A 72,089-nucleotide genomic window follows, 5' to 3' on the forward strand; every position below is an offset into this window, starting at 1 on the left:
CATGGTTGGTAAAAAGGTACAGCTGAACAAACTTGGCAGTTTCTCATAAAACTACGTATACATATCCACAATACACCACCAAACTCAGGAAATGTTAAAATATTACCTAATACATGGTCAACATACAAATTTCACTGGTTGTCCCAGTTACTGTTCTTTATAAAGACAATTTTCCCCATGGTGGATCCATGCATTCTTAACCATTTAGAAACAAGTGGTTAATATCATGTACACAGGGTACATTTTAAGTTGTATTTTATTTTGTTTTTAGATATTTTCCTAACTATACCACAAAAATGAATAATAGGTAAAGGTATTTATAAAAGCTGAAATATTGAGCCTAAGTTTTTCAACTTCTCAGGAGAAAAGAAATAAAAGTAGATTAAAAAGGGCTGAAATGGAATGCTTACTACATATCAAGCATTGTCTTAATCTTCACCATGACTCTCTGAGGCAGGGCACTGCTATTTCACAGATAGGAAACTGAGATTGTATTATATAGATTAAATGACTTACCCAAGATGACAGTTAATATATGATGGGACGTAGTTTCAAACCCAAAGTTTTCTCAAGAGTATAGGCTTCTAGGTTATTCATTCACTATTAAGACTGGCTTTTTCTGTTTAAAGGAATCATGAGAAAGATTTTCTGAAGCACACTTCAGGCTCTAAAGGTAAAACTTTTAGAGGAAGACGGCAGATCCCTGGGAAGTTAACTGGGTTTAAATCAAGACAAGATCATTCATTAAAGAGGAAATAAAACTAGAATGCAAGATGTACATATATTTATTTTTTAAAAATAGGCACAAATGGGGCATAATTACTTAGTAATATTAAAAATAAGAAAAAATATGAGGAGTCAGGTAAGAAAATAGAATCAATTAAAAAATGCAAAATTCAAACCTGTACTGGTGCAAATGCACACCACAAGATTGGGGGGCGGGGGGTGCTGGTTCACTCAGATGTTCATTCCACCAAGTGAAGTAACTTGGAAATCTTCAGGAAGTCTTTATTTTACCAAGAAGGAACGAGCTAAAAGCGAGCTATTTATTTTTAAAAAGCATCTGAATATTGATTAACATAACAATGTTTAAATGTTGTAAACAGTATTACATTTTCAAGGCAAAACATTATGCCAACACACACAAGCAAAAAAATGGACTTACTGCAAACTTAAATCTGACTAATGTTGTATAAAATAATTGCTTTTTTGCAGAATCCTGAAAACAACTTTTTCAAGTAAATTTTTAAAAACCACCAGCTAGCACACAAAAATGTAATTTCCAACAACAAACAAGTAGGTTAGACAGAGGACTGATACACTTATGGATGAACAACCAACAGAAAGCCTTCTACTTTAAATACACAAGTTTTTAAAAGAAATGGGTAGGATGTTGCTTAAGGATGTTATCTTTGTAGGATGGTAGTTTTTTTAAGGAACAAATGTGTCAGGAAACAGTACAGTATCTTCCTTATACTCTAGGTAAGCAATAAGCAATCGTAAGTAGAAAATGTGTCAGTTCTCCAACAGTACCTTCTAGGAATATTTTTGTTAATAAAATCCGACTATGTAAATATTCAGAAAACTAGTGTTTTCTTATATTCAAGATTACATACTATAACAAAAATCTTTTTTACACCATACTACATTCATTATGGGTTCATTAAATATGTAAGATTGATTTTTAAGGGAATTTCTACATTTAAGAATGCACCACATTTCTGAAGGGTAAAAGTAGTATTATCATCTCAATTAGATGCAGAGAAGCATTTGACAAAATTCAGTATCTATTAATGATAAAAACTCTCAACAACGTGGGTATCGAGGGGGCATACCTTGACAAAATTAAAGACATTTATCACAAACTCTCAGCTAACATACTCAACAGTGAAAAGCTGAAAGATCTTCCTCTACAATTAGGAACAAGACAAGGATGACCACTCTTCCCACTTGTATTCAATGCAGAATTGGAGGGAATTCTCTGGCAGTTCAGTGGTTAGGACTCTACTTTCACTGCTAAGGACACAGGTTCAATCCCTGGCCAGGGGCAAGCTGCACAGTGCAGCCAAAAAGAAACAATATAGTGTTAGAAGTTCTAGCACAGCAATTAAGCAAGAAAGAGAAAAGGTATTCAAATTGTAAAGAAAGAAGTAAAACTGCCACAGTTGGCAGATGACATATTACTTACAGGAAACCCTAAAAACTACCAAAAAACTGTTAGAAATACACAAAATCAATAAACTTGCAGGATATAAAATTAATATATAGAAACGTGATATTTCTATGCATTAGTGACGAAGTATCAGAAAGAGAAATTAAGAAAAATCCCATTTACAATTGTATAGAAAAGAACAAAATACTTAGGAATAAAGTTAACCAAGAAGGCAGAAGACTTGCACATTGAACACTGTATGACAAGACTTCCCTGGTAGTACAATGATTAAGACTTTGTGCTTCCACTGCAGGGGGTGTGGGTTCAATCCCTAGTTGGGGAACTAAGATCCCTCATGTCATGTCCTGCTTGTGCAGTATGCCACCCCTCCCCAAAAAGTGTAAGACATGATGAAAGAAATTAAAGAAGACAGAAATGGAAAGATATTCTAAGGTCATGGATTGGAAGAATTTTGTTAAAGTGTCCAGACTACCTAAGGCAGTTTACAGATTCAATGCAAATCTTATAAAAATTTCAGTGAATTTTTAATAGAACAAATTCTAAAATTTGTATGGAACCACAAAGACCCTTGAATAGCCAAAGCAATCCTGAGAAAGTAGAAGACAATATGGGATGAATATAAAAACAGACACACTAATCAATGGAATAGAGTACAGAAATAAACCCATACATATATGGACAACTGATTTATGACAAAGAAGCCAAGAACATACAACGGGAGAAAGGTCAGTCTGTTTAATAAACGGTGTTGAAAAACTGGGCAGCCATATGCAAAAGAATGAAACTAGACCACTATCTTACACAAAACTTAACACAAAATGGAGTTAAAGATTTGAAGTTAAGACCTGAATCATAAAATTCCTATAAGAAACAGAGGCAGTAACCTCCCTGGCATCTGTTTTAGCAATTTTTGTTTTTAAATCTGACTCCAAAGGCGAAATAAATAAGACAACATTAATCTAAAGGCTTCTTCACAGAAAAGGAAACTATCAACAAAATGATACGGTTATCTATGGAATGAGAGGAGTTATTAACAATTCATGTATCTGTTAAGAGGTTAATGTCAAAAATATACAAATAACTTATACTACAACTCAACAACAACAAAGCAAGTATTTAAAAAATAGGTAGAGAATCTGAATAGATATTTCCAAAAAAGGATATATGGATGGCCAAGAGGTACATTAAAAGATGCCCAATATCACTATCAGGAAAATGGAAATAAAAGTCATAATGAGGTATCATCACAAAACTGTTAGACTGGCTATAATCAAAAAGATAAGAAATAACAAGTGTTGGAGAGAATGCGGAGAAAAGGGATACCCCTGTAGACTACTGCTGGTAATGTTAAATTGGTGCAGCCACCATGCAAGACAGTATGGAGGTTCCTCAAAAAATAACACTGCCATATAATCCAGTTATTCCACTTCTGGGTATTTATCTGAAGAATATGAAAACAAACTAGAAAAGATATATGCACTCCTATATCCATGGCAGTTTTATTTATTTAAGCCAAGATATCCAAGTGTCCATCAAGAAGTAAACAGATAGAGAAGATGCATTACATATAAGCAATGTACATAAAGATTTGAAGTAAATCTTTACAAGGCAATACTGTAGCAATGGAACACTGAAGCAAATCTAGCAATGGAATACTAGCCATAAAAGACATGGCATCTAAGACACAGGTGGACTTTGAGGATATTTTGTGAAGTGAAACACAAACACCCTGTGATTTCACTTATATGTGGAATCTAAAAAAAAATCACGTGAAACAAAACATATACAAACTCATTGGCAGAGAACAGACTGGTGCACAGCAGAAAGCAAGGGAAATGGCAGGGAGGGTGAAATGGGTGAATGGGATCAAGTGCATGGTGATGAATGATAATTAGACTTATGGTGGTGATTACTTTTATAGCATATACAAATATCAATTTACAAAACTTTGTATATCTGGAACTTACATGGTGTCATATACCAATCTTACCTCAATAAATAAAAAAGAATGTACCATACTTCTTGCAGACGCCAAGCAGATCCTAAAATCTACATGGAAATGCAAAAGACCTGTAACAAACAAAACAGTTTTGACAAAGAACAAAGTTGGAGGACTTTCTTATGGATTCCAATACTCACCATAAAGTTACAATTATCAAGACAGTGTCGTACTGGCATAATGACAAATATAGATGAATAGAAAAGAACACAGAGTCCTAAAATAAATCCTGTTACTATGGTCAACAGATTGCTATCAAAGGTGCCAAGGGAATTCTTTGGTGAAAAGGAAAGTCATGTACTGGCTATCTCCATACAAGAACTATACTTCATGCCATACACAAATCAACCTTAAAGAGATTACAGACTTAAATGGAAGAGCAAAAACAATAAAGCTTAAAAAGAAAACATTAAAAAGTCCGACACCCTGGGTTAGGCAAAGATTTCTTATATAAGACACAGAACCAAAAAAAAAAAAAGACACAGAACCATGAAAGGAAGAAAAAAATGATGTACTTCACACCATTAAGAAAATGAAAAGAATGTGCTAAAACAATTTTAACTTACAAAACATGTTCTCTATCAAAAGGGTGGTGCATGAACCCTTGGGAAGGCGAAATAGTTTCTGAACATGAACTCTTCCAAGGGTCTATAAGATCAAAAATATTTTCATAAAAATACTGATTTTTAATTGCCTTAGTGTGTTACTGGTGGTGTTAATGCCTTATATGAATCAAGGCAGTGGCACCGAACATACTAATTTTTACATCATGCATTCAAGGGCAGGGACTTCCCTGGTGGCTCAGATGGTAAAGAATCTGCCTGCAATGCCACAGACCCAGGTTTGATCCCTAGGTATGGAAGATCCCCTGGAGAAGGGAATGGCTACCCACTCCAATATTCTTGCCTGGAGATCCCCAAGGACAGAGGTGCCTAATTGGCTACAGTCCATGGGGTCACAAAGAGTTGGACATGACTAAGCGATTAACACCCAAGTGCAGTCTTTCATTAAAAGAGATCTGTTAAGATGCCAAACAATGCCACTACTCTCAATGAAACATTTTTTAAGTTATTTTCCACTAAAAACATCAACGTTAATGTAATGAGCTTGATAGTCTATCTGAAAACAGAAAATGGTTGGTATAAAGTAACACTAAACAAACATTCATGAACTTTTCAAAAAGGTCAGAAAAACAATTTAAAACCTTAAAGGTTAGTGATTTCCTTGGCAGTTCAGTAGCTAAGACATCACCTTTCAATACAGGGGTTATGGATTCAATCCCTGATCAGGGAGCCCAAGATGCCTTGCAGCCAAAAAGCCAAAACATAAAACAGGAGCAATATTGCAACAAATTCAATGAAACTTTAAAAATGGTCCACATCAAAAAAATTTACAAAAAAAAAGGGGGGGGGTCTTATAGAGACAACCAAATAACCTAGGCAATCATATAAAAGCTATTCAAGTCGGCTGCTAATATTACAAATACTGTACTTTTTTCTTCTCAACAGGATGACAATCAGCTGATTATTCTTTATAAAGATTATTTTTAAAGATTTTTTTATTTAAAATTTCTTTTTCTGGATTATTTGTACTTCTTGGAGACAAAGACAACCCTCAGAATGGGAGAAAATAAAACAACTGACAAAGGATTAATTTCCAAAATATGTAAGTAGCTCATACAACTCAATACCAGAAAAACAAAAAACTCAATCAAAAAGTGCGAAAAAGACCTAAACAGACATTTCTCCAAAGGAGACATACAGATGGCTAATGAACACATGAAAAGACACTCAACATCGCTCATTATTAGAGAAATGCACATCAAAACTACAATGAGACACCACCTCACACCGGTCAGAACGGTTATCATCAAAAAGTCTACAAAGAATAAGTGCTGGACAGAGTGTGGAGAAAAGGGAACACTCTTGCACTGTTGGTGAGAATGTAAATTGATACAGCCACTATGGAAAATGGTATGGAGATTCCTTAAAAAACTAGGAATAAAACCACCATATGACCCAGCAATCCCACTCCTAGGCATATACCCTGAGGAAACCACAATTGGAAAAGACACATGTATCCCACTGCAGCACTATTTATAATAGGTAGAACATGGAAGCAACCTAGATGTCCATTGACAGATCAATGGATAAAGAAGTTGTGGTACATATGCAAAATGGAATATTACTCAGCCATAAAAAGGAATGCTTCTGAGTCATTTCTAATGAGGTGGATGAACCTAGAACCTATTATACAGAGTGAAGTCAGTCAGAGACAGAAAGATAAATATCGTATTTTAACGCATATATACAGAACGGTATTGAAGAATTTACTTACAGGGCAGCAATGGAGAAACAGACATAGAGAATAGACTTGTGAACATGGGGAGAGGGGAGAAGAGGGTGAGATGTATAGAAAGAGTAACATGGAAACTTACATTACCATATGTAAAATAGATAGCCAACAGGAATTTTCTGTATAGCTAAGGAAACTCAAACGGGGGCTTTGTATCGACCTAGAGGAGTAGGATGGGGAGGGAGATGGGAGGGAAGTTCAAAAGGGAGGGGATATATGTATACCTATGGCTGATTCATGTTGAGGTTTGACAGAAAACAACAAAACTCTGTAAAGCAATTATCCTTCAATAAAAAAATAAATAAATCCTTAAAATATTGTAAAAAACAAAACAAAAATCCAGATTTTACAAACAAAATTTTACAGAAATTGAAGAGACCTGCCAGATGTAAACATAACTGTTAAATTTGTACTGAATACACAGTAATAGTAAAGACAACAGGCTCTCTGCATATTAACTCCTAATCTCTAATCCAGACGTGAGAGGCTACACAATTTGTTCCAAACCACAGGAAGTGTATCAACTTGCAGAACCATCAAAACCAAGCTACCTAGTCCAAGAAACTAGGCTTGCTTGTTTTAAGAGCTTTTAGTATCCCATGAAGATACACTTACTCCCTTCTTCTGTATCAACTGCAGCAGCCCTTTTTAAGCTTCTATTGGTAGTATTACACACTACTGCCAGAAAATACAGTCCTGACATATTTATTAAAATCTTGTTCCTAACAAAATGCCCTTGAAAACAGTATGAGAAAGGTCAGGTTCTTACCTGGTTTCAGTGGAAAACCATTTGGTTACACTCTTCACCTGTTTTTCCAGTTATTACAAAAGGAAGACCAGTCAGTTTTCAGGTTTTATCTAGATGTGGAACCACTAGGAGTCAACATACATGAAAAAAGAACCACTTGTAATTCACTTAATTTTCAAACAGAAATATTTAAAAGTAGCTTTAGAAGCAACTTTTTAGCTTTTCTGTTCTGGACAAAAGACAAGTTATTGTAAGCATCTGTAGACTAAAAACTGATCTAGACATTTCAAAACAATATTGAACAAAAGTATCTGGATACAATCTTTACTGAGTGCTTCCCCCATAAGAGTATAAAAACAGGCAAAACAATTTGTGATATTAGTGGCAAGTTGTCACTCAATAAGAGGACTTATGGGATTCTCTGTATCCTCTTTTAATCCCTTGATAAAACTCATTTCTATTCCCCATCTTTTTCAGAACTGCACTGCCTAATTAGAAAATTACATTGCATACTAAGTGGTATCACAGAATGAGTTTTTAGTTCATATTTCTATTAGAAGTTTTATACTGTATGTATTCACATGTATTCTGGGCCACACCTTTTCTACAAATGTCACCACCTCCAGAGGGTTTATTCTTTGAGTAGCAGCCCTAAGGGGTTCCTATCAAGTTATGATTCACTGAAGACTGTAATACTTACTAAGCATGCAACAGGTATATGACATTGTGTTTGGCAATACATTCTTATAACCCTGATACCTTATTTAAGGGTAACTTTTCCATTAAAAAATGTCTGTTAACCAGTTAACTAGCTTTCTGCCTGGTTGCTATTAAATTGCAGGGCTTGAAAATCCTGCTGTGTGAACACTTGATAAAATAGCTTTATAAGTTGATTAACATTTGAAATAAAGATAAAATAGGTTTGTAAAGTTACTCCCAACATACAGCATCAGCATGTGGTAGCTTTCTCCTATCCACGTTTTTAAATGCAAAATAATGGGTTATCTCCTACATGTCTTCCAGGATGAGTTATAAGAGTTAAATGTTATCATGTTTGCCTCTAGACAAAATTTTAATTAGACACACAAGTAGGAGAAAACCATGTTTAATTGAAAAATAAAGCAATACATCTCAAATAAGACTCTGCTTAACAACATAAACTTTTGAGGCCTGTTAAGTGGTACTGTGAAATTTAGGTGTAAAGTATCGACAGTTTCCTCCCTATTCCTAAACCACTGCTCAAAGGATGGGAGGTTTTCAACAAATATTTCCATACTGAGGAGTTCCCAGGTAACAGCGAGTAAAAGTTGGTATTTTCCTTATGAAAAAATGTTTATGAAAGACACACAAGACAATAAAATGGTATTTAACTAATCCACAAACTTCAAAACACAATTTCATCAAGATGATCTCTATAATTTTCCTTTAAAGAAGTTCTCAAATCTCAGAATGGTTTTACTTGACATACTGGAAGTACTAAATTCTGAAAGAAAGTACTGAAGTTATTGCTTTAAACTGGAAAAATCTATAGTCAAAAGTCTTTTAAAAAAGAGTTCATTAAACAGCTATTCTTATAATTACACTCATGTAACCACAGAGAAACATTCAAGCACATAGTAAACATCACTCTTTAGGATGACAGAAACAAGGCATATGTTAAGATGTATGGCTTTTTTGGTGATTGCTATTACTACCCATAAATAAAGTCATTACTATTTGACTGAAAAAGGTTTTTACAAAACTCTGTTTCAAAATTAACATTTTTATTAAATCAAGTTAAAAAAACATTCACTGTAGAAAAGTCAACAAGGGTTTTAACAAAACCAAAATATACCTTTTTATACAACATATGTATATATTAGCAGCAAACTACTTCTGAGATTTTATGTTCTTTTAGTTATTTAATTTAAAGAAAGCATAAACAATTATATTAGTATGGAATGTCAGCTAATCCACTCTTCAGCTTTTTTCTGTGATTTGGGCCATCTAGTACAAGTTATTTTATGACGTTCATTAATGAATACTAAGAATGAACTCAATTTTGACTAAAATGTAGTGAAACAGAGTGGCTGGTAGGATCCATCTCACTACTATAGTCCCGCATTATCTTTAAGATAACAAATGAGCACCATATAAACATATAATTGTGTAGGTGTGTAAACTCAATTTTTAAGGTGTCAGAGTAGCCAAGTAGACAACTTAGCATTTGACTGTTACTTTAAAAATTTTGGTAACATACAAAATTTTAATCAACTCAGATAAACACATCAACCCCATATTACTTGTCCCTTTTAAAAATCTTAATAGAAATTCTGCATATAACCAGACAAATTGCATGCTTACATGTGTATATACACATACAAAAGTGCATGTATATATACATACACATCTTGAGCTTTGAACAAATTTCTAAATTGAGACGAAGTCAAACCTCTCATTTAAATATATAGAGAGAATGTAATATCACCAACTGCAAGTTTCTAATAAAAGGTTCATCATAGCTAAACCAGCAATTCTGTTATTGAAAATTCTGAGGCCAAAGAGCTGTAATTCAGCTTACTGTACTTGAGGCTTACAAATTAGTCAGCCAAACAAACAAGATTTGACATTACCAACTGTCCACCAAAGAAATCAATTTTTCTCTTGATACTTCCTTCTAGCAGCAAAAAGGAAATATCTATACAATGAGCTTTTGCTTTTTAAAGAGTTAAAATTATTAAAGAAATCTCACTAGTCTTCAAAAATACTAAACATTATATAAATACAATTTTCTTATAGTTGAATTCTTTAGCTAGAATCTGCATTTAAAAAAGTTTCCTTTGGATTGTTTCATTTAGCACTTCAAGTCTCCATTTGCAACTCAAATAACTGGCTCAGTTTTGTTAGGTTTATATTAATCACATCATTCAGAATTTGGTACTGTGTTACCTGTGTACAATAATGTCAATGGGAGGAACTGCACCAAATTTCAAAAGCAAGGAAAAATTCAAGAATATGTAATGCAAAAAAGATAAGTACAATAGGGATTCTCTTTTCACTATTAATGAAATATAATCCTTTTAATGTTTATAAAGATAATGTCCTAAGTTTTATCTTTTAACTTATCAAAAGAATTAAGTTTTTACATGGCCCACCTTTATTTTTCAATTAAACTAAAACAATAGACTGAATTACTTTTATTAATATACACATCAAGTTATTGAAATGGTGACTTCATGTAGTTTTCTCCTTAAAGATGGCACTTGCAGGTACAAAGATGCAGAGGTGTCTGCAGCCTTCAGATGTTTACTTGAAAAGATTCTTCAACAGCAGTTTGATACTGGGTTTCCTCATCTAGCTGAAGATTCTAAAAATGTAACATTAACATGTCAATAGGAAAAACATACTCAATTATTCAATACTTTGCCCAATACATTACACATCTTGATACACATTACATATACTTGAAACATAAACTTAAAATATAAGATCTAAAATTTTAAAATTCATTTATAACTATTTATAAAAACTGATAAACAAAAGAGAGGATCAGCAGAGAATGAAATTTGAGAGTTAAAATGTCTGATGCTAACCTGAATTAACAGCATCTTAATCATAATATAAAGATAACTAAAGTCCACTCAATCTGATTATACTATTACTCCTTAACTTAAAAAATTCTGTTTCCTTTCAATTATGGTCCATGGATTTGCTTTAAAATAGGCCTCCTCTTTTACAACTCGAATAATTAAAATTAAATGTTCTTCTGTGGCAAGGTAAAACAATCTGACAATCAGATCAAAAGTGGTTCACAAAATATATTTTTGTTTTTCCAAACATAATTCTCCAGATGCAGTAACCTTTCTTACATTGAGAATTCAGAATAATCTATAATTATACCATAAAAATGCTAAAATTATCAGACTACACCTGAATTCTACATATATTTGACCATTTTTATACAGTATCACTAAAAAGTACAAATTATACAAAATAAAAATATATATCAAGAATGATGTAATTTCAACACTGAGGGGCAGGGATGTGTAAATTCTATTCCAGCCAATCTCAATTGCCCATGCCTGTGCTCACCTAAACAGGAAAACAAATATGAACCATTTTTTGTCAGGCTGAATCTTAATAAGACTTTTAATTCCCTGAAGATGAATAAAATGCAAATTCACAATTAATAAAAGTCATCTAATTTTTTTAAACTATCAAGACACATTTGGGAAGTGAAAATTAAATTCATGCTTTGCTCTGGAGATCCATTTTTATATAACTTCCCTCATGTACTCTGTTAAAGCAGTGAACTAAGGCCAGAATCTACTATTTAACCTGGCTTTACCCTGGGTCAGGAAGATCCCCTAGAGAAGGGACCCACTTCAGTATTCTTCCCTGGACAATCCCATGGACAGAGGAGTCTGGTGGGCTACAGTCCATGGGGCTGCAAAGAGTCAGACACAACCGAGTGACTAACACTCTCACTTTCATTACTTAATAAATAAGCTCTGCATTTTTAAAAAAAATGTCTCTCACATGTAGATATTATGAGTTTAACAAGCTATTTATACTACACAAGAAATACATCCTCTAGCTGTCATACCAACTTTACTTTTCTAGCAGGTATAATTTTTCTTAAATCTAGATAATATTCATATAAATGAGCATCTTGTTAATCCGGGGGTTTGCTAGTCCTCTATTAATAATCTCTCTAGTATAGGAGGTGGACAATAAATTCACCATTTATACAAACCAAAGTTCACCTATGTTATTATAAAATCAACAGAACTTGCTCTATATTCATCCAACATGATACAGTATTTCACCTCAAAATTCATCTAGACTGAAAGGTTAATGTGACTTCAATATTTAAAAAGTATTTTCTTAATATTGAAAAATTCACTTACCACAAATTCTCCATAATCAAACTGATGTCTTTGATTTAGATGACTAACAAAATTTCTAGTAACCTGGCTAGGATCTCCCCAAGGAAGAGACACACAAATAGGACACGTCTATAAGAAACAGAATATTTCAAATAAAAAATAATGAAAATAACTTAACATTATTATTGAAAGTATTAAAACATGTTACCAAAAAATTTTACATAAAGCACTTCTAAGGGCCAAATTTCATGACTAGATTATTTCTAGACCAAATTACCTTAGATAAAGTATACTAATCTGATGCAACACAATAAAAAGAGAGATATTATATATTCTGTTACTTAAATCTGATTATTCTACTTTTTAACAAAAACACCACATCCAGCCTTAACCAACTGTAATGACAATTACCATTAACCAGTATGTATTCTCTGTTCAAGGGACTCTCAAAGCAAGAACACTGAAGTAGTTTGCCACTCCCACCATGGACCACATTTTGTCAGAACTCACCACCATGACCCATCTGTCTTGGGTTGGCCCTGCACCACATGGCTCATAATTTCACTGAGTTACACAAGGCTGTGATCCATGTGATCATTTTGGTTAGCTTTCTGTGATTTTGGTTTAACAAATGCAAAAAGGCAAAATGGTTATCTAAGGAGGCCTTACAAACAGCTGAGAAAAGAAGAGACGTGAAAGGCAACAGAGAAAGGGAAAGACATACCCAACTGAACGCAGAGTTCCAAAGAACAGCAAAGAGACATAAGAAAGCTTTCTTAGGTGAACAATGCAAAGAAACAGAGGAAAACAATAGAATGGGAAAGACTAGAGATCTCTTCAAGAAAATCAGAGATACCAAGGCAACATGTCATACAAAGATGGGCACAATCAAGGACAGAAAAGGCAAGAACCTAAGAGAAGCAGAAGAGATTAAGAAGAGGTGGCAAGAATACTCAGAACTGGACAAAAAAGATCTTAATAATCTAGATAACCATTATGGAATGGCCACTCACCTAAAGTCAGATATCTTGGAGTATGAAGTCAAGTGGGCCTTAGGAAGAATTACCATGAACAGAGCTAGTGGAGGTGATGGAATTCCAGCTGAGATATTTCAAATCCTAAAAGATGATGCTGTTAAAAAGTGCTGCACTTAATATGCCAACAAATTTGGAAAACTCAGCAAAAGCCACAGGACTGGAAAAGGTCAGTTTTCATTCCAGTCCCAAAGAAGGGCAATGCCAAAGAATGTTCAAACTACCATACTACTGTGCTCATTTCACGTTAGCAAGGTAATGCTCATGCTGATGAACCAGAGATCAAACTGCCAACATCCACTGGATCACAGAAAAAGCAAGAGAATTCCAGAAAAGTATCTACTTCTGCTTCATTGATTACGCTAAGCCTTTGACTTTGTGGATCACAACTGGAAAATTCTTAAGAAGATGCCAGACCACCTTACCTGCCTCCTGAGAAACCTATATGCAGGTCAAGAAGCAAAAGTTAGAACCAGACATGGAACAATGAACTGGTTCAAAACTGGGAAAGGAGTATGTCAAGGCTGTATATTGTCACCCTGCTTATTTAATTTCTACACAGAGTACATCATGCAAAATGCCAGGCTGGATGAATCACAAGCTAGAATCAAGACTGCCAGGAGAAGTATCTGCAACCTCAGATAAGCAGATGATACCACTCTAATGGCAGAGACTGAAGAAGAACTAAAGAGCCTCTTGATGAAAGTGAAAGAGGAGTAAAAAAAGCTGGCTTAAAATTCAACATTCAAAAAACTAAGATCATGGTATCTGGTCCCAATACTTGATGGCAAACAAATGGAAAAAATGGAAACAGTGGGAGGTTTTATTTTCTTGGGCTCCAAAATCACTGCAGATGGTGACTGTAGTCATAAAATTAAAATACTCGTGCTCCTTGGAAGAAAAGCTATGACAAACCATATTAAAAAGCAGAGACATTACTTTGCCAACAAAGGCCTATATAGTCAAAGTTACAATTTTTCCAATAGTCATGTACAGATGTTCTCACATCTGTTGAGTCATAAAGAAGGCTGAGCACCAAAGAATTGATGTTTTCGAACTGTGGTATGGGAGAAGACTCTTGAGAGTTCCTTGCACTGCAAGGAAATCAAACCAGTCAATCCTAAAGGAAATCAATCCTGAATATTCATAGGAAGGACTGATGCTGAAGCTGAAGCTCCAACACTTGGCCACCTGATGCGAAGAGTCAACTCACTGGAAAAGACCCTGATGCTGGGAAAGCGTGAAGGGAAAAGGAGAAAGGAGCTGCAAAGCATGAGATGGTTAGATAGCATCACCGACTCAAAAGGATGTAAGTTTGAGCAAACTCCAGGAGATAATGAAGGACAGGGAAGGCTGGCATGCTGCAGTACAAGGGGTTGCAGAGTCAGACATAACTTAGTGACTGAACAACAGAATATATTCTCATTAGAGTCATTAAAAAACTGATATAATAATAATTACTAGTTCAACATCATTTATAAGATGAAAGGAAAGGAAGCTTTAAATTGTATCCTTAAGGTTTGAAAGTGAAAGTGAACGTTGCTTAGTCGGTCTGACTCTTTGCAACCCCATGGTCTATACAGTCCATGGAACTCTCCAGGCCACAGTACGGGTGTGGGTAGCCTTTCCCTTCTTCAGGAGATCTTCCCAACCCAGGGATCAAACCCAGGTCTCCCACAATGCAGGTGGATTCTTTTACCAACTGAGTGACAAGGGAAGCCCCTAAAAGTTTAAACTACATCTTAAAAAGTGAATGAATTAGACAGAAATGAAACAAAACAGAACTTCAGTAACCGGACTATAGACAAAGTTTGTGCTATATTGAATATAATGCAGCAACAAAAAAATCACTAATGCAATATAAAACAAATGAAATCTCTTAAATATGTGATTTTCCCTAGAGATGTCTTTTGGCACTGCTAAACAGTAACAGACTCTCTCCTAATGAGGAAAGTAGATGGGGTATCTCCATGACAACACATGGGTCTTTGAGGGCATACTGAGCCATACTCTTCCACAACTTTTCTCTAGTATAGCCACTAAAATTGCTTAGATGTATACACGATCCTTATTTTATCTATATTTTCCTTCTAACTTCTAAGGAAAACATTTACGTATCAAAATGGGAAGTAGTTCTTCCAGCTCAGTTTGTGTTTCACCCACAGCTGAAACTGAAACTCATGTCGGAGCTGGAGGCCCATGAACACAATGGTGGAATCCTGCACTCCCCTCTACCTCCTTCCATCATCAGAAAGGTCCCACCACTTCCCATACATCCTCAAAAGGGCATCAAAAAGATATGAATCCATCAAAAAGAAAGTATGATTCTTTTCCTTCTTTGCTTTATGTTCTCATGTAGAATGTACCACATTCTGTGTGTGCTTATGTGCTAAGTCACTTCAGTAATGTCTGACTGCAACCCTACAGACTGTACCCCGCCAGGCTCCTCTGCCCGTGGGATTCTTGAGGCAAGATTACTGGAGTGGGTTGCCATTTCCTTCTCCAGGGGATCTTCCTGACCCAGGGATCAAGCCCATGTCTCTACCTGTCTGCACTGGCAGGTGGGTTCTTCACCACTAGCACCAGCATTCTGCAAAGACACCATTTACAAAGCTCCCCTCAGTAACGAGTCCTCAGTGCACCTTTCCTCACTCTGCACTTTTCCAAGTTCTGATCTTACTTTACCCTCACAATAAGCCTCTCTCTTCTTATAGTTACTGGGATTTTTTTTTTTTTAATAAGATTTTTTTTTGTTTTGATGTGGACAATTTTTAAAGTCTTTACTGATTTATTACAGTATGCTTCTGTTTTAGGTTTTGATTTCTTGGCCACAAGGTAGGTGGGATCTCAGAGATCCCAGACCAGGTATCAAACCCCTACCCCCTTGCACTGGACTGCCAGGGAAGTTCCTAGTTACTAGAATTTTAAGTATCTCATTTTGCTTCATAGTTATCAATCTTTTGATGACAAAATATACCTTACTGATAATGCCCCATCCAAATCTAAATTAACCACTGTCCCATGTACAGATGAAGGGAAATAAATAGAACAGCATACCTTAAACAGGAGACTGTCGTAAACATACATACTTACCACAGGAACTATCTGAAATAGGTGATTACTGTTACAATGATCCAGTAAACGCTGTCTGGTAAAATTTGATTCTTGACACAAGGGACACTTAAAGGTAGGATGCCCAGAAGAACTATAAAACAATTTTAAATGAAGCATACTGAATTTGAAATTGTAATGTAAGAATGATGCACTCCTATTTTTTGATCAATTACTATTTCTTTCTTTAAAAGTTACAATTACCAAACTAATTAAAGATTCTCTCATTTTTTGAAAACTACATTTTCAGTATTTACTTATTTCATTATTTAATCTACAAGAGATATTCCCAGACAATCTTAGTTTACAGTTCTCTTATTGTCTAGGAAAAACTTTCTCATGGTGCCTCTAAAATAGGCCTTAACAAAAAGAAAAACAAACCCAGTTGTCCCATTTATTAAGTAGATTTGAACAACTTAATTCAGTCATTAATGTAACCAATAGACATCACTGTATATCTCTTGAAAATTTTAAATATTCCATTGTATCCCAGTATGGAAACACCATATCTAGGAAATTAAAATTTTTAAAAGACTTCCATAAATATGGTATATAACTGTAATTTATCCTAGTTTATAAGAGTATAAACACAAAATTCACAGAAAAATGAAAATATCAATTACCAAAATGATCAACATTTCAAAATATTTTGAGGATCATACATCACTGGCTTTTAAGCCCTCAATTTCAGCAAGGGACAGTTCAATACTGACAACTTTGCATAAATAATGCATGGAAGAAACCTGACCACAGTGACACAGAAAAGCTAACTACTTCTAATTTAATGTGATCCGTAAACCAACGGATTCCTTTCTAAACTGCTAACTTCCAGCATTATGTCTGATGACTTAACTGAATTTAAAAATTTTAATTTAAAAATCCATCATTGGAGAAATGTCTGTTTAGTTCTTTGGCCCATTTTTTGATTGGGTCATTTATTTTTCTGGAATTTAGCTGCAGGAGTTGCTTCTACATTTTTGAGATTAATTCTTTGTCAGCTGCTTCATTTGCTAATATTTTCTCCCATTCTGCAGGCTGTCTTTTCACCTTGCTTATAGTTTCCTTCATTGTGCAAAAGCTTTTAAGTTTAATTAGGTCCCATTTGTTTATTTTTGCTTTTATTTCCATTACTCTGGGAGGTGGGTCATAGAGGATCCTGCTATGGTTTATGTCAGAGAGTGTTTTGCCTATGTTCTCCTCTAGGAGTTTTATAGTTTATGGTCTTACATTTAGATCTTTAATCCATTTTGAGTTTATTTTTGTGAATGGTGTTAGAAAGTATTCTACTTTCATTCTTTTACAAGTGGTTGACCAGTTTTCCCAGCACCACTTGTTAAAAAGACTGTCTTCTCTCCATTGTATATTCTTGCCTCCTTTGTCTAAGATACGGTGTCCATACGTGTGTGGATTTATCTCTGGACTTTCTATTTTGTTGCATTGATCTATATTTCTGTCTTTGTGCCAGCACCATACTGTCTTGATGGCTGTAGGTTTGTAGTATAGCCTGAAGTCAGGCAGGTTGATTCCTCCAGTTCCATTCTTCTTTCTCTTGACTGCTTTGGCTATTCAAGGTTTTTTTGTATTTCCATACAAATTGTGAAATTATTTGTTCTAGTTCTCTGAAAAATACCGTTGGTAGCTTGATAGGGATTGCATTGGATCTATAGATTGCTTTGGGTAGTATACTCATTTTCACTATATTGATTCTTCCGATCCATGGACATGGTATATTTCTTCATCTATTTGTGTCATCTTTGATTTCTTTCATCAGTGTTTTATAGTTTTCTATATATAGGTCTTTTGTTTCTTTAGGTAGATTTATTCCTAAGTATTTTTATTCTTTTCGTTGCAATGGTGAATGGAATTGTTTCCTTAATTTCTCTGTTTTCTCACTGTTAGTGTATAGGAATGCAAGGGATTCCTGTGTGTTAATTTTATATCCTGCAAGTTTACTATATTCATTTATTAGCTCTATTAATTTTCTGGTGGAGTCTTTAGGGTTTTCTACATAGAGGATCATGTCATTTGCAAACAGTGAAAGTTTTACTTCTTCTTTTCCAATCTGGATTCCTTTTATTTCTTTTTCTTCTCTGATTGCTGTGGCTAAAACTTCCAAAACTATGTTGAACAGTAGTGGTGAGAATGGGCATCCTTGTCTTGTTCCTGACTTTAAGGGAAATGCTTTCAAGACAAATGGATAAGAAAGCTGTGGTAGATATACACAATGGAATATTGCTCAGCTATTAAAAAGAATGCATTTGAATCAGTTCTAATGAGGTGAATTAAACTGGAGCCTATTATACAGAGCAAAGTAAGTCAGAAAGAAAAACACCAATACAATACATTAACACATATATATAGAATTTAGAAAGATGGTAATGATGACCCTATATGCGAGACAGCAAAAGAGACACAGATGTAAAGAGCAGATTTTTGGACTCTGTGGGAGAAGGCGAGGGTGAGATGATTTGAGAGGATAGCATTGAAACGTGTTATCTTATCATATGTGAAATAGATCATCAGTCCAGGCCTGATGCATGAGACAGGGTGCTCAGGGCTGGTACACTGGGATGACCATGAGGGATGGAATGGGGAGGGAGGTGGAAGGGGGGTTCAGGATGGGGGACAAATGTACACCCATGACTGATTCATGTGAATGTATGGCAAAAACCACCACAATATTGTAAAGTAATTAGCCTCTAATTAAAATAAATTTTTTTAAAAATAAAAATAAAAAATAAAAATCCATCATTACAAAATGATGGGTATTATTTACTAAAGTAATAGAAATTTCCAAAGCTTACCTTGTATTCTCTTGGTAAGTTTCTGTGTTATCAGATGCAGATGTTTCACTCCTGTTACTTAAGAATCATTGGTAGGGGGTGGGGGAGGGAAGAGAAGTTAATACCTCAAGTAATAAAGCACGATACAGATTCATTACCTGCTAATGAAGACAACTAGTCTGAATTTGTTTGAAAAGCCTGAACTTCAAATAGTTCTGAACTATGACATAATTATGGCATTATTTTTAAATAAATTCTGGTAAGAAGACTGCTTATAATGTCCTTATCATAGCCTCTAAAAATTAACTTAGACATAGTTACAAAAGTATAAAGAATACAGAATTCTGCAGAATTATCTTAAATCCACAGCATGAATATTTCCCCAGGTCCTTTAGACTTTCAAATTAAGAGACTCTCTACCTCTACCTGGACTAGTAAGTTTTTGAATGCTGGGACAGGATCAAGAATTTGTGAACTTTCTGGCTTGTAACTAGGACATAGCTTAAAGTTGCAGCATCCAAAATGGAGGTTAAGAAAATATTTGAATGTTCACTATGTTTATATTTTCCAAAAATTAGACTTTCTGACATTTAACATACAAAACAACTTGATGTCCTCACTCGGACCCCATGCCAGTGTCATGTGTCACTTGCAGTATTTGAGAAATCCCAAGAAAGGTGGGCATGCTATGGGGATTGTCAGCTATGCATTACAGAATTTTATCAATGTAGTCAATTTTATAAAAGCAAGACCTTCCAATAGCAGAAACATTAAAATAAAAATGAGATAGGCAGTGGACCAAAAAACTGTACCACACAAGAGCTTTGCTTACATCTGAGTATCAGAGTTAAAGAGTTGTAAAGCTTAGAAAACTGATTATTCATTTTTCTTTTAATAGAATGACAAGCAACATCATCTACCTAACAGATGTTCTCCAATGACAGTCATTTCCCTTCTGGGAAAATACTGTTGTTGTGTCTCCACACATATTCTCTGCAAGGAAGCTTCCCTGATTTCATACTCAAATAGAAGGCTATTAACCATTATTTTGTATCTTTTTAGCAGTTATTAATCTGTTTCTGCAGGTAAAGGTGGAAACTAAAAACTGCTTTTAAAATAAATTTACACTAGGGAGATTACATTCATTAAAAGGATGTTATGACTTTACCAAAAACAGGATGTCACCTGTTTTTTTTAAGTCTCATATCTATACTTGGTAACAGATTTTTAAACTGTTTTCAAATCTTCCAAATAAATATAATCATTGGGTTTTGAACATGCCCTTATAAAATATTATAAAAACTTTCAAATGGTTTGTAAGAATAACTGTAACATCAAAGAAGATAAAAATTTCAACAAAAGCCCTTCTGATATTTATCAAACAGGATTGAAAAATATAGGAATCTCAAACTATGACATATTTCTTCCATTTGGATCTATTATTTTGTGTGTTGTAGGTATCTTTTTCAGCCATGATAGTCATCAAGACCAGGTATCAATAATCTAAAGATTTGGATCTAAATCAAATCTTTAAATTATTGTCACTGTATTAAATCAAGATTTTAAGAAATTTTAGAAATCATAGTCAGCAATATTGTTTTCAATAAAAACACTATTAAAACTTTAGGAATGAAAATATTTTATACCATTAAATAAAGCAAACTTAATAATTGGTTGAAAATTGCTTAAAAATTTTGTGTTGGTTTCTGCTGTGCAAACTTCTCTTTAAAGTAACTTTTTCATCTTAACTATTGCATGTTTTATAAAGTAAAGTATCAATCAGTACTATAAAATACATGCTTAGTCTTAAAATAAACACACACATACTGGGAGTATAGTCTCAATTTTTTCCACTGGTAGGATACACAATCACAAAACTTCCAATTTAAAGCATTTTAATATCAAAGTTAATGCCCTTTTAAAACGCTTTTCCCTTCCACCTCCTCTTAGAGTTCTCTACTTTCCATTATTACTTAGTTATCATCATCATTCTAGCTCTTCCTGACTATCCTGTATCATGCCTACACTACTACTGGTAGCATACTCGTATATTCTAGAAACATATGAATGAGCTCAACAATAGAACATCTATTACGGGCAACCATATTATCAATTTTTAAAAAACGATCATTTTATCCGATACAGAAAAACCATTCAATAAAATTCAACCTCCATAAATGGAAACAAAAACAAAAAACCCTCTGATCACCCACAATGCTTTTAAAAATATAAATGCCTAAACTTTAGATAGCAGACTATCTGGGAATGGAGCCAGACATACATACTTTTATAACCACATAAAAGATTCTAATTTGAGTAAGAACTATTCTATGGAGAAATCTTAAAATTTAGGATGACAGAATCACAGAACAGATGAAGAATATCTATGTTAAAAAACTGTAGTAAACAACTAAACTTAATAATAAAATTTTAGACACATTCCCACTAAATCAAGAATTTTTAAAAGGTACCTGTTATTTAATACTGATAGAGATCCTATTTAATACAATAAATCAAGTATGAAATAAAGCAGTAAGAAACAAAATTGCACTGACAAACAAGTTTCTATGTAATAAATCCAAAAGAATACATAGGAAAATTATTTAGAACTATTAGAACTAGTCACCAAGGTTTCTAAATACAAAATTAAATTACATAAAAATCCTTAATATTCCTACTCACTAGTAATAACCACTTAGATTACAAAACAAGAAAAAAAAAAAGATTTGTACAGCAACAAAAACTAAAGGCTTTCCTAGCAACTAACACTTTCACTGTCACTACTACTAGGAAAAGATGCATGTGTGTGTGTGTGTGTATGTGTGTGTGTGCGCGTGCGTGTGTGTGTGCGCTCAGTCGTGTCTGACTCTTTCCCACCCCTCAAGGACTGCAGCCCAACAGGCTCCTCTGTCCATGGGATTCTCCAGGAAAGAATACTGGAGTGGGTTGACACTTCCTTCTCCAGGGGATCGTCCCAACACAGGGATTGAACCCATGTCTCTTGAGTCTTCTGCATTGGCAGGCAGGTTCTTTACCACTAGCACACCTGGGAAGCCAGGAAAGGATATACTAGAACATACTCATGTGTGCTCTACATGGACCTCTCTTAGTGCATTTTTTTTTAATGGAGAGACAAACAGATGGGAAATGGTGGGAAAAATAAGTGTCACATGATGCCAATTCTCTCCAAATTAATGTATGATTTCAGTAAATTCAAACAATGCTGCCAATTAAAACCTCTACAGGAATTTTTGGGAAGCCCAAAAGTCTGATCCTAAAATTCATGTGGAATAGCAAAGAGCTAAAAATAAGAGAAACAATTTAGTAAGTACAACAAGAAGAACTTTCCCTAGCTGATGTGATAATAAAACCTACTGTTAAAGCCACAATAATTACTGTAACATGGTTCTTGAGGAATAAATGAAGCAACAGAAAAGAATAGAGATGTATAGGACCAAAATGGCATCATAAATCAGTGGGAATGAATAGACTCCTCAATGAATGGTACTAGGACAAATGGTTATCATCTGGGGAAAACTTTTCCTACCTCACATTATACATCCAAAACAAATGCACAGGATATAAACACCATGAATAAGACTAGGAAGCCCATTCTATTAATACTAGATTTAAAAAAAAAAAGACAGACAAGTAAACAGGAAAGACTTCAGAGTAACTAACACTTGATCTAAGTTTTCTAAGAGAAGAAAAAGTCCACTAGCTGGCAAAGAGTATGGGTTAGAACGGGGGTGAAAGTGTGGAGGTGAGGGAATGATGATGATTATGATGATGATGATAATTAAAAACTAGCATTTAGGGAATTCCCTAGAGGTCTAGTGGTTAGGGGGCTTCCCTTGTGGTTCAGTTGGTAAAGAATCTGCCTGCAATGTGGGAGACCTGGGTTCGATTCCTGGGTTGGGAAGATCCCCTGGAGAAGGGAATGACTACCCACTCCAGTATTCTGGCCTGGAGAATTCCATGAACTAAATCCATGGGTCACAAAGAGTCAGACACGACTGAGCAACTTTTACAACTAGTGGTCTGGACTCTGGGACTTTCACTGCTGAGACTGCAGGTTCAATCCCTGGTCAAGGAACTAAGATTCCACAAGCTGCATGGTGTGACCAAAACAGAAAAGGAAAAAAAAAAAAAGCTTAAAATTGATTGTTTTACTTGTATTAATCTATTTATTGGTTAATACAATATTGACCAATCTATTTATTTATTTATTGACTCCCAATCTAATAAGGTGTTTAATAGTATCATCACTACCCCTTTCTCTTTCAAACAAATGAGAAAACTGAGGTACACTTTCTTGCCAAACTCATACAATTAGTAAAGGAAAGAGCCTGGTACCCAGGCAGTCTGGCTCCAAGCCTTCATGTTTAACAACTAAGTTATTCTGTTTCTCAAGAATGGAAAGGATATGGTGGGAATAACTCAACACAGCTAAGGCATATGATGCAGTAATGAATAACCAAGAAAGACAAAGGCTAAAAAAGAAAGGTGAGGGCAAATAAGAAAGGGCTTTAGAATACAGGATTTTGTCTTATTAAGCTAGCTGCTGAATTAGATCATGAAATCCCTTGAGAATTTTTATATTCTCTCTCCAGAAAAATGTACACATAGTACCTACACACAAAATGGCAGTTTAGGTAGTTCACAGAGCTGTTACTGGCTAATGGAATTCAGGATGAGAAACACTGCTATGGGGCCATGGGACGTCATTGACAAGGTACAGAGGGAAGGTACAAAGACAGAGAAAAAGGTCAGAGCTACACTTCTGAAATACACTTTGACAATAGCATGCAGGACAGACTAAAGGAGGATCACCAACCAAAAGAATACTCCAACAGTTCAAGTGAGAGATGATGGAGACTTGATGGGGAAATGACAATAGGGTAGAAGAAGAATACAGATAAGGAATACTGCTATTACCTACGACCGGCTGGACCTGGGGAATAAGAGGGAAGAAGGCATGTCTCATGAGAAGAAAACTGAATTATTTAACAAGCCGTGACTGCCTACATCATATACTAGGAACTTCGCTAAGAGACAGAGACATGATTGTTGAACAAGACAAAGATAATCCCGGCACTTAAGAATAATCTACTGAGTTGATAAAAAATTGTTGAGTAATTCCAATACAGCAGAAGTACAACTTAAAAAAAAAAAATCAGAAGGAATGAACCTAAGGGGATAAAAAGAAATTTTAAAAAATCACAAAATAGGAGTGACCAATTTCATCCAATGACACTGAGCCAAGTAAAATGAGAAGGCTAGTAACCTAAAAAACAAATGATCAAAAAATTATGAAAGACCTTTACCAGAACAGTTTTAACTAAGGAGTTGAGAAGAAGCTTTATTATAGTATGAGTGCTTAAGAGTGGTTAAATTACTGAAAATTAGCAACAAGTGAAATGAAATGCTACTAAAATAAAATGTTAAAGACTTTGCTTAACATATCGTCTCCTGGGAGCCTTTCTATAATACTGCCAATACTGCCTTTCTTTACACAATTGTGTGTGCTTGCTGTTGAGTTTTTAAAAATAAAACATTTCATTGTTTAGAGATACATCCATGGGTGGTAATACTATGAAGAAAACAAAAGAATGAATAACCCAAAAAAGAGGATAGTGATTATCTCTGGGAATATGGGGTTCAAATGGAGCATGGGCATTCAAGGAGACTCTAAGGGGCTGGAAAATGCTATATAATTTTTGATATGGGTTAGTGAATAACCAGGGATTTGCTTTGTGACTAATTTTTAAACCACACATGTGCATTCTGGCCATTCTTATGCATAAAATACATTTCATAAAAATGTTTAATATACATAAACCTGAGACAATAAGATACATATCAAACCAAAACCTAGCTTTAAAAGAATTGAGACTAAAAAAGAACTAATAATAGTACCAAGTCTCCTTTTTACATGACATTTTTTATCAAAATAAAAATTTCAAACAACTAGTAAAAAGATTCTAGTTTGCAAAGACATTACTGAAAAGGGATTTCCTCTAGTTTTCAAGTAATTTCACCTGCAAAAGAAAATACCTTCAATTCACAAATCTATTTTTTACTCAAACATGTAAATTTTCTTAAAATAATTCTTACATAAGCTTAAGTTGAGCACAGTTTCCCAGATTCAATTTAACATGTGTCAAACTTATGAAGACAGGCAATTAAAAAATATAAACACATATAAATAAAACAAAAAATACCTTACATAGCCTCCCCCAAATTTCCATTTTAACGATAAAAATAAATATTACTTACCTGTTCCCTACTGAATCTTGAGAGATCTGAAAGTTTGGAATGATAGAAGAAACACCATATTCATCTTGATACTTCTTACAAGATTTGTAATGATGTCTCATGCGATAGAATTTTATCTGTAAATTATTGATTAAAAAAGCAATGTGACTTTCAAAAGAACAAACATTATATGATTCCACTTCTATAAGAAACAAGAGAATTCAGAGAGATAATGTAGAACATAGGTTACTAGATGGGGTTGGGAAGATGGCGGGGCGGGGGGAACAGCAAGTTACAAGTTAACAGGTACAGATTTTCTGTTTGGGATGATGAAAAAATTCTGGAAACAGATAGCGGTGACTGTTACACAATACAGTAAATGTACTTAATACCACTGTATTGTACACTTAAAAACGGTATGTTTTCTACCTTACCATTCATAATACTGCACTCTTAATTGTTCACTTGATGCCTCATTAAATTGTGTATATATGTGTGTACATATACTTAACACATATATATCAAATACATATCATGTTTCCTTAGCAAATGGAAATATATGTAGATGTTTATTATATAAAAAAATAAGGTTTACCATAATCTTTCACTTATTAAAAAAAAAAAACTAAGAAAAGGCTATTTTACATTATGTATTTTCACCATATTAAACATAAATTTAAAAAATCTTTAATGTATTGTGACTTTTAGTTTAAAAGGGAACTCATTAAGATTTGAGACACTGCCAACAAGAGGAAAAAAACAAGACAAAAACAGGTAAGTAAATATTCCATTTAAACAAGAGTTTGTTTTTTTTTAAAGTAAATGATTTAATTCTAAAAATAAGAAGTAAGTTTCTGTCCATTAGATGCAGAGAAAATGGAGATGAGTCCAACTGTCCATAAACTGACCCTATAAATTAATAAATAATTTTACACTTGAAAATAATACTATTAATAGACACAAAGTAATATTAAAAATTATTAAGAAGTTGCCTCATGGCACTGGGCATATTTTTCTCTCTTTAACTACTGTAACCTGGCAGAGTTAGAAAATGCTTTAAAAAACTAAGTTCCCAAATTAACACTTGGAACATTTTTCAGTTTCTCTCTAAGGAGCAGAGCCAGAAATTTCAAGTATATTTTCCAACTTCACTTCATTGCCTTGTCAGTTAACACCTCCCTCAAAGAGATGGAAAATCAGGTATGTCTTGTGTGAATGCATAAAACAGCAATTGGTTTTGCTCAATGACTTTATTAGCTGTTTGAGAAAGTGGCTGTGATAAATCTTTAAATAAACCAATATACTCAAAGCCTAACTACCTCTCACCATTTCACTCCCTCTCCAAATGACAAAATAAAATCCAGATTGGAGAAATAATGTCGGTTAATTGCCAATACCTGATTTTTTCCATCTGTTCCTTAAAAAGTAAGGAGTTTTCTGCCAAATACTTTGTGATTTTTTTAGATAAACACATAAATATCCAAGTACAGTGGGCAGTTAGAGAGTTCCCCATGACTACATAATCCATTTGGCCCATTTCTACAGGCAAAATTACAATAATAATGCTACCAGAAAAACTACTTAAGAACTGAAAGTGTACCAGAACGGGGTTTAAGGGAGTTAAATGCCAGTTTGTTCATTCAGTTCATTTAGTAGGTTAATCAAGAGTGATTATTTTGAAAAAATGCCATGCTAAACATTATGGCAAATTCAAGGACGTATCTTCTGGTCTCTTCTCAGTAAGTTTATTATCTAGGAAGATGTACAGTCACAGCTTTTCTGGCCTTTTTTACCCTATTCCCAACCTAAATAATTTCTCTTCAAAACAGTACACACCAAGACAATTAAAACAGAAATTTCAGAACAGAAGCTTGACTTTCAAAGAACTATATCACATTTACTCTACCTGTTTTGCACAGCATCTGCAGCTACCAGAAAATTTCCTCATGATATTTTCAAGGTCTAAGGCCCGTTCAGGACATGCTCTCTCTCTTCTAGTCACACTTCCACGACAGAGGGGACAATGTATTCCACTTTCTCTCATTGCAGTCAGGAAACACTTTCTACAGAAACTAAACCAAACATATGTGACACTTTACTACAGGAAAAAGTACTCTTTTCATTTTAATGATTAAACACAGCAGTTATGAATATGTAATAATGATAGGGTATTTGTATGTGAATAAATCTTGAATTTTTAAAACTATATATTAATTTCTCAGTATAAGACTAGTGTCTGGACTAGATGGGAATATAAAAGAAACTACACACAAATCTTTTAACTTTTAACATAATACAGGAAAAATAGATATTATATAACATCATCAGAGAAAGCATGGTACAAAAGAATGACTGGATCTTATCCCGTGTTACTTAGCAGCTGTGTGATTTTTAGGCGACACACTTAACCACAATGGGTCTCCATTTCCTCCCCAAACAAAATGAGAGAATGGACCACACATGAGCTTTTGTCTCAAACTGACGTACTTCAAGATGTTGTTCTACATGATATGAATATGTCTCCTACAGAAACTTATTTCAGAAACTGAAGTATTCAAAGCTATTAAGGTTTCTCTGCTACAGAAACCAAATGTTGCCCAAACTTCTGTGATGAGGATACATGAAAATTCCCACAATATGCAATGGAATGTGATTTGAGAAATACTTGAGAATCCATCCAGTTCTAAATATCTATAACCAACATTCTAATTGCAACCAAGTTCACCAAAATCTTCTCCCCTAACCTAAACAAATACCAAAGTTGAACCTCTTGCTTTTAGAAAAAAGATAAACGTCACAGCCATCTCTATCTGGGATCCAGAATCATTTAATCCAAACCCCTATAAACACAAATACAAATCTTTCACATATATACTATCAAAAGTTGAGAGGTAAAAGTATGATAACGTATCACTCTGAGTTTCTCAACTACGTAGCATTGAACAAGTGACTTCTTTAAAATCAGTTTCCTCACACATACAATAATGTTACTATGTATACTTGACAGGCTTGTTTAGAGTTAATCCTCTGAAGATAGGTCATGTTAAAAAAAAAAAAGGACAGATCATGTAGTAAAATACTTACTACAGTATTTTTGACACTCAGGAAAGTGCTCAATAAATATAAGGTAACATCACTAACCCACCTCCAAGGAGCGGCTGCTGCGCGGGCTCAGGAGGGCCAAGAGGAGCTACTCCATGTTCAAGGTCAGGAGGGGTGGCCTTCAGAAGATACTCCTTGTCCAAGGTAAGGAGCAGCGGCTGCGCTTTGCTGGAGCAGCCGTGAAGAGATACACCACGTCCAAGGTAAGAGAAACCCAGGTAAGACGGCAGGTGTTGCGAGAGGGCATCAGAGGGCAGACACACTGAAACCAAAATCACTGAAAACTAGCCAATCTGATCACAGGACCACAGCCTTGTATAACTCAGTGAAACTAAACCATGCCGTGTGGGGCCACCCAAGACGGACGGGTCATGGTGGAGAGGTCTGACAGAATGTGGTCCACTGGAGAAGGGAATGGCAAACCACTTCAGTATTCTTGCCTTGAGAACCCCATGAACAGTGTGAAAAGGCAAAATGATAGGATGATGAAAGAGGAACCCCCCAGATCGTTAGGTGCCCAACATGCTAATGGAGATCAGTGGAGAAATAACTCCAGAAAGAATGAAGGGATGGAAGCAAAGCAAAAACAATACCCAGTTGTGGATGTGACTGGTGATAGAAGCAAGGTTCGATGCTGTAAACAGCAATATTGCATAGGAACCTGAAATGTTAGGTCCATGAATCAAGGCAAATTGGAAGTGATCAAACAGGAGATGGCAAGAGTGAACGTCGACATTCTAGGAATGAGCGAACTAAAATGGACTGGAATGGGTGAATTTAATTCAGATGACCATTATATCTACTACTGTGGGCAGGAATTCCTTAGAAGAAATGGAGTAGCCTTCATGGTCAACAAAAGAGTCCAAAATGCAGTACTTGGATGCAATCTCAAAAACGACAAAATGATCTCTGTTCGTTTCCAAGGCAAACCATTCAATATCACGGTAATCCAAGCCTATGCCCCAACCAGTAACGCTGAAGAAGCTGAAGTTGAACGGACCTATGAAGACCTAAAAGACCGTTTAGAACTAACACCCAAAAAAGATGTCCTTCTCATTATAGGGGACTGGAATGCAAAAGTAGGAAGTCAAGAAATACCTGGAGTAACAGGCAAATTTGGCCTTGGAGTACGGAATGAAGCAGGTCAAAGGCTAACAGAGTTTTGCCAAGAGAACGCACTGGTCATAGCAAACACCCTCTTCCAACAACACAAGAGAGGACTACACATGAACATCATCAGATGGTCGACACCGAAATCAGATTGATTAGATTCTTTGCAGCCAAAGATGGAGAAGCTCTCTACAGTCAACAAAAACAAGACCGGGAGCTGACTGTGGCTCAGATCATGAATTCCTTATGGCCAAATTCGGACTTAAATTGAAGAAAGTATGGAGAGCCACTAGACCATTCAGGTATGACCTAAATCAAATCCCTTATGACTTCAATGGAAGTGAGAAATAGATTTTAAGGGACTAGATCTGATAGACAGAGTGCCTGATGAACTATGGACGGAGGTTTGTGACACTGTACAGGAGACAGGGATCAAGACCATTCCCATGGAAAAGAAATGCAAAAAGGCTGAATGGCTGTCTGAGGAGGCCTTACAAATAGCTGTGAGAAGAAGAGAAGCAAAAAGCAAGGGAGAAAAGGAAAGATATTTCCATTTGAATGCAGAGTTCCAAAGAATAGCCAGGAGAGATAAGAAAGCCTTTCTCAGCAATCAATGCAAAGAAATAGAGGAAAACAACAGAATGGGAAAGACTAGAGATCTCTTCAAGAAAATTAGAGATACCAAGGGAACATTTCAGGCAAAGATGGGTTCGATAAAGGACAGAAATGGTATGGACCTAACAGAAGCAGAAGATATTAAGAAGAGGTGGCAAGAATACACAGAAGAACTGTACAAAAAAGATCTTCACGACCCAGATAATCACAATGGTGTTATCACTCACCTAGAACCAGACATCCTGGAATGTGAAGTCAAGTGGGCCTTAGAAAGCATCACTACGAACAAAGCTAGTGGATGTGATGGAATTCCAGTTGAGCTATTTCACATCCTGAAAGATGATGCCGTGAAAGTGCTGCACTCAATATGCCAGCAAATTTGGAAAGCTCAGCAGTGGCCACAGGACTGGAAAAGGTCAGTTTTCATTCCAATCCCGAAGAAAGGCAACCCCACAGAATGCTCAAACTACCGCACAATTGCACTCATCTCACACGCTAGTAAAGTAATGCTCAGAATTCTCCAAGCCAGGCTTCAGCAATACGTGAACCATGAACTTCCAGATGTTCAAGCTGGTTTTAGAAAAGGCAGAGGAACCAGAGATCAAATTGCCAACATCCGCTGGATCATCCAAAAAGCAAGAGAGTTCCAGAAGAACATCTATTTCTGCTTTACTGACTACGCCAAAGCCTTCGACTGTGTGGATCACAATAAACTGTGGAAAATTCTGAAAGAGATGGGAATACCAGACCACCTGACCTGCCTCTTGAGAAACCTGTATGCAGGTCAGGAAGCAACGGTTAGAACTGGACATGGACCAACAGACTGGTTCCAAATAGGAAAAGGAGTACGTCAAGGCTGTATATTGTCACCATGCTTATTTAACTTCTGTGCAGAGTACATCATGAGAAACGCTGGGCTGGAAGAAGTGCAAGCTGGAATCAAGACTGCTGGGAGAAATATCAATAACCTCAGATATGCAGATGACACCGCTCTTATGGCAGAGTGAAGAGGAACTAAAAAGCCTCTTGATGAAAGTGAAAGAAGAGAGTGAAAAAGTTGGCTTCAAGCTCAACATTCAGAAAACTAAGATCATGGCATCTGGTCCCATCACCTCATGGAAAGTAGATGGGGAGGCAGTGGAAACAGTGTCAGACTTTATTTTTTGGGGCTCCAAAATCACCTCAGATGGTGATTGCAGTCATGAAATTAAAAGCCGCTTACTCCTTGGAAGGAAAGTTATGACCAACCTAGACAGCATATTAAAAAGCAGAGACATTACTTTGCCAAGAAAGGTCTGTCTGGTCAAGGCTGTGGTTTTTCCAGTGGTCATGTATGGATGTGAGAGTTGGACTGTGAAGAAAGCTGAGCGCCGAAAAATGGATGCTTTTGAACTATGGTGTTGGAGAAGATTCTTGAGAGTCCCTTGGACTGCAAGGAGATCCAATTAGTCCATCCTAAAGGAGATCAGTCCTGGGTGTTCACTGGAAGGACTGATGCTGAAGCTGAAACTCCAGTACTTTGGCCACCTCATGCGAAGAGTTGACTCATTGGAAAAGACCCTGATGCTGGGAGGGACTGTGGGGGCAGGAGGAGAAGGGGATGACAGAGGATGAGATGGCTAGATGGCATCACCAACTCGATGGGCATGAGTTTGAGTGAACTCTGGGAGTTGGTGATGGACAGGGAGGCCTTGCGTGCTGCAGTTCATGGGGTTGCAAAGAATCAGACATGACTGAGTGACTGAACTGAACTGAACTGAATATTCCATTGTGTATATGTACCCCACCTTCCTTAGCCATTCATCCGCCAATGGCTATCTAGGTTGTTTCCGTGTCTTAGCTGTTGTAAACAGCTGAATGAACTGTGTTCAGTGAACATTGGAGTACATTTGTCTTTCAATTCTGGTCTCCTCGGTATGTATGCCCAGCAGTGCGATTGCTGGGTTATATGACAGTTCTATTTTCAGTTTTTTAAGGAATCTCCACACTGTTCTCCATAGTGGCTGTACCAATTTGCATTCCCACTAACAGTGTAAGAGGGTTCCCTTTTCTCCACACCCTCTCCAGCATTTATTGTTTGTAGACTTTTTGATGGCAGCCGTTCTGACTGTTGTGAGATGATACCTCATTGTGGTTTTCATTTGCATTTCTCTAATAAAGATTGATGTCAAACATCTTTTCATGTGTTTATTAGCCATCTGTATGTGTTCTTTGGAGAAATGTCTGTTTAGTTCTTTGGACCACTTTTTGATGGGGTTCGTTTTTCTGATGTTGAGCTGCTTGTATACTTTGGAGATTAATTCTTTGTTGGATGTTTCATTTGCTATTATTTTCTCCCATTCTGAAGGCTGCATTTTCACCTTGCTTATAGTTTCGTTTGCTGTGCAAAAACTTTTAAGTTTAATTAGGTCCCATTTGTTTATTTTTGTTTTTATTTCCATTACTCTGGGAGGTTGGTCATAGAGGATCTTGCTGTGATTTATGTCAGAGAATGTTTTGCCTATGTTTTCCTCTAAGAATTTTATAGTTTCTGGTCTTACATTTAGGTTTTTAATCCATTTTGAGTTTATTTTTGTGTATGGTGTTAGAAAGTATTCTAGTTTCATTCTTTTACAAGTGGTTGACCAGTTTTCCCAGCACCCCTTGTTAAAGAGATTGTCTTTTCTCCATTGCATATTTTGCCTCCTTAGTCAAAGGTGTCCATAGGTGTGTGAATTTGTCTCTGGGCTTTCTATTTTGTTCCATTGATCTATATTTCTGTCTTAGTGCTAGTACCATACTGTCTTGATGACTGTAGCTTTGTAGTATAGTCTGAAGTCAGGAAAGTTGATTCTTGTTTCGTTCTTCTTTCTCTGGATTGCTTTGGCTATTCGAGGTTTTTTGTATTTCCATACAAATTGTGAAATTATTTGTTCTAGTTCTCTGAAAAATACCATTGGAAACTTGATAGGGAGTACATTGAATCTATAGATTTCTTTGGGTAGTATACTCATTTTCACTATATTGATTGTTCCTATTCACTAGCATAGTATATTTCTCCATCTATTTGTGTCATATTTTATTTCTTTCACCAGTGTTTTATAGTTTTCTATATATAGGTCTTTTGTTTCTTTAGGTAGATTTATTCCTAAGTATTTTATTCTTTTCATTGCAATGGTGAATGGGATTGATTTCTTAATTTCTCTGTTTTTTCATTGTTAGTGTATAGGAATGCAAGGGATTTTTGTGTATTAACTTTATATCCTGTAATTTTACTATATTCATTGATTAGCTCTAGTAATTTTCTGGTGGTATCTTTAACGTCTTCTTTGTAGAGGTTCATGTCCTCTGCAAACACTGAGAGTTTTGCTGCTGCTTTTCCAATCGATTCCTTTTATTTTTCTTTCTTCTCAGATTGCTGTGGCTAGGTCTTCCAAAACTGTGTTGAATAGTAGTGGTGAGAGTGGGCACCCTTGTCTTGTTCCTAATTTTAGAGGAAATGCTTTCAATCTTTTGCCATTGAGGATAATGTCTGCTCCGGGTTTGTCATGTATGGCTTTCATTATGTTGAGGTGGGGGCTTCCTTCATCGCTCAGTTGGTAAAGAATCTGCCTCCAGTGCAGGAGACCTGGGTTTGATTCCTGGGTTGCGGAGATCAAGTGGAGGAGAAAATGGCAACCCACTCAAGTATTCTTGCCTGGAGAATCCCATGGACAGAGGAGCCTGGCAAGCTACAGTCCATGGGGTCACAAGAGTTGGACATGACTTAGTAACTAAACCACCACCATGTTCCTTCTATGCCTGCCTTCTGGAAAGTTTTTATCATAAATGGGTATTGAATTTTGTCAAAGGCTTTCTCTGCATCTATTGAGTTAATCATATGGTTTTTATTTTTCAGTTTGTTAATATGATGTATCCCATTGATTGATTTGCAAATGTTGAAGAATTCTTGCATCCCTGGAATAAGGCCCACTTGGTCATGATGTATGATCTTTTTAATGTGTTGCTGGATTCTGTTTGCTAGAATTTTGTTGAGGATTTTTGCATCTTTGTTCATCAGTGATAATGGCCCGTAGTTTTCTTTTTTCGTGGCATCTTTGTCTGGTTTTGGAATCAGGGTGATGGTGGCCTCATAGAATGAGTTTGGGAGTTTGCCTTTCTCTGCAGTTTTCTGAAAGAGTTTGATTAGAATAGGTGTTAGCGCTTCTCTAAATTTTTGATAGAATTCACCTGTGATCCCATTTGGTCCTGGGTTTTTGTTGGAAGATTTTTGATTACAGTTTTGATGTCTGTGCTTGTGATTGGTCTGTTCAGATTTTCTATTTCTTCCTGCCTCAGTTTTGGAACGTTATACTTTTCTAAGAATTTGTCCCTTTCTTCCAAGTTGCCCATTTTTTGGCATATAGTTGCTCATAGTAGTCTCCTATGATCTTTTGTAGTTCTGTGTTGGCTTTGTGATTTCTCCATTTTCATTTCTAACTTTATTGATTTGATTCTTCTCCCTTTTTTTCTTGATGAGTCTGGCTAACAGTTTGTCTGTTTTATTTATCTTCTCAAAGAGCCAGCTTTTAGTTTTGTTGATCTTTGCTATAGTCTCCTTCATTTCTTTCTCATTTACTTCTGCTCTGATTTTTATGATTTCTTTCCTTCTATTAACTTTGGGGTTCTTTTCTTCTTTTTCTAGTTGCTTTAGATGTGACGTTAGGTTGTTTATTTGATGTTTCTCTTGTTTCCTGAGGTAAGCTTGTATTGCTGTGAACCTCCCTCTTAGCACTGCTTTTACTGAATCCCATAGGTGGTGTTCTGTTTTCATTTTCATTTGTTTCTATGAATATTTTGATTTCCTTTTTTATGTCTTCTGTGATCAGTTGGTTATTCAGGAGCATGTTGTTTAGCCTCCATATGTTTGCGTTTTCTATAGTTTTTTTTTTTCCTTTTTGTAGTTGATATCTAATCTTACCACATTGTGATCAGGAAAAATGCTTGAAATCATTTCAATTTTTAAAATTTACCATGGCTAGATTTGTGGCCCAGGAGGTGATCTCTCCTGGAGAATGTTCCATGTGCACTTGAGAGAAAGGTGAAATCCATTGTTTTTGGGTGAAATGCCCTATAGATATCAACTAGATCTAATTAGTCCATTGTATCATTTAGAACTTGTGTTTCCTTGCTAATTTTCTGTTTGGTGGTTTTATCCATAGGTGTGAGTGGGATATTAAAGTCCCCCACTATTACTATGCTACTGTTAAAATTTCCCCTTTCATGCTTGTTAGCATTTGCCTTACATACTGAGGTGCTCCTATGTTGGGTGCATATATGTTCATAATTATATTCTTGGATTGATCCCTTGATCATTATGTAGTGTCCTTCTTTGTCTCTTGTCATGGTCTTTATTTTAAAGTCTACTTTATCTGATATGAGTATTGCTACTCCTACTTTCTTTTGGTCTCCATTTGCATGAAATATCTTTTTCCAGCCCCTTTGTCTGTAGGTGTCCCTAGGTTTGAGGTGGGTCTCTTGCAGACAGCATATATAGGGGCTTTTTGTTTTTGTTTCCATTTGGTTCCCTGGTGGCTCAGTGGTGAATCTTCTGCTTGCAATGCAGGAAACCTGGGTTCGATCCCTGGGTTGGGAAGATAGATATTCTCAGTCGAGTATACAATAGGGAGCCCTGATGGGCTTTTGGTTTGTTTTATTTTAGGTCCTGTTAGAAGATAGTTTAGTTATTTTTATAAGTTTAAACATTTTTACCCCTGTTTTTACTCCTAATTGAGAAAATTTAAGTCCAGCTCAGTGAATTTTTTTCATACTGAGCACATCTGTGTATTCAACACCCATGTCAAACAACAGAACTCCAGGACTCCATCACCGGCACTTTAGAAACTCCTCACTTCTCTGAGCCGTATATCCCATTTCTTCAGGACACCATGGTTTTGACTTTTAACAGCATAGTATTACCTGCTTTTTGATCTTTATAAGAGTAGAATCATGCAGTTGGTAGTCTTTTGCATCTGACTTCCAAAGCTCAATATTGTTCATCTGAATTCATTCTCATTGCAGTATATTAGAGTTTCCATTTTGTGGATATGCTGTCATTGCTTGTGCGTTATTCTCTTGATGGACATTTGTGTTGTTGGCTGTTACATATAGTGTGGCAGTGAACTTCCCAGGACATTTCTTCTGATCATATGTGCAAGTCAATTGGGTATATACTTTGGAGTGAAATTACTGGTTTGTAATTGTGTGTGCTAAATTGCTTCAGTTGTGACTGGCTGTTTGTGATCCCATGGACTGCCCACCGGGCTCCTCTGTCCATGAGATTCTCCAGGCAGGAATACTGGAGTAGGTTGCCATCCCCTTCTGCAGGGGATCTTCCTGATGTAGGGATTAAACGCTAATACCTTGAGGCTTCTGCATGGCAGGCAGATTCTTTACTGCTGAGCCATGGGGGAAGCCCACTGGTCTGTATTAGGTTCTACCAAATGGTTGCATTAATCTTGAAAATATTCATATCAGTTTATACCTTTATAGCATTGAGTGCAATTTAGGTTGGTTTCACATCATCCTCAACACTTGGTACTTTCCATTTTTTTCATTTTGGTCATTCTGGCAGGTATGTAGTGTCATCAGATTGATATTATTTTAGGTATTGAATAAGTGTACTTTGAAATTGTGCTTTATTTTATTCACTCCTCCCAATACAACTTTTGTTTGTACATCAGGTTTCAAAAAATCTTTTAATTTGTGTTTATATTTTATTTGTAGTTAATTGTTTAGCATTATTGACTAATTTACCTGCTGATAGTTATTCTAACCTGCTTTGTTTTGTTCACTCATGCTCCATCACTTTTATGCATGGTTATCTTTTTTGTATTGAATTTTGTTGGTACTAACTTAGTTCAGTTTTTCAAAAAAATAATTGTTTATGTATATCTATTGGTGGCTGTATTGGGGCTTTGTTGCTGCATGGGCGTTTTTCCCCCTAATTGTGGTAAATGGGAGCTACTTTAGTTGCGGTGTGCAGCTTTCTCATTGCTGCGGCTTCTATTGTTGTGAAGCATGAGAAGTCATGTCTGTTCTTCGATAGTTGTTGCATGTTGACTCTGTAGTTGCGGCACACGGGCTCAGTGGTTGTGGCTCCTGGGCTCCAGAACACAGGCTTAGTAGTTGTGGCACATGGGCTTAGTTGCTCTGTGGCAGGTGGGATCTTCTTGGATTAGGGATGGAAACTGTGTTTTCCACATTGGCAGGTGGATTCTTTAGCACTGAGCCACTAGGGAAACCTGGCAGTTTCAATTTTTATTTAAAGAGAAATGTTAAGCTTAATAGTTTGGTTGATGGCTTTGCCTTTATCTCTTTAATTACTATTTCTTTTTGTTAGTTTACTAGATCGGGCTTCTATAACATTATTTACTCTTAGTTTTTCTGTTTCTTTGAACCTTCCTTTAAACGTCTATATTTCTCTAGATTGTTTCTTCAGTGTTTGTTTCACCTTGTCTGCTCTTCATATATTCCCCCTAATTTTCTTTTCCATCTTTCTACTTGTTTACTGGATATCATGCATTGAGGTTTTTTTAGGTGCTTTACATTTGTACTTTTCTGTCAAACCAACTTTTCCAGTATCTCTCAACTTGGTTAATACCGTCACATTTTACTACTCATCTCTTCCAGTGTTTCTTAACTTGGCTAATACAGTTACTTTTTACTCAGCCTTCTAAATCAGAAATGCTTTTCTTTCTCATTCTCCCACAAGTAATTTTCAAAAAGTTATATTTTATTTTTTAACTTAGGACATTCCCTTCATATGCGATCATAGACATTGCTAAGTATGTCTCTAAAATAGTGATCCTCTATTCCTCCTTCCTGCTGCTGTTGCGTCGCTTCAGTCGTGACCGACTCTGCGACCCCATAGAAGGCAGCCCACCAGGCTCCCCCGTCCCTGGGGATTCTCCAGGCAAGAGTACTGGAGTGGGTTGCCAATTCCTTCTCCAATGTATGAAAGTGAAAAGTGAAAGTGAAGTCGCTCAGTCATGTCTTAGTGACCCCATGGAATGCAACCTACCAGGCTCCTTTGTCCATGGGATTTTCCAGGCAAGAGTACTGGAGTGTGTTGCCATTGCCTTCTCCGATTCCTCCTTCCTACCTCTCCTTTAATGTAGACCATAACATGATGTAGACTATTGTTCCAGTTAGTCTTATGGGCTTTTTTTTTTTGTCTGACTCTTCCTCTCTTTTTTTCTTTTTAACAGTCCCTCTGATTAAAGAATGCAAACATTGAAATAAAGAATTAAAATATGTTGTATTAAAAATTTACAAAAAATGTAAATAAAATTTCAGTTTTAAATTTAAACAATTAAAGATGATGGTTTTTGTAACTGTAGTTATTAAAGCTGAAAATGGCATTCAGAGTTTTGGAACACCTTCAGTAAGGATTTTGTTATTTATTGGCAAGTTGCATTTTAGAAATACAGAGCACTTATAAATTTTGCTCTCCTTTGTGTCTGTGTGTTATTATTATTATTTTTTAAATGAGTGTTTTGACAACTGAAAAAAAATCTTCCATCTAGTTTGGATATCATACTTTGGTTATGATGAGTATTTTTAATGTTTTAATGTATCGTGATCTCTTCTGTGCTACCTTAGTGATGTTCAGTTCAGTTCAGTCACTCAGTCATGTCTGATTCTTTGCAACCCCATGAGTCGCAGCATGCAAGGCCTCCCTGTCCATCACCAACTCCCAGAGTTCACTCAAATTCATGCCCATCGAGTTGGTGATGCCATCTAGCCATCTCATCCTCTGTCATCCCCTTCTCCTCCTGCCCCCAGTCCCTCCCAGCATCAGGGTCTTTTCCAATGAGTCAACTCTTCGCATGAGGTGGCCAAAGTACTGGAGTTTCAGCTTCAGCATCAGTCCTTCCAGTGAACACCCAGGACTGATCTCCTTTAGGATGGACTAATTGGATCTCCTTGCAGTCCAAGGGACTCTCAAGAATCTTCTCCAACACCATAGTTCAAAAGCATCCATTTTTCGGCGCTCAGCTTTCTTCACAGTCCAACTCTCACATCCATACATGACCACTGGAAAAACCACAGCCTTGACCAGACAGACCTTTCTTGGCAAAGTAATGTCTCTGCTTTTTAATATGCTGTCTAGGTTGGTCATAACTTTCCTTCCAAGGAGTAAGCGGCTTTTAATTTCATGACTGCAATCACCATCTGAGGTGATTTTGGAGCCCCAAAAAATAAAGTCTGACACTGTTTCCACTGCCTCCCCATCTACTTTCCATGAGGTGATGGGACCAGATGCCATGATCTTAGTTTTCTGAATGTTGAGCTTGAAGCCAACTTTTTCACTCTCTTCTTTCACTTTCATCAAGAGGCTTTTTAGTTCCTCTTCACTCTGCCATAAGAGCGGTGTCATCTGCATATCTGAGGTTATTGATATTTCTCCCAGCAGTCTTGATTCCAGCTTGCACTTCTTCCAGCCCAGCGTTTCTCATGATGTACTCTGCACAGAAGTTAAATAAGCATGGTGACAATATACAGCCTTGACGTACTCCTTTTCCTATTTGGAACCAGTCTGTTGGTCCATGTCCAGTTCTAACCGTTGCTTCCTGACCTGCATACAGGTTTCTCAAGAGGCAGGTCAGGTGGTCTGGTATTCCCATCTCTTTCAGAATTTTCCACAGTTTATTGTGATCCACACAGTCGAAGGCTTTGGCGTAGTCAATAAAGCAGAAATAGATGTTCTTCTGGAACTCTCTTGCTTTTTGGATGATCCAGCGGATGTTGGCAATTTGATCTCTGGTTCCTCTGCCTTTTCTAAAACCAGCTTGAACATCTGGAAGTTCATGGTTCACGTATTGCTGAAGCCTGGCTTGGAGAATTCTGAGCATTACTTTACTAGCGTGTGAGATGAGTGCAATTGTGCGGTAGTTTGAGCATTCTGTGGGGTTGCCTTTCTTCGGGATTGGAATGAAAACTGACCTTTTCCAGTCCTGTGGCCACTGCTGAGCTTTCCAAATTTGCTGGCATATTGAGTGCAGCACTTTCACGGCATCATCTTTCAGGATGTGAAATAGCTCAACTGGAATTCCATCACATCCACTAGCTTTGTTCGTAGTGATGCTTTCTAAGGCCCACTTGACTTCACATTCCAGGATGTCTGGTTCTAGGTGAGTGATAACACCATTGTGATTATCTGGGTCGTGAAGATCTTTTTTGTACAGTTCTTCTGTGTATTCTTGCCACCTCTTCTTAATATCTTCTGCTTCTGTTAGGTCCATACCATTTCTGTCCTTTATCGAACCCATCTTTGCCTGAAATGTTCCCTTGGTATCTCTAATTTTCTTGAAGAGATCTCTAGTCTTTCCCATTCTGTTGTTTTCCTCTATTTCTTTGCATTGATTGCTGAGAAAGGCTTTCTTATCTCTCCTGGCTATTCTTTGGAACTCTGCATTCAAATGGAAATATCTTTCCTTTTCTCCCTTGCTTTTTGCTTCTCTTCTTCTCACAGCTATTTGTAAGGCCTCCTCAGACAGCCATTCAGCCTTTTTGCATTTCTTTTCCATGGGAATGGTCTTGATCCCTGTCTCCTGTACAGTGTCACAAACCTCCGTCCATAGTTCATCAGGCACTCTGTCTATCAGATCTAGTCCCTTAAAATCTATTTCTCACTTCCACTGCACATTACTCAGCTATAAAAAGGAATGCTTTTGAACCAGTTCTAATGAGGTGGATGAAACTGGAGCCTATTGTACAGAGTGAAGTAAGTCAGAAAGAGAAACACCAATATAGTATATTAACACATATATATGGAATTTAGAAAGATGGTAACAACAATCCTACACACAAGGCAGCAAAAGAGACACAGATGTAAAGAACAGACTTTTGGACTTTGGGATAAGGCAAGGGTGGAATGATTTGAAGAAATACCACTGAAACATGTGTATTACCATATGTAAAAAAGATGACCAGGGCAAGTTCAGTGCATGAAGCAGGGTACTCAAAGCCAGTGCTCTGGGGCAACCTAGAGGAATGGGGTGGAGAGGGAGGTGGGAGGGGGGTTCAGGATAGGGGGTCACATGTGCACCGGTGGCTGATTCATGTCAATATATGGCAAAAATCACCACAATATTGTAAGGTAATTATCCTCAGTCATGTCTGACTCTTTGCGACCCCATGGACTGCAGCACGCCAGGCTTCCCTGTCCATCACCATCACCCAGAGCTTGCTCAAACTCAAGTCGGTGATGCCATCCAACCATCTCATTCTCCACTGTTCCTTTCTCCTGCCTTCAATTTTTCCCAGTATCAAGATCTTTTCCAGTGAGTCAGTTCTTCGCATTAGGTGGCCAAAGTATTAGAGTTTCAGCTTCAACATCAATCCTTCCAATGAATACTCAGGACTGACATCCTTTAGGATGGACTGCTTTGATCTCCCTGCAGTCCAAGGAACTCTCAAGAGTCTTCTCCAACACCACAGTTCAAAAGTATCAATTCTTTGGTGCTCAGCTTTCTTTATAGTCCAACTGTCACATCCACACATGACTACTGGAAAAACCATAGATTTGACTATACAGACCTTTGTCAGCTAAGTAATATGTCTGCTTTTTAATATGCTGTGTAGGTTGGTCATAGTTTTTCTTCCAAGGAGCAAGCATCTTATAATTTCATGGCTGCAGTCACCATCTGCAGTGATTTTGGAGACCAAAAAAATAAAGTCGTTCACTGTTTCCATTGTTTCCCCATCTATTTGCCATGAACTGATGGGACTGGATGTCATGATATTACTTTTTTGAATGCTGAGTTTTAAGCCAAATCTTTTACTCTCCTCTTTCATTTTCATCAAGAGGCTCTTTGGTTTTCCTTTGCTTTCTGCCATAAGGGTGGTGTCATCTGCGTACCTGAGGTTATTGATATTTCTCCCAGCAGTCTTGACTCCAGCTTGTGCTTCATCCTGCCCGGCATTTTGGATGATGTACTCTGTATATAAGTTAAATAAGCAGGGTAACAATACACAGCCCTGACGTACCCCATTCCCAATTTGGAACCAGTCTGTTGTTCCATGTCTGGTTTTAACTGTTGCTTCTTGATCTCCATATAGATTTCTCAGGAGGCAGGTAAGGTGGTCTGGTATTCCCACCTCTTGAAGAATTTTCCACAGTTTGTTGTGATCCACACAGTCAAAAGCTTTGGCACAGTCAATAAAGGAGATGTTTTTCTGGAACTCGCTTGCTTATTTTATGATCCAACGGATGTTGGCAATTTGACCTCTGGTTCCTCTGCCTTTTCTAAATCCAGCTTGAACATCTGGAAGTTCACGGTTCACGTACTGTTGAAGCCTGGCTTGGAGAATTTTGAGCATTACTTTGCTAGCATGTGAGATGCTTACAATTGTGTGTTAGTTTGAACATTTTTTGGCATTGCCTTTCTTTGGGTTTGGAATGAAAACTGACCTTTTCCAGTCCTGTGGCCACTGCCGGGTTTTCCAAATTTGCTGGCATTCTGAGTGCAGCACTTTCACAGCATCATCTTTCAGGATGTGAAATAGCTCACCTGGAATTCCATCACCTCCACTAGCTTTGTTCAGAGTGATGCTTCCTAAGGCCCACTTGACTTCCTAAGGCCCAGTGAAAACTGGTTCCATTTAAAAGGATGAAAAATTGGAGGTCTGTCATTTCCTCCCAACAATTGTCAGCTCTCATCTAAAGTTACATTGGTGGCTGCAAAAAAATTCATGATTATTTCTTTTATCCAACTGAAATGACCTTTCTTATCATACTATCTGAATTATACTGTCTGATATTAATATTTCTATACCAGCATTCTTTGGGCTGATACACAAATAGACTCAGAAAAGTTAGCACTTTTACTCTCTGAAAGACTCAGTTCTGGTAAAATTATACATGTATTCCTAGAAATTACTGCACTATGCAAAGTCATCCAGTAAAAATCAAAGAGCCTATGCCAAAAATGGGACTGGGGCACAACTCAAATGCGAACATCTGAAAGAACACTCTATGTAAAGTCTTAATATAGCCTGAAAAAAGTAGACACTACTCATTACAATAACCATGAAAGAGTATTTTAGCTTTATTTATGTTTTATATTCCCTAAGGGAAATGCTGTAAGCAAGTATGAATACAATTTTTATGTACACTATGCTACCATTTGTGTAAAAAAAGGGAGGGGAAAGAATATATGTTCAGATTTGCTTATGTATATGTAAAACTTCTTAAAAGATACCAAAGAAATAGTGATTATACTGGGGAAATGTGGGGCAGAGGTGGATGCAACAAGTGACTACAGGAATAAGATTTGGGGAAGTTGTCTGCTCACCTAGTGGTTAGCATTTCAAGCCTTCATTTCTGTGGCTTGGGTTCAATTCCTGGTCGAAGAACTGAGATCCTGCAAACCGTGTGGCTTGCCCCACCCCCACCCCCACCCCCCCCCGCCAAAAAAAACCCTAAGTCAAATCTTAGTAACTAAGCACAGCTATCCTTTAAATAGATACTAAAACTACTTCTTAAAGACTGGTAAAAATATATCTTAGAAAGCAAAACTGACTTACAAAGGTGCAAAAACAGTTTAATGGAGGAAATATAGATTTTTTAATAAATGATGCTACAGCAACTGGAAACCCATAGACCAAAAAAATAAACTCCATTCAAATTGCCCCTTTATATAAAGTTAACTCAAAACAGATCACAGACTGTAGTAAACTGGGTAATGGCCATCCAAAGATATATTCACTTACTAATTCCCAGGACAAGATAATATCACCTTATATTATAAGAGATCTGATTACTGTTAAGGATTGGGGATGAAGAAATTAGCTGGGTCCCAAGCTGTAACCAAGTGGGTCCCAAATGCTACAAGTCTTTGTAAAAGAGGCAGAGGGAGATTTGACACAAACACACAGAAGAAAGCCATACTGAGATGGAGGCCAAGACTGGAGTGATGTGGCCCCCAGGTTCTCAAGGCCCTGCCAACACACTGATTTTGGCCCACTGAAATTGATTTCAAACTTCTATCCTACAGAACTGCGAAAAAATTCATTTCTGTTGTTTTTAAGTCACCAAGTTTGTGGTAATTTGTCACAGCAGTCCTAGGAGACCAATTCACAGAGCAAAATGTAAAACATAAACCTTTTAGAAAAAGGTAGAAAATATTTAGAATACAAAGCCAGACAGAGTTCTTAGACTTAATGTTAAAAACACATTTCACAAAAGGTAAAATTGATAAAGTGGACATTATAGAAATCTTAAATGTTTGCTGTGCAAAGACTTAAAAAGGCGAAAAGACAATCCAAAGACTGGAAAAAAAATTGTAAATCATGTACCTAACAAAGGAGTAGTATCTAGAATACATAAAGAAGTCTCAAAGCTCTAAAGGAAAAAGCAAATAATCCAACTGAAAAAACATAGGCTAAAGAAACTGAAGAGACATGATGCTAATTTTACCTAAGAAGATACAGACACTAAATGAGCACATGAAAAGATGGTTAACATCATCAGCCATTAGTAAAATGCAAATTAAAGTCATCAGATATCACTGCACACATTGAATGGCTTAAATTTTTAAAAATTGACAACATGAAATGCTAGTGAGGATACAAAGAAACTGGATCACTCATACACTCCTGGTGGAAATGTAAAATGGTATAGATACCGTAGGAAATAGTCTGGCATTTTCTTAAAAGATAAAACATGCAACCACCATATGATCTACTAATTGTGCTCCTGGGCATTTATCCTAGAGGAATGAAAGCTTATGTTCTCACAAAAATCTGTACATGAATATTTATAGCAGCTCTATTTGAAATAGTCAAAAACTGACTATTCCAGATTACCTTCAGTGGATCAATGTTTAATCAAAATGTGGTACATCCATCCATGTATGCATGCATATTCACCAATTAGAGGAACCAATGATAACACACAACAACCTGAACCTCTAGAGAATTGTGCTGAGGGAAAAAAGAAATCCCCAAAAATTATATATTGTTTGATTCCTATATATTGTTTGATTCCATTTATATAACATTACATAACATTCTCTCTTTGGTAACATGAGGATTGAAATATGAGGATGAGATGGCTGGATATGGCATCACCAACGCAATGGACATGAACTTGGGCAAACTTTGGGAGATGGTGAAGGACAGGCAGGCCTGGTGTGCTGCAGTCCATGGGGTCACAAAGAGTCAGACACAACTGGGCGACTGAACAACAACTACTGAGATAAAACTCATATACCATACCCCATTCACCCAGTTAAAGCATACATTTCAGTGAGTTTTTATTTTTTTATTGTATTTTACAGAGTTGCACAATATTTAAGATTCTTGAAATGACAAAATTATGCAAACAGAGAACATGAGAACATTAGTGCTTGCCAAGGGTGAAGGAGGGACAGAGTGGAATCAAGAGGAAAGTAGGTGTGACTATATAAGAAATACAGGAAAAACCTTTGTGGTGATGGAAATGTTCTTTATCAGTGAGATACCCTGGTTTTATTTACAAGACATTACGATTAAGGGAAAATGGGTCAGGGTACACAATTTGTGTATTATTTCTTAAACTACATGTGAATCTACAATAATCTCGAAATAAATAACTTGTCCATATAGTATAATGCATATTCACCTAATAATATGTATTAAGTACTTACTACATAACAGACACTAGGAATACATCAGAGAACGAAAGCTATGAAAATCCCTACCCTGATGGGACTTACAGCATAGGTACTTGCACCAAGTTTGTGTGTATATACTACATCCAAAAACAGTCAACAAGTCATATGATACTGTGCTAAAAATTAGCAAAAGTAACTAATGAAAGTGAAAAAACCCCCAAGAATCAAATTATAAGAATTCAAATATACTAAAGAGATTTTAGAAACAATAGAAAAGGAATGCCCTCTAAAAAATACTAAGGTCAATTAAATAAGATAGGCAAATTAATAAAGACTCAAAACCATTATCTTAGTAGATTCCAAGTAAGTCTGAAAATGGACAATTTTCTGATTCAACAAAGAGAAAAAATGGAACAGCATTATAACTTAGATAAAGGGAATCAAGTATCTCAAATCTGAATGTATAATAAGATACAGAAATATATCAAAACAAAGGCAGGAAAAGAATGTAAAATAAGTAATAAATTACAATGGATTATTACTGAATCAGTCATAGAAATGACCACAAATGTACATAAAGCACACTCTGAACAATAAAATTATAAATTAGGATATAAATATTTAATATGGAAAAATGCATATAGCTTGCTAGCAACTAAAGAAACAAATTTTAAAGTGACTTCTAGACACCGTTATGAACTGTATTAAACTAACAAAATAGTGGTTTACCAAAAAAGCTCGCAAAATACATATATACTTTAATAGTATTAATGGCATTGTGTAAGCCCAGTTTTGTAGAAAGCAACATGACATCTATACAAACAGCAGAAACTATTTTTTGAGAGTTTAATATGTGCTAGGCAGGGTTTGAGAAACTTTACATACATTATCTTAAACTCTTAAAATAAATAAATGTTTAAAAGTTCCTTTATTTTACAGATAAGGAAACCAAGAGTTTAAAAAAATAAGTAAACAAGGCTTCCCTGCTGGTCCAATGACTAAGACTGAGCTCCCAAGGCAGAGACCCGGTTTAAGCCTGGTCAGGGAACTAGATCCCACTTGCCACAACAAAGAGTTTGCATGCCACAACAAAAAGATCCCCCATGTCTCAATGAAGACCCAGCACGGCCAAACAAATAAATATCTTTATAAATAAACCTGTAAGAGACTAAGGCAAGGTGTTTCTTCATTGAAAAACAAAGTCCTGAATGTTCCCTCACCCCAACACACTCTATATACAAACACAGTCCTCCACAAATTAAACACCTACATATCACTTAAACCTCAGCAACAATTTCACTTCCTCAAGAAAGGTCTTTGACTACTGAGCCATCGACTCACCAACTCACCTAGATCTGCTCCCCTTCTTATACTTGCTCTTTCAACCTATGAGTTTATAACTACACATTTATCTGAGTGTTCATTTGAACTAAATGCGTCTCATCAATGCCAATTCTGAGGGCAGGGATCATATCTAACTGTCCACCACTGTGTGATCAGCGCTGTAACACAGAGCTGGGCACTTAGCTGTTGCTCAGTCGCTAAGTCACGTCTGACTCTGAGACCCCATGGACTGCAGCAGGCCAGGCTCCTTTGTCCTCCACTATCTCCCAGAGTTTGCTCAAATTCATGTCCATTGAATCAGTGATACTATGTAACCATCTCATCCTCTGCCACCCACTTCTCCTTTTGCCTTCAATCTAGTAGGCACTGAATGCTAACCTACCTTAATCTAATCCAAAAATTTACTTAACCCAAAATACAATCCACAGTCCTCAAATCAAAACCATGAGCACCTTTCATGTACAAAACACTTCAATATAGCTATAATCATTCTTGTGTGACACAGCTGACAAATTCACTTGTATTTACCCTCTGACCCAGCAATTCCACTTGTGAAAATTATCTTACAGGAAAAACTCTCACATATGAAATGGTATTCATACAAGTTTAATCACTGTGGCACTATCTGTAACAGCAAAAAGACTGGAAACAACCTAGGTGTTCATCAGGTAAGAGATTAGATAAACAATGATACATCAAACAACGGAATACTAGAACACTCAGTACGTTCCAATGGGGTCATGAATTTCTGCCTAGTTTGTTGAACCCCTAGAGCCCTAGAATATACAACAGTACTGTCAGCACATAATGGACACTCAGTGTTGGCTAAATGAATTAATGAAAACTCTACAACCAGAAAAAAAAGAGAAAGAAAGAAGGCCCTTTATGTACTGATACAGAATAACCTCCAATACACTAAAACATGAAAATAGCAATGTACTAAAGACTGCATATAGTATGCACTCTGGAAGAATATATAAGGTAACAGTGACTGTGGGAGACAGTCATATTATTTCCTTTTGTAGCTTTAAAATTGTGAATTACAATATTCTCCATTCACAATAATGCCTTTGGTATTTAAACATATGGACCAAAACACTAGAAGTAAGATTTCTCCTTGTTTACGAAAATAATCTAGCTTTTCATGTTAGATGCTATAGGTACTAAATTTAAAATATTTTTATATTTTGATGGGTTTTGAAAACTATAAAATACACATACAAGATTATTACTATCATTCACAAACATTACCTCATTTGGTCCTTGCAATAACACTGAGAAACAGGCTGCTTCTACCCGTTTTATGGAGAAGAAAACAGGCTAAAAGGAGATAAATGGCTTGCCCAAGTGATACAGCTAGTAAGCTGTGAGTTCCTAACACAAACCCATTCATACAATTATTCAGTACCAAATGCATATACCAGGCTCAGATAAGTAAAAGTAGACCTGGGTTGCTGCCTTTTAAGAGCTTACAGTCTAACTGGAGAGAATGGCATCTATCAAATCAACTGATTCCAAAAATATTATGATTATAAACTGTGATACATGGTACACAAAGAAAGTTATTCAGGTCTTTTATCTCCATTCTGTTTCTGCCTCTGTACCATCAAGCACATTTCTTCAGATACAAAACTGCTTATTCCTCATCTCCCTTTCACTAGACTATCTGAATTTGCTAGACAAAGTTTATTTCAAAACAAACTATAAGGGACATGGAAAAAAGGTGCAAGTCAAGATTACTAGAACTATTTTGATATATCAAAGGAGCCCGCATCTTTAGGACAGTGCAACAATTTAAAAGGTTATCTTTAAATTTCTCCTAACTTTAAGCAAATGCCTGATGAATTTTCCTTATCCATTCTCCAAACAACAGGTTGATCAGACACTGGGAGAGAAAAGCAACTTTCCCATCCATCAAGCTCCAGCTTCACTATTAATTTAAAATTGTATATCTTTTATCTTCCTAGTGTATAATCAAAATCATTTCCCAAAATAACTTAAAACTTTTTCAAAAATCAGATATTTCAAGTTAGTCTTTAAGAATAAAATCAATCTTATGTTATATAATTAAATAGCATAGTTTTTTAAATTATACCACTTTACAAATATTTTTCAAAAACATTTAGATAAAGTCTTAAAAACTTTAAGAAAAGGATGGCCTAGAGCAGCATTTATTAAATCAGCAAGAAACCACACAAGCCTGGCTTTCAGAATTATAATTAGTATGTAGAAAAGAAGAAATTTTAAAAATATGTATTTAGAGCATAAATGCCCAAACAGGATACCTATAAAGTTGCTCTAATTATAAGAAACAGTAAGTGAAAATTCAGGGACTGGATAATCCAAAGCAGGTCAACAAAGAATCATAAACACACATACACAAATCATACAAATCTGTGCTTAATGAGAAGTGGAAGCTGATCTATATCAGCTCATTTTAAAAGATGCTTCCTGGGACTTCCCTGGTCATCCAGTGGTTAAGACTCTATGCTCCCAATTTAAGGGAGCACAGGTTGGATTCTTGGCCAGGGAACTAAGGTCCTGCATGCAGCCTGGTGCCACAAAAATAAATAAAAGATGCTTCCTTACATATATGCCCCAAAGCAAATGGATTAGACTTCCATTTTTAAGAGTCTGGCAGGCATTAACTTGTCATTGTATGTCATTTTTCACTGTGATAGAGCTTAGATCTAACAGCATACAGAGTTATTTTCTTAACCATTCAAAATAGACAAAGGTTTGGTTCACTACTATACAGCGCAGGGAGCTCAGCTTGGTGCTCTGTGGTGACCTAGATGTGTGGGATAGGTGTGTGTGGAGACAGTGGGGAGCAGGTTCCAAGAGGGAGAGGACATATGTATACATACAGCTGCTTTCCCTTTGTTGTACAGCAAAAATTAGCACAACATTGTAAGGCCATTATACCCCAATAAGAAACAAAAAACACCTGAATTTCTACACTAAAAAAAACAAAAAATCAGAGTAAAAACCAAAGTTCTTACAATGTTCTGTAAGGCCCTGCTTATGGAACTTAATACTTTCTAACACATTGTATGACTTGCTTATTTGTCATGTAGTCTATTGCCTACCTCTCCAACTAGAAAGTAAGTTCAGCAAAGAGAAAAATTTTGTTTTGTTTCTGCCTGGTACATAGTAAGTATTCAATAAAGATTTTTTGAATGAATGGAAAAAAAAAAAAAGGGGAGGTTTGCTTCAAAGAGCCTTTGAAGATTACAAAGGATAAAAGCAAGAGAGATAAATACTTCACCATTTATACCATTTATACTTCACCATAAATACTTTTACAGAAGGTACATCAGTCTGTACCTTCTGAAACATACCTGCTCAACTTTAATATTGTTAATTCATCTTTACATGTTTTTCAAAACATCTGACCACTCTAAGGCATCTGACACTCCTGACTACCTTTTCCTTAAAATTCTTCTTGGTTGCTTGTCACACTCTATCCTGGTTTTCTCCCTATTCTGTCTAATCCTTCTCAGGCTGCACTTTCCTCCACTCCACAGTTAAATATATGTTCTCTAGAACTTTGTTCCATCTCAATACCTGCTATCTTTCAATTTATATACCTCCCCCAGTGGCTACATCCATACTCACAGCTTTAGTTCCATGTATTCCAGATCTTTGTACATACACTTAACTACTGGACAATCATCAAATCTTATACAATCTCCTTAAAATGTCAGGAACCTTCTCTCTCCAGTCCCTCTACTGTTATCTTGGTTCAAGTTCTAATCATTTCTCTCTCTGACAGAGCAATGAATGATCTCTTCACTAATCTCACCAGTACCAAACTAGACCAGGCTAGTAACTATAAGTACTCTAAAATTTAAATGTGACCATGCTGCTCCCCTGACAAAATTATTCAGTAGATCTTTATGGCTTTCAGCAATAAGTTCAAATTGGCTTACACAGTAAATTCCTGCCAACATCCCTAAGCTCCATCTCACTACTCTCATCTTTGGCTCCAGCCAAACTTTGTAACCTGGAAACAGTCATCCTGGTAACCCCTCCCCGTGCTGTACACCTAGTCAGGGTATTCCCCAACAAACCCTGAATACTGATTTTGACCTAAGCTATTACTTCATCCAGGAACTCTCTCCTCTACTCATAGGTTAATTTAGATACCCACTTTCAAAGCTCACATAAATTTTCCTCCTCAATTTCTTCCATACCAATCACATTCAGATACAGATCTTCTCCATTAAACTGTTAACATTCTCCAGAGAAAGACCACTTCATATTCTCTGTACCTGACACCCAGAAGGCATCCAACAATAGCTGTTTGAAGGCACGTTACTCTTGCATTAGTCACTGTCGTGTTTGACTCTTTTGAGACCTCATTGGACTGTAGCTTGCCAGGCTCCTGACTATTCATGAAATTCTCCAGCCAAGAATATTGGAATGGGTAGCCATTCCCTTCTCCAGGGGATCTCTCTGACCCTGGGTTTGAACCCTGGTCTTCTGCATTCCAGGCGGATTCTTTACCATCTGAGCCACCAGGGGATGAATAAGGATTAAATGGGAATCTATTTTTTTGGTAAAGTTATTCCAGTGATAAATGAATTTACCAGAATGGGCAAATCCTTCACTGCCATTGAAATGGCATAGGGGCCCAAAGCTCTCATCACCTCATCTCTCACTACCCATGAACAAAAAATTCCTTTTGTAGCTAAAATAAATTTGTTTGAGGCCCAGGTTTGTTCTCTGTGAAAGGGGAAGAGCAAATGACATTCTAAACTAGGTTATTTACAATACAATTTTATTTCCCCACTGAACTCCTTCTAATAATACCCTGTTCTACCATTATCATTCTTTCCAAAGAAAATGTTTTCTCCTTCCACCTTAATTTATTGTTTAGTCAGAACCTTACAGCAACTGTATGTGTTTGATGGAGGACAGTGTGGGTAAAGGAGGGGATGGAGAAGAGTGAGTAGAACGTGTCCATTCCTCTTACCAAAATCTAGACCCTATTTTATTTCCACATTCCAGCCCAAAGAAGATGATTTGAGGAAAAACCCTCAACAAATCATCTCCACACTCATTTCCACAGCCTTGAGGTCAAGCCAAACTACAGTCTGATTTAACAAAATGTCTCACAAGGGAAGTGAACCAGAGCAAACTGCATGGAATTTTGAGGGGAACTAGAGATTACCATGAGCTCCATGAGGTCAATGACCCAGTAGGTACTAGAAATGATTCTGTCCAAAAAAGACCTACTTCCTTACTTTGCCCTCCTTCCCTCCCTTTCTTCTATCCACTGCTAGCCCAAGGGCAGAAAAGGAATCAAGTTAAAATAAACACTTGTAGATTAAAAGCCAAAAGGTATACACTGTGCCCTAAATATCTCAAGATATTTTAACTACCTGCATTTGTTGCACCAAATAATAAAGGAATAAAGACTGTCATTCATCTCCTATAAGCGGCAAAACTATAACTGGTGTAACTTCTATCAAGAAAAGTCACATATTCTTGGGCTCATACAACACTACAGAAGAGGAGTAAGGTAGACAACAGATTGGGAACGGAGTGAGAAAAGTGGATATCAAGAAACAGCTGTAAGGAAATTTGAGACTAACCCCAAATTCAACAACCCATTCTTTACAAAATTACAGAACCCAGCGGAAAGAGAAATCGGTTTAGAAAATGGTTCGATTCCTTTCAGCTATTTGCAAGCACACAGAACTTTCAAGACTGGGTGTATTTTTTTCAAAACGAGATTTCCAAGCCTCACCTGCCATAAATTCTTTCTAAGTTTGGAATGGAGCCTGGGAATTGGTGTGTTTACTTAAAAAGTTCCTCCAGAGACCCCGATCAGCATTCAGGTTTGTCAGAAGTGCTATCTACCTTTACAAGAAGGGCTCCTGCTAAATCTTACTGACATCCTAGTAGCCTCTATTAATTATCGAAGTGCTTCCTTTAAATATGCCAAATCGAATAGCACCAGGCCACCTCAATCAACCAACCCCTCACTGTGCTCCACCACCCTCCCTACGGTTACAGCCTTCATTTCAGTTCATTCCTCACCAGGGCGGTCTTTCTCATTTCCATCGTTGTAGCAATCAAGTAATAAGCAGAATGGTAAAACAAAGGGAAACTATCACTTCAATACCCGGAAATCCTTCAGTTCTAACATATGAGGGAAGCCAATCCATTCTAGAGCATTCCAACCTGCACTAAATTTTGAACCGATTAAAACACTCTCAAGGGTGGTCTGTGAAGCGGGACTGAACGGTTAAGTTAGATAAGAGCTCTAGATCTGGAAACGATGGGCGGCCAATGTCCTGAAAGGAAGGGAGACCTGAGAGCCGGGAGTGGGGGGTAAGGTCGCGGAGCGCGGCGAGCGGGCACCTCAGGCCGGTTTTGACACTCGACACCCCAGCCTTCACTCGGGTTGCTAGGAAACAAAAAGGCTCCACGTTCTCTGCAGTTCCTCCCGGGCCTTCAGCAGAGGGCCGGGGCCTCGAGGAGCGAGGACGCCACAGGGGCTGGCCTGGGCACTGCCCCGGGGGCGCGACGACGAGGGAGCCCCGGAGCAAGGGGGGCTCGGGCTGAGGGGGGCCGGGTGCAGCGAGAGGCCCGCGAGTTCGGAGGCAGGGCGGCCCGGCCTCCGACTGACCGGGAATGGGCCCTCAGCGCCGAGCTGAGGAGAGGGGAGGCCGCGGCGGGCTCGGCTCCCACCAGGCCACGTCCCAGGGTCCGGGGCGGGGTGCGGGGCCTAAACCACCACCCGGCTCCGCGCGGGGGAGGGGGCGTCTACTCACACGTGCTGACAGGCCGCAGTCCGCACGGGCGTTTTGAGCACCTCCTGACAGACGGGGCAGTAGAAATCATCTTCGGTGTAGGACGTGGCCGCGGAGAGCTCCTCGGCCATGGTGGGGGACGAAGGATGAAGGCGATGGCGGCGGCAGCGGCCGAGGTGGCGGTGGCGGCCAGGGGCCTGACTCCCTGAGCGAACCCGAAGGGGGCGGGGAATCGCGTCAGGAAGCCGCTCGCGCCAGGAAGCAGGCGGGGTCCGGGGGCGGGGCCCTGGAGGGGCGGGGCCGAACGCGGAGACGCTACGGCCGCACGCGCCGGGCGAGGGTCGTGCCCTGGGGCGCTGCTCCCACAGGGGCAGGACGGGAAGGCGGTGCCTAGCGGGAGGAGGCGGCCGAGAGCCCGGCGATTGGCTTCACTGCCGCTTCCGCTCGAGCCGGGAGCCTCCCCTCGCACCTGGGAAGCCCTTCCCCCGCCCAGGGCCTCTCCCGTACCTGGCTCTGCAGGGCTCCGCGACCCCGCCCTCAGCCCTCTGCTGGGCTTCTAGCCTCCCTTTCCCCCGGCTCCTTTCTCCCACCCGCGCGGCCGTCGGTCTCCGGGCGGCAACCTACCCAGTACCGCGGCTCCCCTCCCAACACCGCCCCGACCCCGCCCAGTCCCCGCCTCACGCCCCGCCCCCCGCTCTCAGCTTGCGTACACTCTCACTTAGGAGCTCCAGAGCCCCGAGGTTGGTGAACCCGCTTCCGCGGCGAGTGTTCGTAGAGAAGCCCGGCGCCTTAATCGGGCCTCTTGGCCAGCCGTTGCCGCCTTCGCAGCCGAGGCCGGGAGGAGAGAGGCGGGCGGAATATGTGGTGCACATCGGCCCGAAACGGGGCCGGGCCCGAGGCTCATGGTGCACCGGGATCCGGCCGCCCTCTCCAGCTGCTCTCCTAGGTCATCACTCTGCCCGAGCGGGCCGCGAGCCTGGGGTGGAGGAGAGGCGGGAACGCGGCCTCCATAGCAACCGGGGCTTGTAGCCCGCAGCAGCTTGTGACATCACCAGGTGCTGGTGCTCACCTGTACCCCCCAGCCTCCCTCCAGCGAGGATCCCATCTCTCAGAACTCTTATCAAATATACTGGTGTTTTCAAGAATTTTTCCATTAAAAAAAAATAGCCTTGCCTAATAGTGTTAGATTTGGTCCTTGTCAGAATGTTTTGATCGTGCCAAGATGTGTTCTATAATAATCAGTTATGGGGGGAATACTTGTAAATCCATGGCTGATTCATGTCAATGTATGACAAAAACCACTATAATATTGTAATTAGCCTCCAACTAATAAAAATAAATGAAAAAAATAATCCGTTATGGGATTTTAATCCTTTGGAGAAGAAAAATTAAAGATAAGCCTCCTTGAGAGGCTTTAGACCTCATCTTTAGACCTTAACACAGTGAGTTACAGTCACAAATACGGTTTTCCGCCTACACCATTGTTTTGTTGTTTGATAGCTTCGAAGAAAAATGAGGTAGAAGCATGGATCTAGGCATTTTACCGTAATCAACTAAATGTTTTTTTAATGAGCCCTTAATTCCCGGATATATCCACACAAATAATAAGTGTATAAGATAAAGTCACAATTACATGAACAGAGCTAAAGAAATGTAGAACATCATAAAGCATTCTCAATTCACTTGAGGAAAGAAAAAGTTTCATTACCATGCTTTGTTAAAGCTTTCCACTAGGGACTAAATGAATCAAAACTAGGAGCCATTGAAAGGCTTAGTTAATTCAATTCTGTCATTTATGATCTACCTTGTTCTTGGCACTGTGTTAAATGTCATGCAGGTGTCATGAACTTTTTAAAAATATTTATTTGTCCTGGGCCTCAGTTGTGGCGCTTGAGGTCTTGGATCTTCATCTGGGCATGTTGTTGTTCAGTCGCCCAGTTGTGTCCAACTCTTGGCAGTCCCATGGACTGCACGCAGCATGTCAGGCATCCCTGTGCCTCACCATCTCCTGGAATTTGCCCAAGTTCATGTCACTGCATCAATGACACCATCCAGCCATCTCATCCTCTGACACCCTCAGTCTTTCCCAGCATCAGGGTCTTTTCCAATGAATCAGGTGTTTGCATCAGATGACCAAGGTATTGGAGCTTCAGTTTCAGCATGAGTCCTTCCAATGAATATTCAGGGTTGACTGGTTTCATCTCCTTGCTGTCCAAGGAGCTCTCAAGAGTCTTCTCTAGCACCACAGTTTGAAACCATCAATTCTCAGCGCTCTGTCATCTTTACGGTCAGCTCTCACAACCGTAAATGACTACTGAAAGACCATAGCCATGACTATATGGACTTTTGTCGGCATGGTTATCAAGAGGTTCTTTAGTTCTTCTTCACTTTCTGCCATTAGAGTGGTATCATCTGGGCATGGGGGATCTTTAGTTGCAGCATGTGGGATCTAGTTCCCTGGGGCTTCCCAGATGGTGCTAGTGGTAAAGAACCCACCTCCAAGTGCAGGAGACATAAGAGACATGCGTTGGATCCCTGGGTCGGGAAGATCCCCTAGAGGAAGGCATGGCAACAAACTGATCAGGGATCAAACTTCACCTCCTTGCAATGAGTCCAGGTGGTTCAGTCTTAGCCACTGGACCACTAGGGAAGTTATAGGTATCATGAACTTTGCTCTCAATTCATTTATACTCTTGGTTGTCTATCAAAATGATAGAACAAAAAAATGATATTTGCCAAAGTATCAATATTAAATTTTTCATTAACGGTGACTATGATGCAGAAGATGAATGATTGGATTTGTATGGACTTGAAATGGGTCTTAATGTACATCTTTAAACAACAATTCCTAGAATAATACTGAGTTATTTGTCCAGTAAACATCGAATTCCCTCCACCACCAATCTACAGTGTTTGGCATTATTTTCTTCCTTTCATCCTTAGCAAAAACAGTAGAGGTGGGAGCAGACAGGCTTATTTTAGCTTCAGATTTTTTCAGAGGAAGAAAAGCACCTGGTGGGAGGGATACCTAATAGCAATAGTCACCAAGTGCTTTTTAAATTCTCTCATAAAATGGTTCTTGGGTTCCAAATTTCACATTTTTGATACCATATTCACAATCATATTTTACTTATTTTGATCACTTTAGGAAGTAAAATGCATTTTCTACTTAGTGGAATGTTTCCCTTTACTCATTGAGAATTGTTAATTAGAACATTAATTTTGTGACTTTTAATTTTATTTCATTCTTTCTCAGTAATGGCAACCTTCCTCAATGCACTAATCCAAACATGTTTGTTTTAGTTTTCATATAGTCTATGACTCAGGTAAATCATTTGGCTTACATGTATGTGTACAGTTGGCCATATGTGGAAATCCATCAAAATTTTGGCTATAAGGAAAATGTAGTTACCTTCTGAGAGTTAAGCTTAGAAAAACAAACCATAAATGCCAAAAGACATAACCTTCTGTCTTGGCAGCTTTTTATATGAAAAGCTACTTGATATTTTTATGGCAATGTCACAGATTTACTCAAGATCCATTCAGCTGTGTAAATAAAATGTCAGTAGGGAAAAAACTCTAAATGTTAGACCAATTTATAAACTTAGTCAGTTGAAATAATTTAAATATTTCCTCTAAATTTAGGTTAAAACACTCAGTCTCTTAATAGTCCATCTCACTCAGTCGGCTATCCGCAAAATGACACATGGGAGGATGAAAAGAAAGACAAAGGGTAGCTGACATGAACTTGAGACACTATTCTGGGATCTTGGTCCTAAGATCTACAAAGTCTCCTTAAATTCTTGCTGGACTTTTCTACAGAGAGGATAATTTTGGCTGTTATCTGAGATGCAAGTCTTGGGCATTTTGTTGCTGGTAACCTGCTGGTGAGGGCTACTCTGGCCTGTCCTAGCTGGGTCATAGCCTTGCCCTATGCCCTGGTTGATTCCATTTCACCAATACTGTAGAACCTTCTAGATCTCTGCCACTGTCATCTTCTGGTTTCTTAATCCTCAATGCAGCAGGTCCCTCATCTTCACAAGACAACTATACTCCAACGCATCTCTGGGGTCCCTTCCCTCTGTCTCTGGGAGGAAGACTCATTGTATGTCATTGGATTTGCCTGAAGTGCTGACCCACAGGTTGGTTCTGCACAGCCTATGAGGCAATGTGCCTTCAGCTCCCCAGCCCTCAGCTCTCCTCTCAACCTATCTAACACATCTTTCTTCTCTTTTTCAACTATAATTCTGTCAGTGAAAATCAATCGATCTAAGAAAGAAATGGAAATTTTTATTCAAGCTAAATTTGAGAATTATAACCTGGGAACAGCTTCTCAGAAAGCTCTGAGATAGACAATTGAATATTACTCGGCCATAAGCAAGGAACGAAAATTGGGTCATTTGTAGAGATGTGGATGGACCTGGAGTCTGTCTCACAGAGTGAGGTAAGTCAGAAAAACAAATTTCATATATTAATTCATGTATGTGGAATCTAGAAAACTGGTAATGATGAACATTGTTTCAGGGCAGGAATCAAGATGCAAATGCAGAGAACCAATGTGTGGACATGGTAGGGGAGGTAGAAGGAGGATGAGATGAATTGGGAGATTAGATTTGACTTAAATGCACTACCATGGGCTTCCCAGGTGGCTCAGTGGTAAAGAATCCACCTGCCAATGCAGCAGATACGGGTTGGATCCTAGGTCCAGAAGATCCCCTGGAAGAGGAAATGGAAACCCACTCCAGTATTCTTGCCAGGAAAATTCCAGGGACAGAGGAGCCTGCTGGGCTACAGTCTATAGCATCGCAGAGTCAGACATGACTGAGCAACTGAGCACGCATGCAAATACACTGTGCTGTGCTGTGGTGAGTCACTCAGTCGTGTCTGATTCTTTGCGACCCCATGGACTGCAGCCCACCAGGTTCCTCTGTCCATGGGGATTCTCCAGGCAAGAATAATAGAGTGGGTTGTCATGCCCTCCAGGGGAATCTTCTCAACCCAGGGATCAAACCCAGGCCTCCTGCAATGCAGGTGGATTCTTTACTGTCTGAGTCATCAGGAAAACCCAGAGAGTACACTACCTGGTGTAGAATAGCTAGCTAGTGGGAACTTGCCATATCACACGAGGAGCTCCGCTCGGTGCTCTGTGATCACTTAGAGGGTGGAATGGAGGCGCCGGAGGGAGGTGGGAGAGGGAGGGGATATACATATGCATATAGCTGATTCATTTGGTTGTAGAGCAGAAACTAATGTGACATTGTAAAGCAATTATACCTCAATAAAAATAAACAAATTAGTAAATAAAATAAAGCTCTGAGAACTGTCCCACCTGTTGGAAATTAAGGCACAGTTATATAGGTTTTCTGAGACAGAGGGCAGTACAGCAAACGATGTGATATTAATAGTTTACATAACCCAAATCTAAGCATCCTCGTGGTGGGTCATGTGAGCCCTTACAAGATCAAGGAGGAATGTTATCTTTTAAGGAGTTGTCTTGATGATACTAGGAGAATGTTGCTTTTTATGGTTGAACAGGTGTTTCCTGCTAATGGGGGAGCTTTTGTTGATGCATGATGCAAATACACAATGACAGTGGTAGGAGAGAGGAGGCCAAAGGGCAGAGAAAACTTTTTTATGTTTAAATTTTTGTCTTGACAAAAAATATGAATTATATTTGACAATACCGTGGACTGGAAAGAAAGGACCTTTCCCCTTGCCATTTATGGCTGATGGGCTGACTGGGGTGCTCCCGTATGTAAAGCTCTTCAGTCAAGTCTACTAGGCCAGGTAATTAACATACTAGAGGGGAAAACAAATACATTTAGAAAATTAATTTCTCTTTTGATAAAGCCTAGCTTTGTCTTATTACAAAATCTTCAAAGCTCATTTTGTGGTAAAAGTAATGGCCTTGGAAGAGGGGAGTGGGGAGGCTGGGAGACAGAATAGGAGGGAGGCTCACTTTTCACTGTCGGCCCTTCAGTATCTATTTAAATTGGTATCATGTGGAGTCATGATGTTCAGCTGATTGGCACCAGTGCAGCTTTGAGAGTCCTTTCCAGCCTGGCCCATTCTGATTGGTCACTAGTCTGTCTTGAATGGCCATTTGATTCCAGTTGTTAAATATTTTCAATATTACTCCTGAGAATGTACATAAATAACCTATTCACTGAAGGCATATAGTTTAAGCATTTAAAAAAAAAAAAAAGTAAAGTTCTTTTCACTCCTGTTGAATTAATAATAATCAGCAGTGGTCACACAACTGGAAAAAGTTAGTTTTCATTCTAATCCCAAACAAAGGCAATGCCAAAGAATGTTCAAACTACTGCACAATTGCACTCATCTCACACGCTAGCAAAGTAATGCTCAAAATTCTCCAAGCCAGGCTTCAACAGTATGTGAACCGTGAACTTCCAAATGTTCAAGCTGGATTTAGAAAACAGAGAGGAACCAGAGATCAAATTGCCAACACCTACTGGATCATCGCAAAAGCAAGAAGAGTTCCAGAAAAACATTTACTTCTGCTTTATTGACTATACCAAAGCCTTTGATGTGTGAATCACAACAAACTGTGGAAAATTCTTCAAGAGATGGTAATACCAGACCACCTTACTGGCCTCCTGAGAAATCTGTATGCAGGTCAAGAAGCCACAGTTAGAACTGGACATGGAACAACAGGCTGAATCCAAATTGGGAAAGGAGTACATCAAGGCTGTATATTGTCACTCTGCTTATTTAGCTTATATGCAAAGTATATCACTGAAAATGCCAGGCTGGATGAAGCACAAGCTGGAATCAAGATTTCCGGAAGAAATATCGATAACCTCAGATATGCAGATAACACCAACCTTATAGCAGAAAACAAAGAAGAACTAAAAGGCCTCTTAATGAAAGTCAAAGAGGAGAGTGAAAAAGTTGGCTAAAAACTCAACATTCAGAAAATAAAGATCATGGCATCCGGTCCTATCACTTCATGGGAAATAGATGGGGAAACAATGGAAACAGTGATAGATTTTTTTTTTTTTTTGCTCCAAAATCACTTCAGATGGTGACTGCAGCCACGAAATTAAAAGATGCTTGCTCCTTGGAAGAAAAGCTATGACCAACCAAGACAATATATTAAAAAGCAGAGACATTGCTTTGCCAGCAATATTCAGTTTATTCAAAGCTATGTTTTTTCCAGTAGTCATGTATGGATGTGAGAGTTGGACTATAAATAAAGCTGAGTGCCAAAGAATTGATGCTTTTGAACTGTGGTGTTGGAGAAGCATTTAAAAGGGACTCTTGAGAGTCCCTTGGCCTGCAAGGAGATCCAACCAGTTAAATCTAAAGGAAATCAGTCCTGAATATTCATTGGAATAACTGATGCTAAAGCTGAAATTCCAATACTTTGGCCACCTGAGGCGAAGAACTGACTCATTGGATAAGACTCTGATGCTGGGAAAGATTGAAGGCAGGAGGAGATGGGGCCATCAGAAGATGAGATGGTTGGACAGCATCACCTTCTCAACGGGTGAGTCTGAGCAAGCGTCAGGAGTTGGTGATGGACAAGGAAGCCTGGCATGCTGCAGTCCATGGGGTCACAAAGAGTCGGACACAACTGAGCAACTGAACTGAACTGAATTAATACTTATTACTCATTTATCCCACTACACCCCAACATTTATGCATGCATGTGCATGCATGTGTGCGCGTGCACACACACACACACACACACACACACACACACACACAGAAGGATGCCTCAGGCTGCGGTATCAGAGTCAGGGGTACTGTCAGTAGCAGTCCTGGAAGATGCCCCCTAGCATAAGTCCTGCAAATTTATGTTTTTAGTCTACCACAGTTTGTGACAGTTAAATTTCAATTCCTTCAAAAAAAAAAATTTTCAACTCCTTCATAAATGCCATTATAAATATGCATTTCCATGCTATTTACCTGAGTTTAACTTCATATCAGCAGCATTTCTATACACTATTATGTGTGTGTGTACTTAGTCACCCAGTTGTGTCTGACTCTTTGCGACCCCATGGACTGTAGCCCACCAGGCCCCTCTGTCCATAGGGATTGTCCAAGCAAGAATACTGGAGTGGATAGCCATTCCCTTCTCCAAGGGCTCTTCCCAACCCAGGGACTGAACCCAGTTCTCTCACATTGTAGGCAGATTCTTTACCATCTGAGTCACAGGGAAGCCCATACACCTCAAGCCCCTTCGTGAATATGCCTGCACCGTTAGCTTAAAGTATCCCCAGTTTAGCTGTTTAGAGGGACACTACTATAGGAAAGATCCTCTGTTGCCGGGAGCCGGCACACGAGATCCCACCCATGACAAGGTCATGAGGGAGAAAACCTGACAGGCAAGGCGGATCAGGTTTTCAGGGGTCTCGAAAAGGCCAGCTCACGAGATCCCACCCGTGACAAGGTCATGAGGAGAAAGCCTGACAGGCAAGGCAGATCAGGTTTTCAGGGATTTCGAAAAGCTGCCCCCGGCGCTCACCTTAAAGATGATATCTGTCTTTCTGATGCCTGCCTCAACAGACTACTCCCTAATTTCTGTGACACAGGCAGAAGGCCTTCCCCGATCTCTTCCCAACTAAGAATCAATTTAGAACTTTAATCAATAAGTTTCCCAGGTGGTGGTATTTTACGAGATTATCCAGGGTGAAAGGAGCGTTTTAATTTAAACTCCTTTGCTGGTAGTTTGTTAGCCAAATGCATTTATGCCCTTGGTACTAATATGCATGATTGCTTATAATATCCTAATCATAAAATAGCATAAAGAACCTGATTATATAAAAGCCCTAATAGACATAGAGCATTTTTGAGGGGTGAAGGAGTCCTATTAGAAAACATAAGAAAAATTATTCTAAAGGTGGTTATTGGGTTGACGTTTGCTTGCTGTGTTTTGCTTGCTGTGTTTTTGCTTTTAACGTGCTAAGGTTGTGTTATAGAAACCATTGTTAATATAGTTAAAGATCTAGAGAAATAAGAACTTAGCCCTAGTGTGGTAACAATGAGATGGTTGTTAATTGTCAGCCAGGAGTGCTAGGCAGAGGCTGCCTCGCCAAAGTCGCAGAGTCAGTCTGGGGTAAACTTCTTAGATAAATGCAACTGACAACTTCTTCAGAAGGATTAATTTTTATGTTAACAAGGTTATACTTCTACTCTGTACTGTTGCCCTATGAGACTGCTACCTTTCAGTTAAGATCACCATAGAAACAGAAAATAGGTTTACATTCACCTGACTTGCATAAAATGTTAATAGGCCCCAAGGCCAGAAGATAATGTTCAAGACCCTCATAAACAAAGAAGTATGCAGAAAACACCCTGGTTTCATGAAGAACAAGCTGATGTAATGTTAAACTATCTTCCCCTTAGAAATGTACTAACTCAGGGTATAAAAGCTACGGTAAAAAATAAAACATTGCCAGACTCTGCCAGACTCTGCTGCACCCCCTGTCTGGTCACTCTCTCTCTCTCTCTCTTTCTCTCTCTCTCTGTCCCTTGCAGACTTGGCCCTATCAAGGCTGGTCTCACATGTCTTCTCTCCTTCTCTTGCCGACGCCGTTCATCCTGAGGGTACCCCCTGGATCCTGCCGAGGCTGGACCCCGGCACTCTGTGTTCTCCCTACTCGCTGCAAATAATAAACTCTTTCTTCTCCCCATCTTTGCCTTGGTTGTATCTATTGGCTCAGTACCCAAGAGATGAACTCAGTTTTCAGATAACCTGAATGCACTTAATGGAGAGTGACTAGAATATAGGGATCTCAACTTCATATTCTTGAAGTGTGACAGTCACATGTTGGGACTATACACACAATCAATTGTAACGTGAAAGCTGTAGAGCTGTCATTTTAAACAATAGTCCTATTAGTAGCCCCATTGGGCCTATATATATTGTGAAACAAAGCTTCCATGTTGCAATTGATTAACATAGATATATGTATAGTCCCAACTTGTGACTGTCACACTTTCAAGAATATGGAATTGAGATCCCTCTATTCTAGTCACTCTCCATTAAGTGCATTCAGGTTATCTGAAAACTGAGTTCATCTCTTGGTGGGTGTTGAGCCAAAAGACACAATCAAGCCAAAGATGGGGAGGAGGAAGCGTTTATTTGGGTCAGCAAGTAGGGAGAACACAGGGGATCTTTCCCATCATAGTGGCCCTCTAAACAGCCAAACTGGGGAAGTTTTAAGCTAAGGGTACATGCATATTCATGAAAGGGCTTGAGCAGAGGAGAGTTCAGCCTAGAATTCAGGCAAAGGTTGACAGAGTCCAAGATTTAGTTGATTGAAGTCAGAAAGGCCAGCCTCACCTTTCCATCCTGCTTTTGGTTGGGGGCCTTTATTATTGTCACACTGAAAGATACATCTTTATGTATATCCCATGAGGAGGAACTAGGATTCCACTTTATCACTGCACTTTTCTCTGTTCCTGCGTTCCTTTGTTCCCTTAAGATCATTATTACTGAGACCTGTCCAAGGGCAATCATTATGGCCAGACTCAGATCACAAAATGTCTTAGGCCAAAATGGCTTCTCTTAAGTCAAGAAAGCCATTCCTGGTTCTCTTTCTCTGGGGACTCCCTTATTTATCTGCTTACATTAACTTGGAAGGTATGTTAACAGGAACTAACAACCAGCCACCTCCTTCCTTCCCCAAGCAGAGGAAGCCAATCCACAGAGAGCAAACAGGCAGCAAAACAGACATTCTGAATGCAGCTCAATTTGTCCCACTGGATAAGCTATGCTGTCCTCAGAGGCAGAGCCATAGATTAAACCAGAAATGGCAATAAATGTCAACAAATCAACTCACATTCTAAATTTTCTTTGATGTTGTTTTACTAATGTTTGAGAAAAAGATAAAATTTGAAGAAAAAGATACCTGTTCCTGTCCTTCCTTCTAAACCACCTTCTCCCTTCCTTCTCTTTCTTTCATTTACTTCACACATTTATTGACATCTTCTGGATATAGTTCTGTCTTGGGCTCACAGCCAGGACAAAGGCAACTATTACAAAAAGACTAGTTCCAGTATAAAATTGAAGTCAAAAGCTTGACACCAGTTTTTAAAAGTAAACAAAGGCTAATTTTTAAGGTATAGAAGAAACCTCCAGAACATAAATACTCTCTGTTCATAAAGTTAACGATTCTAGTCATTTCCCCTTCAGTACATATACATTTGTACTTCCTCAAAAGGAGATCCTGGGAGTAGGAAATGGCAACCCACTCCAGTATTCTTGCCTGGAAAATCCCCTGGACAGAGGAGCCTGGCGGGCTACAATACAGTCCTTGGGGTTGCAAAGAGTAGGACATGACTGAGCACCTGAGCACACCCTAAAGGATACAATCCAAAGCCCCTTCCAGCTATGCTTCTAGAGGCAATGTCATAAGTCTACTTTTTTTCCAGTGCAATATCTCTTACTTCTTTCTTTAGTTGAGTTTCAATCTAATCGGTTTTGTTTGTTTGGCTGGCTACATCCTGTGGCTTGTGGGATCTTAGTTCCCTGACCAAGGATTGAACCCATGTCCTTGGCAGTGAGAGCACAGAGCCCCAACCACTGGACTGCCAGGGAACTCCCCTAGGTTAGTTTTCATATTTCATCATCCTGCTGCCTTTTTTTAAAAACAAGTTTTATTGATTTATTTTTAAATTTTTGGACACACTCTGCAGCATGTGGGATCTTAGGTCCCTGACCAGGGATCCAACCTGCACCCCCTGCACTGGAAAGTGGAGACTTAACCACTGGACCACCAAGGAAGTCCTCAACCTGCAGTCTTAGACTAAGTCATAAATGGAATCCTTATCCACCACCTCTTAAGTACCACAATGCAGAACAAATATAACTGCAATAAGAGCTTCCATTTAGAATGTGGAGAGAGGAGAAGAAACCACAGACTATGTAGTGTCTGCTGTTGTACAGAGTTAATGAAGCGAAGCAGGGAATAACTGAGTCCCCTGAGCATCGTTTGGTTGACTTGACAGTGGTGAGAATCCTATTGTCAACGAATCAGACTCTTGGACACCGCTGGCTGGGATCATCACTGTTGTCAGGGTGACACCTAAAAGGACCTTAGAGGAGACTATCCTGTGTAAGGAGAAGGGAGGGATCTATTTCATTTGCAATTACATTTTGTTAAAAGTATTGCATGTAAAAATGAGACTCTTCTTGATGAGGGGAAGGGATAGTTAGGGAGTTTGGGATCGACATGTGCACATTGCTGTATTTAAAATGGATAACCAACAAGGACCTACTGTATAGCACAGGGAACTCTGCTCAATGTTATCTGGCAGCCTGGATGGGAGGGGAGTTTGGGGGAGAATGGATACATGTCTATGTATGGCTGAGTCCCTTTGCTGTCCCCCTGAAACTGTCACAGCATTGTTAATTGACATACTCCAATACAAAATAAAAAGTTAAGGGAATTCCCTGGTAGTCCAATGGCCTGAACTCTAAGCTCCCAATGCAGGGGGCCTGGGTTCAATCCCTGGTTGGGGAGCATGGATCCTGTATGCTGCAACTAAGACTTTGTGCAGCCAAATAAATAGTTATTTTAAGTTAAAAAAAAAATATGAGACCCTTCTTGAGACCCTAGGAATTAGGATATTCTGCCCGGTTGATTTTATTTATTTATTTTTAAAAATCAACTTTATTGAGGTATTATTTAAATACAGCAAAATGCATCTACTTTGATCATCTTTGATGAATTTTCATAAATTCTGCCCCATTGATTTTAATGAATCACAGGCTTGTTATACAGGTTAGGTTTCTGCCAGTGCTACAGTTGTGATAAAACTTTAGTCTTCTGTTTATCAGTTTCATTTTCGGGGAACTTCCTGAAAGTAAACACCAAAAAAATGTGTCAGATCACAAGCTGCTGAATTAGAGACAAGTCTGGGCTGTCCTCATAGATTTCCTATTTATTAGCAGCAACTCTGAGGATAACACATATACAGGGCACTGTTTGACAAACTTTGTCTCAGAGTGAATGAAGAAACAGACGGGGCTGACAGAAAACTCTTCTTCTCTATCTTCTAGAACTGGGGTCCTCAGCCTGTTAGAATCTGGGATGCGAGCAGGAGGTGAGCAGTGGGCAAACACTTGAAGCTTCATCTGCCATCCCCCATAGCTCCCCATTGCTCCCTTTACTGCCTGAACCATTTCCAGCCCCCACCATGAAAAAAATTGTCTTTTATGAAACCGGTTCCTGATGCCAAAAAGGTTGGGGACCGCTGCTCTAGAACATCACCCTGCCCCCACACTGATTTCCAGCCCAGTGCATTTTGCCATGCCCCTCCCCCCATCCTGTGTGGGGCCCTGTGGTGTAGCCCGGGAGTCAGGTACCCCAAATCTGCCATTAATCACTCCCCAGTGGCCAAGATCTCACACTTTCTCAGTCAACATTTTAGTCTTATACAGACCAGAGAGAGGGAAGTGAATCAGGGAACTTGACTTCTTCACTTCAGTCCAGCAAACGATTCCTTTCTTCTTTTAAAAAATTTTTCTTTATTTATTTGGCTGGCTCCAATCATTCTGGGGGCTTCCCTGGTGGCTCAGTGGTAAAGAGTCTGCAAAGCAGGAGATGTGGGTTCAACCCGTGGCGGGGGAAGATCCCCTGGAGGAGGAAATGGCAACCCACTCAAGTATTCTTGCGTGGGAAATTCCATGGACAGAGGAGCCTGGCGGGCTACAGTCCCTGGGGTCGCAGAAGAGTCGGACACGATTCAGCGAGTAAACAACAACAATCAGTCTGGGGTCCACCTGCTTGTATCCAACTTGAAGTTACCATCCTCCACACTGAGTTGGGACAAGGGGGAGTGGGTCTTAGTTTCTGAGAAGTGTATCAGATTGCTCTGTACACCCTGCCCCATCACTATGCCTTTCCTTGTTCCTGTATTCCCCCATTTCCCTGATGGGTAACTGTGTGAGCCTGCCCTTTGAGACTCAGAGAAGGTCTAAGAAGCTGAAGCCTTTTTCTTACAAATAAGAAATGAGGGGACACAGAAAGACTACTGTACCTGGGAGGGCCACGGGATCCAGCTCAGTTTCAACGGCTTGTGTGTGTGCTCAGTCGTGTCCGACTCTTTGCTACCCATGGACTGTATCCCACCAGGCTCCTCTGCCCATGGGATTTTCCAGGTCAGAATACTGGAGTGGGTTGCTATTTCCTTCTCTATGGGATCTTCTTGACCCAGGACTCCAGGAATCCAACCTTCCTTTCCTGCACTGGCAGGCGGATTCTTTACCACTGAGCCAGCTGGGAAGCTCACACCAGTTTCAACAGTACCCATAATGAAAACAAGAACTGCCTTCTCTTCCCAAGCATCCCATCAAAAATCCTATAAATAAGTGATGTTAACTTAGACTGGCGACTCAAATCAGTAAATATCTAAGAGAACATACAGCCGATGCAAATGGGGGAAAAAACAAGCAAACAAAGCTGAGTACTCTAAATTTCACCTTAAGTCTGGAGAGAGATCTGTGGGTGGAAAAAATAGTAACAGGGAGGACACTGTTCAGTCTCTATATTTAAACCTTTTATTTTGGATCCTCAAGGGCTTCACCAGTGACATGACAGTTCTTTCCTAAATTTCAGCAACGATTATAATTTCCCAAACTGGGTGTCATAAAACTATATATTTGGTATATAAATTGGTATTTGGTTTACCCACATACCAATTTTGTTTGTTTGTTTATTGTGGTAAAAAAAATGTAACATAAAATTTTCCATTTTAACCATTTTTAACTGTGTGGTGCAGTAATGTTAACTCTATGTACCTTGTTATGCAACAGGTCTTCAGAACTTTTTCATCTTTCAAAACTGAAATTCTATATCCATTGAACAACAACTCCTATTTTCCCCTTCCCTCTGCCCCCTGACAACCACCATCTTATTTTCTAAGAGTCTGACTGCTCTATAAATAAAATAATAATAAAAAAATTTTTATTACAAATTTTTGGCTGCATTGTGCAGCTTGCAGGATCTTAGTTCCCCAATCAGGGATCAAACTCATGCCCCCTGCAGGGGAAGGGAGGAGTCCTAACTACTGGACCACCAGAGAATTCCCCTAAAGTAGTTTTTGCTTTTAACATTTATGTATTTATACGGCTGTGTTGGGTCTTAGTTGAGGCACGTGCGATCTTTGATCTTCACTGAGGCAGGCAAACTCTTAGTTGTGGTATGTGGGAACTACTTCCCTGACCAGGGATTGAACCTGACCCCCTGTGTTGGGAGTAAGGAGCCTTAGCCACTGGATCATTAGGGAAGTCTCCACTAAAGTAATTTTAAAACCAAAACACCTCAAGACTGAATTTTCTGGAAAACACACTCTTGAAATACTGTCAAAGGATAGTATGTTTTCACAATAAGACTTTGATCTTCTTCCATGTATCATTAAGAATGTGTCAAGGGGACAAGGTGTAATACACTTAGAGGCATATAAAAATAGAGTAGGTATTGAATCTAAATATTTCCTTTATTTTATCTGACTACCTGGGTTTTGTTTAGCTGCCTAGGTTAACTCTACAGCAAATTAATACACTATAATCTGGAGCAAGTTAAACTCAGCAACTGTAATATATAATGTACAGTTGTCCTTCAGAATTAGCAAGATATGAATGAAGGTGACATAATACTGCTTGTCATTTAGGAACTATATTTCTGGACTGAATGGCTACTTTAGAACTCTCTCTAAAAGAAAAGCGGTCTAGTAGTTTGGCCCACTTGACAAATGTATCTCTAAAGAGAAGAGCTGCATCTGGTCTGAAGACCTTATTCATTAAAAACATCTTGCTTATGCTTCTCAAACTATAATTTGTTCACTAATTTATCATCAGATATTTGAAAAGTGTTAGTTGCTCTGTCGTGTCTGACTCTATGCGATGCCATCGACTACAGCCCACCAGGCGCCTCTGTCTGTGGAATTCTTCAGGCAAGAACACTGGAGTGGATAGCCATTCCCTTCTCCAGGAGATCTTCCCAACTCATGGATCGAACCTGGGTCTCCCGCGTTGCAGGCAGGTTCTTTACCATCTGAGTCACCAGGGAAGCCGCTCATCAGATATTTATTGAGTGCCTATAGATGCATGGCACTGTGCTAAGTTCTGGGGAAATAGTAATGAGTAAATTCAACATAAAGTTGCTCTTTTATTATAATTTTGCCCTCTCCCCCTGCCACAAAGACTTTATTAGAGAAAAAATATATACTGAGGAGCTAGCAAGAGTATTCTGATCATTTGTCAGTCACTCATTTTTCCACTCAACAAACAAGCTGTTATGGTCTGATTTTGTGCTCCCTCAAATGCCTATGTTGAAACCCCTAAGCTCCAATGTAATGGTTTGGAGACAGGGTTTTTGGGAGGTAATGAGAGTAAGATGAGGTACCCTCATGGTGGGATTAGTACCCTTATAAAAAGAGATACCAGAATGCTCGATCACTTGTTCCCTCTCTATGCCATGTGAGGACACAGTGGGAATGTGACTGTCTGTAAGCCAGGAAGAGAGCCCTTACCAGAAACTGAACTCTAAAGATCCTCGATGATGGAATTTCTGTCTCCAGAATTGTGAGAAAATAAATTTCTGCTTAAGCCACACAGTGTATGGTGTTATGATGTGACAGCCCTAGCAAATTAACACACATGTTAATCAGCTGAAGGACTGATACTGAGGCTCCAATTCTTTGGACACTGATTCAAAGAACCAACATATTAGAAGAGACCCTGATGCTAGGAAAGATTGAAGACAGGAGGAGAAGGGGATGACAGAGGGCAAGATGGTTGGATGGCATCACCGACTCAATGGACATGAGTTTGAGCAAGCTCTGGGTGATGGTGAAGGACAAGGAAGCCTGGTGTGCTGCAGTCCATGGGGTTGCAAAGAGGTGGACATGACTTAGCAACTGAATGACAACTGAGCTTATTTAGTAAGGCCCTGTGAATGTAACCCTCACCCTTAAGGAACTCCCAATCTCATGAGTATCAGAAATATAAATAAAGGAATACAATATGGTAGCTGTAGCAATTGGAGGTGTGGTCTAGAGATAGTGTGATCTAGTGATATAAAGGGTGGTGTGAATGACTCTGCTTGGATGGCTCGAAGAAGTCTTCTCAGAGAAATTATGATATTTATTACAAGTGGAGGTAAAGTGCCACTCCCAGGTTGCTCTGGAATGTGTATATTATACCACTAACACCCACAATGTGCCAGTTCCTCCACATCTTCTCTGTATGGGGACCATCAGCTGAGAAATTTTGATTGATTTCAATCAAAATAGACTGATTCACAAAATATTTACTGAGAGCTTACATTATATCAGACATTGTGTTAAGATAGAAAAATAAAACATCATAGAGTTCAAATGAATGTTTTTAATTACTATATTTGCACATGCTTTATATGTGGGCTTTATTAGTTATTTCTCTCGATTCTTAGTTCAGTTCAGTTCAGTCACTCAGTCATGTCTGACTCTTCGCGACACCATGAACTGCAGCATGCCAGGCCTCCCTGTCCATATTTCTGTTATTGTGCTCTTACTGTTTTGGGCTGAATGTTTGTGGCCCCTGTGAAATGGAGTATTTCCTGCCATATCAATAAACAAGGACATCACAGCCATCAGCGATTCCAAATGTGAATTTCTGAGCCTGAGGGCGTCCAGGAAAAACAATGTCTGCTATCTGGCAGCCATCAGCCACTCCCCGCGGTTAGCACAGGCCCCAGATAGCTGAGATGCATATGAAAGGAATGATTTCAGTAAGACCAGACTCTTGCATCTTTCTATACACAGAAAAGCGCTAAAATTCCTTAACTTGAAATATCTGGTTTTCCTTAATTAACTGTAACCTTTTGATATTCAGACCACCTGCTCCTTGTTGCAAACTTCTATGTAATCTGAGTCCCCCACCCCCAAGTTCTCTCAGGGTCACAGAGATGCTATCTCTGGGGCTTGAAGTCCTAAAAATTCCCACCAAATAAAACAACACTCAACTGCTAGGTTGTGACTATTTTTTCAGTCTGCCCTCCCAAAATTTGTGTTGTAGTCCTAACCCTGTATGTGATGGTGCTTGAAGGTGGAGCTGTGCAGGTAGTGAGGTTTAGATGAGGTCATGAGCAGATTAGTACTCTTCTGAGGAGAGGAAGAGACCAGAGCTCATTGTCTCTGCCATGTGAGGATACAGCAAGAAGGGGCCATCAACAAGCCAGAAAGACAGCCC

At 38.5% G+C, this 72,089-nt stretch overlaps 1 protein-coding gene across 4 annotated transcripts; it reads right to left on the bottom strand.

Annotated features, from left to right (window-relative positions):
• Positions 1-9,021: 9,021 nt before the first annotated feature.
• RNF138 (ring finger protein 138) lies at positions 9,022-54,844 on the bottom strand. Of its 4 annotated transcripts, none has more exons than XM_061131385.1 (8): positions 54,595-54,843; positions 53,906-54,089; positions 27,236-27,401; positions 25,351-25,466; positions 19,093-19,143; positions 16,271-16,382; positions 12,165-12,272; positions 9,022-10,621 (listed from the first exon to the last, which is right to left on the bottom strand). In XM_061131385.1, the coding sequence occupies exons 2-8, from the start codon at positions 54,013-54,015 to the stop codon at positions 10,553-10,555; spliced, it is 732 nt and encodes a 243-aa protein (XP_060987368.1). In that variant the 5' UTR covers positions 54,016-54,089; positions 54,595-54,843; the 3' UTR covers positions 9,022-10,552. The 4 variants fall into 4 exon arrangements, with proteins under 4 accessions (XP_060987368.1, XP_060987366.1, XP_060987367.1 ...); XM_061131383.1 differs by having other exon boundaries at positions 19,093-19,149; positions 54,595-54,836; XM_061131384.1 differs by lacking the exon at positions 54,595-54,843 and adding an exon at positions 54,392-54,526 and having other exon boundaries at positions 19,093-19,149.
• Between the last annotated feature and the right edge of the window lie 17,245 nt (positions 54,845-72,089).

Source organism: Dama dama, chromosome 27 (assembly GCF_033118175.1).
Source record: "Dama dama isolate Ldn47 chromosome 27, ASM3311817v1, whole genome shotgun sequence".
In the NCBI taxonomy this organism is placed as follows: Eukaryota; Metazoa; Chordata; class Mammalia; order Artiodactyla; family Cervidae; genus Dama; species Dama dama.

What these genes read in the sequence shown, in the direction of transcription:
- RNF138 (XM_061131383.1), bottom strand. Translation starts at nt 54,015, where the DNA reads ATGGCCGAGGAGCTCTCCGCGGCCACGTCCTACACCGAAGATGATTTC. An exon ending in CAAGATTCAGTAGGGAACAG is followed by an intron (nt 19,150 to 25,350) that starts GTAAGTAATATT and finishes ATGATTCTTAAG; the next exon opens with TAACAGGAGTGAAACATCTG. An exon ending in TTGATTATGGAGAATTTGTG is followed by an intron (nt 10,622 to 12,164) that starts GTAAGTGAATTT and finishes TTACATTTTTAG; the next exon opens with AATCTTCAGCTAGATGAGGA.